The 72,089-nt window shown below is 43.9% G+C and overlaps 3 protein-coding genes across 12 annotated transcripts in view; all 3 read right to left on the bottom strand.

Annotated features, from left to right (window-relative positions):
• The window catches only part of LOC121328712 (progonadoliberin-2-like), a 2,724-nt gene extending 1,492 nt beyond the window's left edge, over positions 1–1,232 (bottom strand). The window contains exons 1-2 of the mRNA XM_041273708.1: positions 1,093–1,232; positions 1–62 (exon numbers count right to left, since the gene is read on the bottom strand). The exon at positions 1–62 is cut by the window's left edge and continues 22 nt beyond it. Coding sequence (XP_041129642.1) covers positions 1–62; positions 1,093–1,230 — 200 coding nt within the window. The 5' untranslated portion in view covers positions 1,231–1,232. The remainder of the gene's footprint in view (positions 63–1,092) is intronic.
• Positions 1,233–16,232: 15,000 nt separating this feature from the next.
• LOC121307246 (receptor-type tyrosine-protein phosphatase alpha) lies at positions 16,233–60,769 on the bottom strand. 10 transcript variants are annotated; one of them, XM_041239444.1, is made up of 24 exons: positions 43,957–44,025; positions 37,825–37,990; positions 36,624–36,685; positions 34,872–34,959; positions 34,182–34,547; positions 33,302–33,322; positions 32,823–32,907; positions 32,014–32,087; positions 31,261–31,397; positions 30,779–30,869; positions 28,208–28,284; positions 27,029–27,065; positions 26,254–26,351; positions 26,032–26,151; positions 24,894–25,060; positions 24,340–24,475; positions 23,639–23,788; positions 22,913–23,006; positions 22,301–22,377; positions 21,873–22,007; positions 21,328–21,453; positions 21,027–21,178; positions 20,093–20,228; positions 16,233–19,342 (listed from the first exon to the last, which is right to left on the bottom strand). In XM_041239444.1, exons 4-24 carry the CDS (start codon positions 34,951–34,953, stop codon positions 19,268–19,270), a joined length of 2,436 nt encoding a protein of 811 aa, XP_041095378.1. In that variant the 5' UTR covers positions 34,954–34,959; positions 36,624–36,685; positions 37,825–37,990; positions 43,957–44,025; the 3' UTR covers positions 16,233–19,267. The 10 variants fall into 10 exon arrangements, with proteins under 10 accessions (XP_041095378.1, XP_041095395.1, XP_041095335.1 ...); XM_041239461.1 differs by lacking the exons at positions 36,624–36,685; positions 37,825–37,990 and adding an exon at positions 60,458–60,769 and having other exon boundaries at positions 34,872–34,954; XM_041239401.1 differs by lacking the exons at positions 36,624–36,685; positions 37,825–37,990 and adding an exon at positions 60,458–60,757.
• Positions 60,770–70,954: 10,185 nt separating this feature from the next.
• Positions 70,955–72,089, bottom strand: part of LOC121327421 (oxytocin-neurophysin 1-like) — a 1,514-nt gene continuing 379 nt past the window's right edge. Inside the window, exon 2 of the mRNA XM_041271484.1 lies at positions 70,955–71,275. Within this exon, the coding sequence (XP_041127418.1) occupies positions 70,955–71,275 (321 nt within the window). The remainder of the gene's footprint in view (positions 71,276–72,089) is intronic.

The following is a 72,089-nucleotide window of genomic DNA, read 5'->3' as shown; positions in this document are numbered from 1 at the left end:
TTTCGAGGATGCCTCAGATAGCTGCACTCATTTCTATCACACAACTTTATTTCATCTGAATCCTGAAAAGCAAGGGAACAGTAAAGCAATTACAATGTATAGAGTGGTATAGTGTATAGAGCGTCACAGTGTATAGAGTGGTATAGTGTATGGAGTGGCACAGTGTATAGAGTGGTATAGTGTATGGAGCGGCACAGTGTATAGAGTGGTATAGTGTATGGAGCGGCACAGTGTATAGAGTGGTATAGTGTATGGAGCGGCACAGTGTATAGAGTGGTATAGTGTATGGAGTGGCACAGTGTATAGAGTGGTATAGTGTATAGAGTGTATAGTGTATAGAGTGGCACAGTGTATGGAGTGGCACAGTGTATAGAGTCACAGTGTATAGAGTGGTATAGTGTATAGAGCGGTATAGTGTATAGAGTGGTATAGTGTATAGAGTCACAGTGTATAGAGTGGTATAGTGTATGGAGTGGCACAGTGTATAGAGTGGTATAGTGTATGGAGTGGCACAGTGTATAGAGTGGCACAGTGTATGGAGTGGCACAGTGTATAGAGCGGTATAGTGTATGGAGTGGCACAGTGTATAGAGTGGTATAGTGTATAGAGTGTATAGTGTATAGAGTGGCACAGTGTATGGAGTGGCACAGTGTATAGAGCGGTATAGTGTATGGAGTGGCACAGTGTATAGAGCGTCACAGTGTATAGAGTGGTATAGTGTATGGAGTGGCACAGTTTATAGAGTGGTATAGTGTATGGAGTGGCACAGTGTATAGAGTGGCACAGTGTACAGAGTGGTATAGTGTATGGAGCGGCACAGTGTATAGAGTGGTATAGTGTATGGAGTGGCACAGTGTATAGAGTGGTATAGTGTATGGAGCGGCACAGTGTATGGAGCGGCACAGTATATGGAGTGGCACAGTGTACAGAGTGGTATAGTGTACAGAGTGGTATAGTGTATGGAGCGGCACAGTGTATAGAGTGGTATAGTGTATAGAGTGGCACAGTGTATAGAGTGGTATAGTGTATGGAGCGGCACAGTGTATAGAGTGGCACAGTATATAGAGTGGTAAAATGTATGAAGGGCCTCACCTCGGGGGACTGGAAGCCCTCCAGCCCCCTCTTGCCTCCTGGATACCAGCCGTGTGACCAGTGCTGCCCGGAGGATAGCTGAGCACTCAGAGCCAGCAACACCGCCAGCAGCACCAAGAGTTTTCCCTGACAGGCCATTGCAACAGGAGAGGGGGTCTGAAACAGAGGGAGACGAGAGAGTGTGAGACACATATTAAAGTGAAGGACTAAAGTGAAGCTGAATTCTTCTCCAAATTTTTGCTCTGCGATACATACATCTATTATGTATAATAACAAGCATGTTTCACAACGTGCATTAAGTTCGTTCTGGTGACTGTTTTTGCGAAACCTACATGCCAACAAAGCTAATTTTAAATTGTTAATGAAAATTGAGAGAGGAAGTAAGACCAAGGCTGAAATAGAGAGATTGGCATGTTGGTGATTCCAAGGTATTGCTTTAGTGTATTTACATTCATTATGCAGCCATTAAATTGCATTGCTCCAAACAGAAACATTATAACAAATCACAGCTTGGTTTTATTGCCCACTAGTTTCAAGAGTATTAAAAAGGACCTGTTACAGTGTCAGACGAGAAATAAACAGCCTTACCTTAACATTGTTAATGAAAGCTGTATTAAAACATATCTTGTCACAAATGCTTGTCGGGTTAAATATTGAAGAAAGAGAAAATAATAAAGCTCTCCCTTAAACAAGAACTTCACTCTGCATGGGTGTTAATTGACACTTTGTGTTATTTGACTTATCTAAATTCTCTAAAAGGATAGCATTGCCTTATTTAAAATTCAGTAAATAATTCCAGGCTAGATGTATCAGAACAAATACAATACAAACTGCATAGTATAATATAATATCATACAGACTGCACATACAGAATAGTTTAATACAGACTGCACATACAGAATAACATAATACAGACTGTACACTATCATATAGACTGCACAGTATCATACAGACTGCACATACTGTACAGGGCTGCTATTCAGTCTCTATTCTGGAGACATTCATACATCGCTCAGGCATTGCTTGTATGTGTTTCTCTTAACCTCAGTATGTAGAGCTGGGTGTATGTTCATCTTCTTATTGGTATTCTTCTATAGCCCGCTCAGTCAGTCTGACACTGCAATAGCTTGCTCTTTGCTTTTTCACTTGCACTCTCTTCTTCCCTGACTCATAAAAAAGGTCTCATTACGGCGAATAGTAATTTCTCAGTATTCAATGAACGACAATGTTGTGATATTAACACAGCATGCTACCTATCAATTTAGAGAACAAGATAGAATAACCTTTATCCAAATCAATAGGAAATAGATGCAGTGAAGCAGGCGTTCACTAAGACACTAAACTAGACATTGCAGACACACTATACGCACTCACATACACACTCACACACACACACACACAGTAATGGGAAAACCAACCCACAGAGCCAGACTGCTGTAATACAACACTGTCACACATTGCGAAGTTATGAAGTGAAAAAGAAAAAGCACCAGGCTATAATACTTGAGAGGAACTATTACATCACGTTATTATTATTATTATTATTATCATCACTTTTCATTGTTTGTATGCTCAACATCCAACTAACTGAAAGAATTTCATTGATACCGACATCTCTCACTTTACTCAGTAGAGCGCAAATTCTTCAGATTAAAAAAGACTTTCTTTTATTGTATTATAACTGGATTTGAAATAGATGCAAAGGGATATTCTCAGAGATGCTTGTCAAATAGTCAGATTACCATGACGGATGTACACTTGTACAATAATCAGTTTTGATTCTTAAAACACCTCACAATGCTACAGAATAATGCATTATGAATGCAGAGCCGGATCTTTACTTGATGTATTTTGTAGGAACACTGTCCTACCATTAGAAAAGGCACCCGTTAGCTTTTTTACATGATAAGAAACACCGTCCTCATTTCTTGTGTCTAAACTGTAACCTGTGTATCTCCAGCTTTAGTGACTGTGATTACTTGTATTGTGTCCCTCTGTGCTCTCGTATTCCCTTTACAAGTTCTGTGGTCTATGCAGACCTCAAGCCTGCATTGATGTCACTGAGATATCTGTACTAACAGATTAGAAGTGCTGGCACTACTGAACTACCCTACTCAGAGATGCTGAGTGCAGTAATGAGAGAAGTCAATCAGCTGAGCTATAGCATCCTTCACACAATTCAACTCATGTGATACAGTGTTAGTTTCCAGTAAATAACTTTGTATTGTCATAGCTGTATGTATAACTATGTTCCACTGCTTCCATTCAGTTCAGTGTAGGTGTATACCATAGTACGATCCTTTGTTATGCTTGATTTTATCTATACAAGGTCTGGGTAAGGCAGCAGCAGTCACGATGAGTTTCACAGGTTCTGTTATCCATCCCAAAACCAAAGTGTTCAGTGCAGCTCCCAAATCCAATGCATAACACTCACAATACTATACCATACCGTATTGTACTGGCTGTAAGACAAGAATGCAATTCTAACTTTTATAATCAGAGCGGAACTGTGTTCGAGTAAGTCTTTTTAAAGATCTTTTAAAGATTAAAAAAAAACACAGAAGTCAAGATACTTTAAGTCCTTTGATATTTTCAGCTTTCTTTCCCAGTATTCTCAGCACAGGAGAATATCTAACAGAAGCTGAGTGCAGGAGGCAGAGCTGTGGAGGAATTCAGACAAGAGGCTTGTTCTTACCTGGAGAGGATTGTGTTGTGATTGTGTTGAGCGAGAGAGCGAGTGAGTGAGTAGGCAGTCTCCAGTGTTTCTGTGTCTCCGAGTCGTTTGTCCAGGGCTGTGTGTTTCTGCTCCCTGTCTCTCCTACCTCCCTATTTATCCCCTGTCGATCTCCAGCGATGCTTGTCATCCCTCTGCTGGGAATTGAGAGCTGTGAGCCAGTCGATTCTGATTTCCGTATCCAAATACAGTCTAAATCTCTCCCTCCAGAGACCCCATGACACCCCCACGCACACACGCTCACACACACACACACAGACACACAACAGGGGTGTTGATAGTCAGCACTGGCATTATATACTATATATATATATATATATATATATATATATATATATATATATATATATATATATATATATAAAATTAAAATGAAAATCTGTTTTAACGGTAATACCTGCATACCTGTATATAATGAATCCAATACAATCACTGCACTGAGCTGAGCACAGGTACATGCTTCTGTGCAGACAGCTGACACTCACATGCTGTTTCAGGATGTTTTTATATATCAGAAACTTCTTTTTAAGGGTATCATCTGTCACCTATCCACCTTGTAGGTAGTTCAGGCAACACTGTTTTACAGTATTTCTGATAAGAAATGGCTCTTCTCATTTTCATTGCTATACTATATATTAAAGAGTTCTTATTTCTGTTTTTGTCCAGCTGTCAGGTTTGCTATAGAGCAGTATTGTGTTGGGTGTCAGCAGTTGCACACAAACACAGTAATGGTCAAGGCAGGTTAATTGCAAGTCTAAGGCCACTGTTGTTAAATATTTAATTTCAAGTGAAAACCCATAGAGGTTAATACAACGCTCCATCGTTATAATGCAGCTGTTTATAGCATAGAACAGGCTATAAGACGGTCTGCCATGGCTCCTATTTGTCCCATAATGACATTGTACAGTACTTGAATTCCTGTTATAATTGACATGGTCTCTTAAATACAATATGCCTCCCCACCAAAGCGTTATAAAGAGAGAGCAGTTTCTCACGATGAACCTGTACCAGACATAGAGAGAGCACTGTATCTCTGAACAGAACTACAGTATGACTTCTCACTACAGCGTTATAAAGAGAGAGCACTGTATCTCTGAATAGAACTCTCTCACGCTGGACCTACACCAGACATGTTACACCCGCAGTACTGTAAGTGTATCACTAATGGGATTGCACTGGGGGGGGGGGGGGGGTGTTCTAATTGGATAAAATCTTACTAAAACAATGACAATGCATTTTATTGGTAAAAGTGTTTTAATTCAAGCAGAAAGTAATTCAAAGAAGTTGGCATGCAATTCAGACTTCCACACAGGGTTTTAATATTTGCCAAGCTGATGATTGAATTTAGATACATCTTGATTCTAGATGGGATTGCATGTAGAGCCAGGAAACAATGTGGGTCCTAAAGCTCCTTTCTTTCTGTGTAATGGCTCCACATCACCCTTAGACAACACTTTATACTGCAGAGCATGCCAGTGTTGAAATATGAATGATAAAGTCAGCTGTGATGAGCAATAATTGCACAGCGCTGAGTGAAAACCGGACACGAACATTCTCAAAATGTATCCAGTGAGCAAAAGGGTAACGCCTGTTTTTAAACAGAGATTGCATTTCCTTGAACGTGGTGATGGATCCTGCACCGTGTAAACTGTATTTCTCACTCTGAGCAATCCAGAGAGACTAACCAATTAGCCTGGACAATACTTTCACCGGGGTTAACCCCTTCCTGACCAAGCTTCCAGCTTGGAGACCAGATTCAGCAGCTCTCCTGTCATCATCCGTATAAAAGGCACAGTATATTTGCAACTCTCTAGAATGTCTTTCCCTTCTCGGCCAATCTGAGGTTCAATGAGACACATGCTTTTCCTATGAATTCATTGTGTATTACCCTGCTCAACTAACTGGCTTCTCACTTCTCAGTAAATGACTATGCTGGCCTGTGCTTAGCTATCCCATCACTAGGGTTTTACCAAGCAAAGTTAGTGAACTTTTTTTTACTGCACTGGAGTGTCAATTTGGTCATTCATTCGTTCAGTGTATATCCAGGCTTAGATGAGAGAAAGGGAGAATAAATGCTGGGCTGTGGAAACCGCAAACTATTATGTCATTTTCAATTTAAGTTGCATTGTTTGTTATTTGTAACAAACAATACAATAAACTGGACATTGATTATTTCACAGGAAGTAAACCACAAAATGGTTACAAAATGACTGATAGAGAAGGGTTATTATGTGTCAGCATAACTGATATAAAACAGAGTTGAACTTAAAATGGTTTTAACATGCATGCATATTACTGGAAGTGTTTAAGCAAGACAAAATGACTGTGAAATTATGCATTGGAATATCTGACTGATTAATCAAGCATACAGCAATGAAGGAGGTCTGATTTTCAACCCATTGGTTCCCAGCACTAATAACAATTACAAGAGGATGCATTGACTTGTGTGTTAAACAGATTGTATCTACTCAGAACACGGTTACCTCCTCGTACACACGTGCTCTGCAGTGGACTGGATGTGGATCTCATGGCTTCCGTTGTGTGAGCCTGTTCCTGATGGAGTCCACACAGCTGGATATTCAGAGAGGGTGGAAATACACAGCATGTCAGTGACTTTCCCAAGTTAAAGGTGAGTAAAGAATGGTGAGCAATGGGTGTCTGAGTGGGTTATCATGGGCCAGTGATCAGATGTATTACAGTGGTTATGACATGGGAAATCAGTGCACAATGTGAAAAAACAGAATTCTGTTACAACTATAGCACACTGCCTCCCAGTCCCTCAGCTCTAACCACTAATCCACACTGCCTCCCAGTCTCTCAGCTCTAACCACTAGACCACACTGCCTGCCTCCCAGTCCCTCAGGGGAAAACTAAAACATAGAAAAACATGTATTTTAGCTGTGGTACTGTAATTACAAGTATGTTAATTGCAAAGATGAACTAAGCATAGAGGTTTATGGAGAGCATAATTTGCTGGAGATCAATACTTGTCTGCTGTAATTGAAATGAAGGTGCTCAGGTGCTGAAGTGCAATCAGACAGCAGTGGGGCAAGTGGTTATTGTGAATAAATATCAGTTCCAATTAATTCTGCAGTTTTGGCGTGAAGGGAAATCAGCCTGAACTTAAACAAACGTGGTTGTTGACAGTCGTTGACCCAGGGCCACGGGCTAACAGCGCCGGGGGTGGTCGATAGCTTATTTCCTCTTGCCGTGTTTGTTAATTAAAAGATCAGAGCGGAGGACTATCGTGCCAGATTGTCGGGATCGCTCTCTCAGTCCGCTCTGTGTGTTTTATAGGATTGTTCACTTTGAGTCATGGCATGTTCGCAGGCAGGTCCTCACAAGCGCCTCTCTCTCTCCTGTCTAGAGGTGACTGCTGCTGCTGTCAATGTACCCGGATAGTAGCAGAGGCGCAGGATCACAGAAGTGTTTACTTTACTTACTGAACTAAACACTTTAATACCACACATATGTATGTAATAAATTAATGAATATATATTGATGGTCTAAGCTTTATCGGTAACTCAAAGTTTGGCAGATGTGCCACTGTCTCAGCTTGTGATGTCCAATCACTACCTCATGAGAATTATGAGTATAATAAAGATGAACGACACAGGCATAATGACAGCAACTTATTTGTTAATGTTTGGAATAAATGTTTTACTGTACTGTTATTATATCTTACTGAGTATGCAATGTGTCGGTCTCTCTTTGTGTCAGTGCTTGTACTATTGAGATGTGTCTGTGCTGGCCCTGGCTAGTAAACGGAAATTGGCTCAACTGTCCCCATTCCCCTCTACATGTACTGGGTTAGGGGTCTAAAAACACAGTCTGAACAATGCGTTACCATTGCTGAGTTGAAACTGAGATTTCTGCATGACCAGAAAAAAAAACCCTATTGCTTTTCAGACTGGTCTGAACTTCTAATGATGAGGTTGTTCCAGACTCCCCTTTAAACCAGGGTGCTGCAGCATTGTGCACAAGGGGAAACAGTGCAAGCAATTCCATCTATTGTGTGCGTAAAGAATCCAACAGACCCATTGTCTTAATGCCTCCTCATGTAAAAGCTGAAGACTCTCCCTTGCCACTAGTGGCTGAAACACGCCATCCACTGACCTGTCTTCTTGGCTCCCTTAAAGAATATTCGCACACAATTTAAAAATGAATTAGCCGCATTCTAGATGGTTGTCCCTGGGTTTCAATCAGCACTCAGGGTTCAATAGAGAAGTGCAGGCTGTCTCTCAGCAGTTTTAACAATTCTCCACTCAAGTGATGGGAACGAACACCCTTTCTTTCATTATTAAGGACTATCATGGAGAGACAGGATCCTTCTCCAGCTATACAATGTGTGAGTGTTGTGTGCAAACTATTCCTTTTCAGAAATCTGCACAGGATAAATCGGTTTCCCCTCAAATCATTGTTCTCACAGTTCTGACCGGGTCATATTTCAGTGGGCAAGGTGAGGTCTGGTCAGTGCTTGGACTGGAAAATCAACGGCAGCAGGAAGTGATGTAGGCCAACGGGGGGGGGCACTCACTCTCACTTCCTTGGTGCAGAGTATAGCTGGCATGGTGTTGGATGACACGTGCTATAGGAGGTGAGTCTTTAAACAGACTGTGCTATCGAAGCCCATTGTAAGTGCAATGATTTGAGTGGAAACAGGTTTGTCTTGTTCTAATGCTGTGAAGAATACTAGTACAATATAACAGTATTAGTATAACATGAATGGACACTGCGCTGAACACCCATTCATAAGAACATAAGAAAGTTTGCAAACGAGAGGAGGCCATTCGGCCCATCTTGCTCGTTTGGTTGTTAGTAGCTTATTGATCCCAGAATCTCATCAAGCAGCTTCTTGAAGGATCCCGGGGTGTCAGCTTCAACAACATTACTGGGGAGTTGATTCCAGACCCTCACAATTCTCTGTGTAAAAAAGTGCCTCATATTTTCTGTTCTGAATGCCCCTTTGTCTAATCTCCATTTGTGACCCCTGGTCCTTGTTTCTTTTTTCAGGTTGAAAAAGTCCCTTGGGTCGACACTGTCAATACCTTTTAGAATTTTGAATGCTTGAATTAGGTCGCCACGTAGTCTTCTTTGTTCAAGACTGAACAGATTCAGTTATTTTAGCCTGTCTGCATATGACATGCCTTTTAAGCCTGGAATAATTCTGGTCGCTCATCTTTGCACCCTTTCTAGAGCAGCAATATCTTTTTTATAGCGAGGTGACCAGAACTGCACACAATATTCAAGATGAGGTCTTACTAGTGCATTGTACCGTTTTAACATTACTCCCCTTGATTTAAATTCAACACTTTTCACAATGTATCTGAGCATCTTGTTAGCCTTTTTTATAGCTTCCCCACATTGTCTAGATGAAGACATTTCTGAGTCAACAAAAACTCCTAGGTCTTTTTCATAGATTCCTGCTCCAATTTCAGTATCTCCCATATGATATTTATAATGTACATTTTTATTTCCTGCGTGCAGTACCTTACACTTTTCTCTATTAAATGTCATTTGCCATGTGTCTGCCCAGTTCTGAATCTTGTCTAGATCATTTTGAATGACCTTTGCTGCTGCAACAGTGTTTGCCACTCCTCCTACTTTTGTGTCATCTGCAAATTTAACAAGTTTGCTTACTATACCAGAATCTAAATCATTAATGTAGATTAGGAATAGCAGAGGACCTAATACTGATCCCTGTGGTACACCGCTGGTTACCACACTCCATTCTGAGGTTTTTCCTCTAATCAGTACTTTCTGTTTTCTACATGTTAACCACTCCCTAATCCATGTACATGTGTTTCCTTGAATCCCAACTGCGTTCAGTTTGAGAATTAATCTTTTGTGCGGGACTTTGTCAAAAGCTTTCTGGAAATCTAAATAAACCATGTCATATGCTTTGCAATTATCCATTATCGATGTTGCATCCTCAAAAAAATCAAGCAAGTTAGTTAGACACGATCTCCCTTTCCTAAAACCATGTTGACTGTCTCCCAGGACCCTGTTACCATATAGGTAATTTTCCATTTTGGATCTTATTATAGTTTCCATAAGTTTGCATATAATAGAAGTCAGGCTTACTGGTCTGTAGTTACTTGGTTCAGTTTTGTTTCCCTTTTTGTGGATCGGTATTACTTTTGCAATTTTCCAGTCTGTCTGTACCACCCCTGTGTCAAGAGACTGCTGCATGATCTTGGTTAGCGGTTTGTAAATTACTTCTTTCATTTCTTTGAGTACTACTGGGAGGATCTCATCCAGCCCAGGGGATTTGTTTATTTTAAGAGCTCCTAGTCCCTTTAACACTTCTGCCTCAGTTATGCTAAAGTTATTTAAAACTGGATAGGAACTGGATGACATGTGGGGCATGTTGTCAGTATCTTCCTTTGTAAAAACTTGTGAAAAGTAATCATTTAATATATTTGCTATTTTTTTTTCTTCATCTACGATTTTGCCATTTGTATCTCTTAAACATTTAATCTCCTCTTTGAATGTTCTCTTGCTGGTGTAATATTGGAAAAAAAATTGTAATTGGTTTTAGCTCCCTTAGCAATGTTCATTTCTATTTCTCTCTTGGCCTTTCTAACTTCCTTTTTGACTTGCGTTTGCAGTTCTGTGTACTCTTTCTGTGTACTTTCTTTTTGGTCCTTTTTTAATGCTCTGTAAAGTGTCTTTTTTCGCTGAATATTTTTTTTAATTGATCTATTAAACCATTTTGGCAATTTAGTTTTACATTTAGATTTGTCTACTTTAGGGATGTAATTGTTTTGCGCCTCTAGTACTACATTTTTGAAGAATAACCATCCTTCTTCTGTGGGTGTTTTCTCTGTTTTACTCCAATCTACTTCTGTTAGTCTTTGTTTCATACCTTCATAGTTTGCTTGTAAACCTTAGCTTTAGTCATTACTTTTGGGGTTTTAAAAAACACTTCAAATGAGACCATGTTGTGGTCTGAGTTTGCCAGTGATTCTCTGACCTCTGTTTTAGTTATTCTGTCTTCGTTATTTGAAAAGACTAAATCAAGGCATGCCTCCCGTCTAGTCGGTGCCTTGACAAATTGTGTTAGGAAGCAGTCATTTGTCATTTCCACCATTTCAATTTCATCCTTCGTGCTCCCCACTGGGTTTTCCCATTTTATATGGGGGAAGTTGAAATCCCCCATTAGTATGGCTTCTCCTTTGCTACACGCATTTCTAATGTCATTGTATAACAAATTATTTTGCTCACCATCTGAATCTGGCGGTCTATAGCATGCTCCTATTATTATGCCCTTTAAATTTTTGTCCGTTATTCTGACCCATATTGATTCGGCTTTGTTTTCTTTGTCCAGGTTTAACACCTGGGCTTCAAGACTGTTTCTTATGTATAGCGCTACCCCTCCTCCTCTTCTGTCCTGCCTGTCTTTCCTATACAGTGTATACCCACAAATATTATATTCATCCCCATCACTCTCAGACAACCACGTTTCTGTAACACCTATCACATCATAGTTACCTGTTAGTGCAGTAGCTTCAAGTTCTAGAATTTTGTTTCTGATACTTCTAGCATTTAGATAAATACATTTAATGGTTGTCTTACCTGAGTTGTTGTTCTTGTTTTGATGCGGTCTCCCTTCTGTTTTTTTGTTGATTTCTCCCCCCTTCCTTTCTAGTTTAAATGTTTCTGAACCTGCTCGAGGATCTTTTCTCCAAGTAGACTGGTTCCCTTGTTATTTAAGTGCAGTCCGTCCCGTCTGTACAGATAGTCCTCGTTGTAGAATGTGGTCCAATGATCAAGATAGGTGAAGCCTTCCCGTGTGCACCACGTCTTCAGCCATGCGTTTTGATTAATTATTTCCAGCTGTCCATATGGTCCTTTGCAAGGTGCCGGTAGTATACCAGAAAATACCACAGTTTTGGTTTTCTCTTTTAATTTCCTTCCTAGCTCTCTGAATTTGTTTTGCAGGGATTTTGGTCTGTCTCTTCCAATGTTGTTTGTACCGATGTGGACGACTACTACTGGGTCGTCTCCTGTTCGTTCTAGGAGCCTGTCCACGTTCTCAGTGATGTGCTTGACCGAGGCTCCCGGAAGGCAGCACACTGTTGTAGTAAGGGGGTCCAAACTGCGAATTGAACTTGCTGTGTTTCTCAATATGGAGTCCCCAACAATCATGACCTCCCTTCTTTTTGTTGTCTGGTCACCACTGTCAATAGGGTCCTGGATGTTGTTCCTTTCATTCTCTTGTTGTTGGTTCTGCTCGTCAAAATTCTGAAGTGACTCAAATCTGTTGGTTGTTTTGATTTCTGGTGGTTGTGTTTGACGAAGTTTCTTTTTTTCCCTGCTTCTGCCTACCTGAACCCAGCTGTTCTGACCTTCTATCTCCCTGGTGGCTTTCAGTCTGTTAGGGGTGATGCAGACTTCCATGAATTGTGGGTGTGCCAATTCCTCAAGATCCTGTTGCTGTCTCACTTCTTCCAGCTCCATTTCTAGCATACTTACTAGTTTATGCAAGTCCTGGATCGCGCGGCACTTTACGCACACTTGGTTTAGCTCCGCTGGGTTTTCTCGGATTTCCCACATCAAGCAGGTGTCACAGATTACTGGCTTGAAGACCATGTTGAGGTTTTTTTTTTTTTGAAGTTTAGTTTCTTCTGCAGCCGTCAGCCTGCTTTCAAACTGCTTCTAAACTGCTCTGTACTTTTCCACTCCTGTACTTCCCCCACTCGCTGCCGCTTCCACTCGCTGTCGCTGGGAAGACTGCCTCGTTTAACTGCATGGTTCTGCTATGCTGTTGGCTCCTCCCCTCGCCCATGTCTCAGAACGGCGCTGAATTTAAATCAGCTGCTCCGAATTTCAGTTTGTTTGTTATCAGAAAAACATACGCGGCTGTTTGACTTTGAGCTGCTGCTGTGTTTCCCCAATGTCCTCTGTTTTCTGATTAAAGCAATTAAAGATGCAATTTATCCCTACTGCTTCTAAACTGCTCTGTACTTTTCCACGCCTGTACTTCTCCCACTTGCTGTCGCTGGGAAGACTGCCTTAAAGGGTTCGCTCTTTAGTATAACATGACTAGACATTCATTCTTAAAGGGCTGCTTCTTTAGTATAACATGACTGGACACTCATTCTTAAAGGGCTCTTTCTTTAGTATAACATGACTAGACACTCCTTCTTAAAGGGCTCTTTCTTTAGTATAACATGACTAGACATTCATTCTTAAAGGGTTCTTTCTTTAGTATAACATAACTAGACATTCATTCTTAAAGGGCTGTTTCTTTAGTATAACATGACTGGACACTCATTCTTAAAGGGCTCTTTCTTTAGTATAACAAGACTAGACACCTTCTTAAAGGGCTCTTTCTTTAGTATAACATGACTGGACACTCCTTCTTAAAGGGCTCTTTCTTTAGTATAACATGACTAGACAGTCATTCTTAAAGGGCTCTTTCTGTAGTATAACATAACTAGACAGTCATTCTTAAAGGGCTCTTTCTTTAGTATAACATAACTAGACATTCATTCTTAAAGGGCTGTTTCTTTAGTATAACATGACTAGACATTCATTCTTAAAGGGCTGTTTCTTTAGTATAACATGACTAGACATTCATTCTTAAAGGGCTCTTTCTTTAGTATAACATGACTAGACATTCATTCTTAAAGGGCTCTTTCTTTAGTATAACATGACTAGACACTCATTCTTAAAGGGCTCTTTCTTTAGTATAACATGACTAGACATTCATTCTTAAAGGGCTCTTTCTTTAGTATAACATGACTAGACAGTCATTCTTAAAGGGCTCTTTCTTTAGTATAACATGACTAGACATTCATTCTTAAAGGGCTGTTTCTTTAGTATAACATGACTGGACACTCCTTCTTAAAGGGCTCTTTCTTTAGTATAACATAACTACAGTCATTCTTAAAGGGCTCTTTCTGTAGTATAACATGACTGGACACTCATTCTTAAAGGGCTTTTTCTTTAATATAACATAACTAGACATTCATTCTTAAAGGGTTCTTTCTTTAGTATAACATGACTAGGCATTCATTCTTAAATGGTTCTTTCTTTAGTATAACATAACTAGACATTCATTCTTAAAGGGCTGTTTCTTTAGTATAACATGACTGGACACTCCTTCTTAAAGGGCTCTTTCTTTAGAATAACAACTAGACAGTCATTCTTAAAGGGTTCTTTCTTTAGTATAACATGACTAGACATTCATTCTTAAATGGTTCTTTCTTTAGTATAACATAACTAGACAGTCATTCTTAAAGGGCTTTCTCTTTAGTATAACATGACTAGACATTCATTCTTAAATGGTTCTTTCTTTAGTATAACATAAATAGACATTCATTCTTAAAGGGTTCTTTCTTTAGTATAACATGACTAGACATTCATTCTTAAAGGGTTCTTTCTTTAGTATAACTTTAGACATTAATTCTTAAAGGGTTCTTTCTGTAGTATAACATGACTGGACAATCCTTCTTAAAGGGCTCTTTCTTTAGTATAACATGACTAGACAGTCATTCTTAAAGGGCTGTTTCTTTAGTATAACAGGACTAGACATTCATTCTTAAAGGGCTGTTTCTTTAGTACTACACATTCTTAAAGGGCTCTTTCTTTAGTATAACATGACTAGACATTCATTCTTAAAGGGCTCTTTCTTTAGTATAACATGACTAGACATAACATGACTCATTCTTAAAGGGCTCTTTCTTTAGTATAACATGACTAGACATTCATTCTTAAAGGGCTCTTTCTTTAGTATAACATGACTAGACATTCATTCTTAAAGGGCTCTTTCTTTAGTATAACATGACTAGACATTCATTCTTAAAGGGCTGTTTCTTTAGTATAACATAAACTAGACATGACTCATTCTTAAAGGGCTCTTTCTTTAGTATAACATGACTAGACATGACTGGACACTCCTTCTTAAAGGGCTCTTTCTTTAGAATAACATGACTAGACATTCATTCTTAAAGGGCTCTTTCTTTAGTATAACATTCTCAGTTTCAATGCTGTAACTTCAACAAAAAAACATTTCTAAATGATCTGCCTAAGGTGGGCTATTTCGCATCATACCCTTCTTAGTTTAGAACACAAATGGTTTAGTAATTCCCAAATCAATTAACATTAAATTTGATTATACAAGATTAACCAGGATTACAACTAAACTGAACAGGTCAAAGGTTGAAGCTGCCTCAGCCTTACAAGAAAATGGATACTATATACACAACTATGGCAAAAAGTTTTGCATCACCCTACAGAATTATATATATATATTCATATATATATATGCATATATATATATTATATTATATATATTATATATAGTTAATCAAATATAATATAGATAGTATGTTAGAAAGACACAAAATAATTGCAAAAATCTACAAGAAGCCATAACAGTATTACAATATTTCATATTGGACTTCAAAATGTCTTTTTTTCATTAAATGTATAGAAAACTACAAAGCGGTATGTAATTCAATACGTTAATGTAACATTGCTCAATAGGTTTCATTCAACTTCATAAAGGAAAATGCTTTCATTATATAGGATGATGCACATCTGTTGGCCATAGCTGTAGATAGACAGATACAGAGAATAAATAGGTAGATATACAGATACAAATACATACAAAAAATGAGCTGCGGGCAAATTGTCTTATTTTAATAAAAAGAAAACCTAGAATGTGTAGAAGAGTTGAAGAGTTGAGCTGCAGACATGGTTTCTGTGACTCGTGAGCAACGGAAGATCAAAGCTGGGGAGTATTACCCTGCGCCAGCGGCTCTGACAAGCTGGGAGACGTTACACTTAGGAACAGTTACATGGAACCAAGAAACAACCAGAGAGTCAGCGAGGAAGGAACAGCTACATGGAACCAAGAAACGACCAGAGAGTCAGCAAGGAAGGAACAGTTACACGGAATCAAGAAACGACCAGAGAGTCAGAGAGGAAGGAACAGTTACACGGAATCAAGAAACGACCAGAGAGTCAGTGAGGAAGGAACAGTTACACAGAATCAAGAAACGACCAGAGAGTCAGCGAGGAAGGAACAGTTACACGGAATCAAGAAACGACCAGAGAGTCAGTGAGGAAGGAACAGTTACACAGAATCAAGAAACGACCAGAGAGTCAGTGAGGAAGGAACAGTTACACAGAATCAAGAAACGACCAGAGAGTCAGTGAGGAAGGAACAGTTACACAGAATCAAGAAACGACCAGAGAGTCAGCGAGGAAGGAACAGTTACACGGAGTCAGCGAGGAAGGTGATACAATCTCAAGCATTTTTATTAGAGGTTGTAACAGTATTTCACTTAGAAAGGCCATTTGGCATTTTATTTATTTACTTTTTTTTAAAATTTGATTAACAGAAACACAAAATAACAAATGAAAAAATTATATAAAATGAAGAAAACACATCTGATAAAAATCAAAATGGTCCCGGCTGATTATTATATATTTCTTTCAAAAACAAAAGACAAACCTATGAATAAAAATATAAATAAAACTTTATAAATTTAAAAGCCTAAGAATTGGTAAATACTCGGTGAAAGTGTTGGGGAGACACTGCTGCAGCTCATAATCATGGCAGTGAGGACTGTGACCCCCCCCCCGAAAAAAAAGAGAAACCAAACGAAACCAGGAACACCTCCCTGGAGCTGCTGTGTTACTGCCCAGGGCACTCACTGTCCTTCTGAACCCACTGTGTAATTTGTGTCGTTCTGGCTTCAAGTTATCCATGTGGGGAAATCCCTGGAGCTTTTATAAATGGGCATTTAGTATACAAGGCTGACAGTTCTATTAACACTATGGATGCTTTTTTGGCAAACTGATCCAGCGATGTGCTAAAAATGTTCTAGAGCACCCACCCCATATCCATGTTCTAGAGCATTCGTCCAGACACAGGGTGTTGAGTAAAGTCTGATACAGAAATGCAGTAGAAGCAGGTTTCCGTATTTGGTTATTCTGCAAAACAATGCACAGTTACAATGGCCGTATATTCTATCATCATCCTAGCAGAGTGCGGGTCCCATGTGCAGTCACGTGAAGAGGCCTGTGATACAGAGCTGTTAAGAGGCGTGCGATCTCTTCGAGGTGAAGAGGCCTGTGATACAGAGCTGTTAAGAGGTGTGCGATCTTGTGACTGACACTGCTGAAGTGTGAGGTCACTCAGCGATCTGGTACACAGGCACGGAGGAGGAATGTCAAATCTAATTTATAAACAAATACAAAAAGGATCTATAGATATGTAGCTTTTATTTCTCAAGAAAGATAAAGGATGCTTGTACCCCCCAAACACTAGAGAACACCCCCCCCCCCCCTCAAAACCATCCAGAATAAAACTCAACAACCAGCTCCTATCAGCTCACTGCTTACTAAAATATGAAAGCTATGAACAAATAAGATGTTTCATTGAGAGAGGGGGAGAGAGAGAGAGAGAAAGAGAGAGAGAGAGAGAGAGAGAGAGAGGCAAAGCTGAACCCAGCATTTTAACACTCTGTTTACCATTACAACTACAATACAAAACACTCACAGGTTAAAAAAAAAAAAACGAAGTATTTGTTACCGGATTTTTGTATTGCCTCTTTTGAAAAATACAACGAATTGACCACTCACAATGCGCAACTGTGATAGTTCTACCCCTCTTTGGAATTGCTGCTTTAGACTATGAAAAAAAAAAAAAAGGTAGAAGATGGCCACTGACTGACTTGCATTTTATTGTTAAAAAAAAAAAAAAACACACACAGAAAACATTAACATTTTTAAGCATGCAAACCAGCATCCCTTGACAATAATAGTAACAGCTGCTTGTCAGAACTCTGGCTCAGTAGGTAGTGCATGTTGAAAGTTAGCGCCGGTAATCAAAATAACTTTAGTTAGCATTGAGCACTGTAGCATTGAGCAGTGTTCTTTTCACACACCACCATTTTTAAAACAGCAACGCTGGTGCCCTCTAGAGGAGCCCTGTCACTGTGCGGTCAATAACTGCCAGACATTCATGAATTCATTCATTGGATAGTTCATGGTGCACACTGAACCTGCAGATAGTCAAAAGAAATACATTCACAAAGGACAAAATTGGTAGAGAAATCAATTTAAATCATTTGTAATTGTTAAAAACAAAAGAATTTAAAAGCGCACTTCAAAAACACTTGTCCTGTTTTGTAGTAGAGGAGTGAGTTCTGTACTCACATTCAGCAGTATCCGTGAACAATGTCTCTAAAAAAAATAAAAATTAAAAAAAATAAAAATAATTACAAAAGGAAAAAAACCCAAAACACTACAACATACAAAACAAAACAAAACAGCTGGCCCCAGATAAAAGGGGGAGTGGAATGTTAGATTTACTTGTCGAGATGCGTGGGAAGGAGCTGTATACGTCGCAGTCATCGTGCTGTTCTGATCTCTGAAGATTGGGCTGTGCTCCGGACCAGGAATAGAACAAACTAGGCCCTGATTGATCTGTCAAAATAAAGTTCCCCCAACTTGTGCTAAACTGCAGTTGGACTGTAATGAAATGTGGAACGTACTGCAGACACCTGCCTCGGACTGGGATCACTGGGCCCTGGATTGGGAGGAATGATTCTTAGATTATGAGAATTGACCCTACACTCTGAGAATAAAGGGCTGCATTGACAGTCATTGTCTTGCTAATGTTCTCTTCGACAAAATTCTGGGTAACAGTCTCACCAGAGCATCGCTCCCTGGATAAACTCTGGGTAAGTCTCACCAGAGCATCGCTCCCTGGATAAACTCTGGGTAAGTCTCACCAGAGCATCGCTCCCTGGATAAAGACTGATTTTAATTGAAGCCCTTCCTGGATTTCTGAGAGGCTGGAAGGGGAAAAGTTCAGCAGAGCCAGAGATTGGGGCAGCTCTGTATCCTGGAACACTTGTTTAATGTGTCTGACACAGAAGCGCATTCCTTCCTCCAGTGCAACACTGCTCTATTTTAAATGAATACACGGTATGAAAAAACCCGCTCCCAGGTTGTGGAAAGGGGGGAGCCTGCGATCAGGCAGCAATGTTCCATCGTATTGTAGTTTTAATGCTGATGCAGTTCAGGCATCGTTCTGCAGGGCGGGTCGACTCCAGCAAGGCAAAGCGCTTGTATTGTAAACTAAAAACAGTGCGACTCCCCCAGCAGTGAAGAGATCTCATATTAAAATGAAAATCAAGATAACGCCAACCCCCCCCATAATAAAACTGTTCTTTGTCCCCTTTCTCCTCTTCTTCTAAAGTTCAGAAAGAAGTCTATAATATGCCAAGTCTATGCTACATATAAAATCTCCAGCTAATATTGAAGCTTACTGTTCTAGCTTCTTAAACCAACAGGAGTATATACACAGGTTCGGGTATATTAACAATACAGTATTACAAAATATTCAAGAAGGCATCTCTCTAGTCCACGAGCGAGCGAGCGGGCGTGTCCGTCCGTGTCCGTCTGTCTGTCTGTCTACTTGAAGTTGGCGTAATCAGAAAAGGCATCGATGTACTCCTGCACCACCTTGTAACAGAATTCATACTGCTCCTGAAAGGGAAACAGGCAATGCACTTTATTAAGTACTGCAGCGCTAATTACACAAAGATATTCACAGCCTATTTACAAAACATTCACCACAGTTTGCACCATTTATTTTGTAACAGTTAAAACAAACTGCTAGCGGTACAGAACCGTCAAAAACAAGTTCTCTGGTTTGTTTATCTGAAGCTTTGTAATCAATGTTTCAGCTCTGCAGTGTTGAGTTCTCTTTCCTATAGACCTCTATGCAGCTCTGCAGCATTGAATGGAGTTCTTTTTCCTATAGACCTCTCTACAGATCTGCAGTGTTAAGTTGTCTTTCCTATAGACCTCTATACAATTCTGCAGTGTTGAGTGGAAGTATCTTTCACATAGACCTCTACAGATCTGCAGCGTTCGATGTACGAGGAGCCAATCAATTATAAACATGTTTAAGCAACAGAAGATATGAATGCTGTCACTGTTTAAATTACTGATGCTACCTTTGCTTTGTGACCAGAGGGGGCTGCAGTCCAGGTTATGAGAACCACAACTCATTTAAATAAAATATAAACGATAAAACTTGGGCCGGCAAGCCACAAGGAATCTACAAAACTACATGGCACCCAAGAGCCTACAATTGCAGAGCTGCATCTCATTAACGGTAGAAATAAATGTGTTCAAATGATTTGCTTCTCTCCTTTCAAAGCAAGGCATATATGTGGTTTAGGACTGATCTGAATGAAGTGAACCCCTGAGAAACAGTAAAGGCTTGGTTACCAGTGTTTGGACCATGTGTGGTCTCTGCAGTCGAAGGCTCTTCACTGTCTGAAAGACGTCCAGGATACCCTCTGCTTTCACCCTCTCCAGCACAGTGCTCAGGGCACAGAAGGTACCGGTGCGGCCCGCGCCAGCACTGAGAGGAGACAAGAGGGTAAGAATCTTAATCACTGTATACAGGGTACAATACAGACAGGACAGACACACTGTACTGAGGAACCAGCACTGAGAGGGGACAAGAGGGTAAGAATCAATAACACACAGAGCCTGCATCAGCACAAGGTCAGTATTGCTCTGTACAGACCTGCAGTGTACAATGAAGGGGTGGTCAGTATTGCTCTGTACAGACCTGCAGTGTACAATGAAGGGGTGGTCAGTATTGCTCTGTACAGACCTGCAGTGCACAGTGATGGGGTGGTCAGTATTGCTCTGTACAGACCTGCAGTGTACAATGAAGGGGTGGTCAGTATTGCTCTGTACAGACCTGCAGTGCACAGTGATGGGGTGGACAGTATTGCTCTGTACAGACCTGCAGTGCACAGTGATGGGGTGGTCAGTATTGCTCTGTACAGACCTGCAGTGTACAGTGATGGGGTGGTCAGTATTGCTCTGTACAGACCTGCAGTGCACAGTGATGGGGTGGTCAGTATTGCTCTGTACAGACCTGCAGTGCACAGTGATGGGGTGGTCAGTATTGCTCTGTACAGACCTGCAGTGCACAGTGATGGGGTGGTCAGTATTGCTCTGTACAGACCTGCAGTGCACAGTGATGGGGTGGTCAGTATTGCTCTGTACAGACCTGCAGTGTACAGTGATGGGGTGGTCAGTATTGCTCTGTACAGACCTGCAGTGCACAGTGATGGGGTGGTCAGTATTGCTCTGTACAGACCTGCAGTGCACAGTGATGGGGTGGTCAGTATTGCTCTGTACAGACCTGCAGTGCACAGTGAAGGGGTGGTTGCCAGACTGCTGCTGCTGTTTCTGAACGGCTGCAATCAGGTTGATCATCCCCTTGCCGTCTGCAGGGATCCCCACCTCCGGCCAGCCGTGGAAATGGAACTGACGCACCAGCCGGCTCTTATTCTCCTGCAGAGAGACAGCCTCAGGTTACGCACAGACTGCACCAGGCTAGAATACACTGTAGACTATTGTGGCTGTAGACTCAGCACCCAGCTCTCCGGGGGCTGGGGTCCCAGAGTGGTGTTGGGGGGTTCAGGGATGTCAAGGTTACTCACTCGGTTGTTGGATACGAGCAGGTCCCTCACGGTGTAGCTCTCGCTCTCCTCCTCCTTCTTCAGCTCTATGGTGATATCACCACAGCTCAGAGTGCTCTCCGATGGCCAGTACTGCACACACTTCTCCTGAACACAGCCAAGCATCAGCATGCAAAACAAGACAAAACCGTCAGCAACACATACAATAAACCATTCAAAACAGAACAAAAAACAAACAGCAGCACTCAAGTATTGAATCTTTACAGTTTGTATGAATGTCCTGCCTTCTCTATGCTGCTGCTCAAGTCTTACAATACAATTACAAAAAAAAAAAAAAAAAAAAGCAGCTCAAAATCAATATAAAACGTTTCAACTAGAAGACAAAAAAATGAGTCTCAAAATGTTTGTCCTTGAATTTGTGTTTCTTTTAGTAGTAAATTCAGCACTGTTGAGTGTTTAAATGTTCTGGACGATCAAGTCTAACCATACACAACATTCGATGGCTCCCTGACAGTGTGATCAGCAGCCTGTCCCTGGTGCCTGCCCCCTGCCCGTCTCCCCCTCACCTGTCCTCGCTCCTCCAGCTCCGTCAGCATGACGATGGAGCACGACTTCCACTCCCAGATCATCCTCCAGAAATCCTCAATGGTGTGCTGGAGAGGACCCTGACTGGCAATGTAAGAGTCCTTCTGCCTGTAGCCCTGAGACAACGAGACAGACAGGGGTTAGACAACGAGACACAGACAGGGGTTAGACAACAAGACTGAGAAGCAGACAGACAACATGCTGATTCTCAGCTGTAAGAGAGCGTTCTGCCTCAGAACTTCCTTAGAAACTAACTGAATTTGAGCACTTTTTATACAACAGATTTTTTTGTAACTTGGGTACATGCAATGCTGCTTTTCTTTTTCAGTTCCACTCTAAACTCACTGAAATGAGTGCTGTGCACTCCAGGGCATGCCCAGCCTCGCTAAAGCAGCACTTGTGCACTCACATCAATGAAGGAGGCGTTGACATAGTCTGTATACTCCTCTCCTCTCTTCACTGGGATGATCACACGGTTAAACTCGTCTGCAAACAGAACAGCAGCAGCAGGGTTACCAACAGGGTTACATCCCAACACAAAGACGTCTGCCACAGTCTTACACGAAACAAGACATCAAATCTTAAAGGGAATTATCTCTAATTAAAACAGACCACTACACTAGAACACATCATTGCAGAGGGTGCGTCACTATAAACTTTAAAAAAACATGGGGGTTTTCCTGGATGAATATATTTTCTGTACAGCAATCTTTTTAATGTTTAACCTGATAAACAGTCTTAAACATTAGAAATCACTGCAGGCTCAGTAGCAATACATGAATACATTCTAACATTCAATAACATCATACTGCAAGTCTGTGTTTCAATAAAATATTTAGACACAAAGTATTACATCTTTTAAGTAATGGTATTTTAAAAAAATAGCTCAGGGTCACATGACTAGGTCTCGACACCCCTATTGAGTTCAGCTATCTTAATGTAGTGACTGGTTAGAAAATGCCCTAATGAGCTGGCACTGCCCTGTCCTCGTTTCTGGGTTTGCAGCACATAGAGCACTCACAGGGGATGATCTGCAGCACACGGTTCTTCTTCATGTTGGCCGGCAGGTTGCCCGTCCTCATCTTGTCGTTCTGGATCTTTATTGACGTCAGCTTCTGAAAGGGAAGCAGGAGGAGCTGCGGTGAGAACAACTCAATGCAACACCATGTCTTCAGCTCACCACTTCCTAGACATCCCAGGGCTGCAGTCCAGGGTGTGTGTGTGTGAGTTCTGTAACTGTGCACACAGCACAGCTCCTGGTTTGCCTGGTCCGAGATCTCCAGTGCATGCGGTTTATATTCCCCCCTGTGCTATACCCTATGTACCCCCTATGTACACCCTGAGAAAGTTCCAAGCACAAGAAAGTCATGGTACAGGGAGGGTACAATGGCGTGTCAGACACAGGACTGGATAGGGGATGTAAGTGGGGCTGGGGTTCTGATATTTATTGCAAAGGGCAAGTAGTTGAAAGACAGACAGACAGACAGAGTATGCACTACGTGTACCATTCATGTGCACTGATCAGGATTGAAAGGTGACAGTGGAGAGAAACAAAAAAAGAAAAAGGCTGCAATGTAAACACTAGTGGTGTCAATATACCCACACACTAGGGACTAAATTCCCAGGCAGTTCAGAATTCTTTCCAGGCTGTATCTCAACCTGGGCTTCCATTCCCCTCGCCTATGAAAGGGATGGGCAGCCCCCTCCCAGTGTGCCCCAGCCCCAGCCCAACCTCCCAGCGTCTCACCTTGAACTCTGCCTCCAGGCCGCTGCAGGTGGTCCCGGGGGTCTTGCTGTAGAGTTTCTGCAGGTGTGTCTCCAGCGAAGTCACTTCCAGCTCGGTGTCTCCGTACAGATAGTGCTCCAGCATAGCCTGGTAGATAAACACGTACTGCATCTGTGTGAGAGGGAGGGAGACTGTATTCAATACAGTGTGGATAACTGGGGATCTGAGAGACAGTACTTCCAATACTGTGTGTGTGTGTGAGTGAGTGAGAGAGAGGAAGGGAGGGAAATAGACCACATTCAATACAGTGTGGATAACTGGGGATCTGAGAAACAGTACTTTCAATACTGTGTGTATGTGTGTGTGTGTGTGTGTGTGAGAGATTGAGAGGAAGGGCAAGAGACCATATTCAATACAGTGTGGAAAACTAGTGATGCAAAACCTTTGGCCAGAGCTGTAGATCTCAGAAGCCCCGTTTAGGTCAAATCTTGAAAGAACAGGAGTTTGAATCAGACCCCTGGTAAGTCTGCTCAGAATGAACAGATTCTCATCACAGCATGAACAAATCACATAAGTCTGTAGGGTTACTAATGGAGTTGTTCATGCAGCTATAAGGTAGGACAACTTATTTAACAAACTCTTGACCATTTAAATGTTACTCAATTGAAGGCAGTTCTGAATGCCAGGACAGAGTTCTCTGTCTGAGCTCACAATCCTCTCACATCAGTCTGAACCATCTGACAGCGCTGCGCCCGGATCCTCGTCACGAAGCCGAATACGTCCACCTTGCGCTCTGATGTCATCATGTCCAGCATGGCGTCGATCACAATGAAGGTGCCTGTCCGTCCGACGCCAGCGCTGAAACACAGGGGTGACCGCAAGTCAACAAAGGAATTCAAACAGACTTGTTGAGGTCTTTAAAATCTTAAAAGGAGTGGACAAAGTTAAGCCTATAGCCAATACTTTCAGAGCAGTATATTAACCAGTAAAGAGAACAGAGGCTAGGAGACATTTCTTTACAGAAAGTGGTGAGGGTAAAGAATGGGGTACCAATCCATGTCACTGATGCAGAATCACTGGGATCATTTAGGACCCAACTTCACAAAGTTCCGAGATCAGACAGCTACTTGGAAGTGGAAGTGCACTGAAGGGCTGAATGGCCTCCTCTTGTTCAGGAGCTTCTTTGTTTCAATTAAGTCAATCAATAGATAACACTGCTTTACTCCCCCCCCCCCCCCCCCCCCCCCCCCCCCCCCCCCCCCCTCCCCTCCCCTACCTGCAATGCACCACTATGGCCCCGGCATACTGGGGATTACAGGTCTTGACCTTCTTGAGGAACTTGAGCATTCCAATGGGGGTGAAGGGGACCCCGAAATCAGGCCAGCTGGTGAAGTGGAACTGAGTGAGCAGGCGCTGAGGCTTCTTATTGGACACGTCACCAACCTGAGAAAGAGAGAGAGAGAACGTTGATTTAACATCGCATCTTCAGGATGGAGTACAGGGAGGTTAAGTGACTTGCTCAGGGTCACACAGTGAGTCAGTCAGTGGCAGAACTGGGATTTGAACCGGTGACCTACAGTGACAGACAGAATGAATTTGAATAGACTGTTTCAAGATGAAAGCAGCCCCTCCCTGCTCACAGTGTACAGTGACAGACAGAATGAATTGGAATAGACTGTTTCAAGATGAAAGCAGCCCCCCCTGCTCACAGTGTACAGTGACAGACAGAATGAATTGGAATAGACTGTTTCAAGATGAAAGCAGCCCCCCCTGCTCACAGTGTATAGTGACAGACAGAATGAATTGGAATAGACTGTTTCAAGATGAAAGCAGCCCCCCCTGCTCACAGTGTACAGTGACAGACAGAATGAAATGGAATAGACTGTTTCAAGATGAAAGCAGCCCCTCCCTGCTCACAGTGTACAGTGACAGACAGAATGAATTGGAATAGACTGTTTCAAGATGAAAGCAGCCCCCCCTGCTCACAGTGTACAGTGACAGACAGAATGAATTGGAATAGACTGTTTCAAGATGAAAGCAGCCCCTCCCTGCTCACAGTGTACAGTGACAGACAGAATGAATTGGAATAGACTGTTTCAAGATGAAAGCAGCCCCTCCCTGCTCACAGTGTACAGTGACAGACAGAATGAATTGGAATAGACTGTTTCAAGATGAAAGCAGCCCCCCCTGCTCACAGTGTACAGTGACAGACAGAATGAATTGGAATAGACTGTTTCAAGATGAAAGCAGCCCCCCCTGCTCACAGTGTACAGTGACAGACAGAATGAATTGGAATAGACTGTTTCAAGATGAAAGCAGCCCCCCCTGCTCACAGTGTACAGTGACAGACAGAATGAATTGGAATAGACTGTTTCAAGATGAAAGCAGCCCCTCCCTGCTCATGGCGGCTCTACCTGCTGGATGCAGAACTTGCGGATGGTGTAGTCGACCAGCACCATCATATCCTCCACTGACACCCGGATGTTCCCATAGGTCCAGCAGCCCTGGTCCGGCCAGTACTGGGCACACTTACACTGCGGGGAGAAGAGCAGCGAGCCAGTCAGACAGGAACCACATCATGCAAAAACTCATTGTACAGTCAGCCCGCGTGACCCGGCCCGCACTCTCACACCCACCTCCTTTCGCTCCTTCAGGTTGGTTACCATGACGATGGTGGCCGTATTCTGCTCCCAGATCATCCTCCAGAAATCATTGACAGTCTCCTCCTTCGGTCCTGAGACCAGAGAGGGAGAGAGTTAAAGAGCTAGACAATCAGAACATAAGAAAGGTTACAAACGAGAGGAGGCCATTCGGCCCAACTTGCTCATTTGGTTGTCAGTAGCTTATTGATCCCAGAATCTCAAGCAGCTTCTTAAAGGATCCCAGGGTGTCAGCTTCAACAACATTACTGGGGAGTTGGTTCCAGATTCTCACAATTCTCTGAGTAAAAAAGTGCCTATTTTCTGTTCTAATCTCCATTTGTGATCCCTGGTCCTTTCTTTTTTCAGAAAAAGTCCCTTGGATCGACACTGTCAATACCTTTTAGTCTTCTTTGTTCAAGACTGAATAGATTCAATTCTTTTAGCCTGTCTTCATATGACATGCCTTTTAAACCAGGAATAATTCTGATCACTCTTCTCTGCACTAGTACCAGTACAAACACGCCCCGTTAACTTGAGCTGCGATGAACTTGTTCTTCTCCTGGTATCCCTGAGTGGGAGACACACACACACACGCCCCCGGACAGAGACCCGCACACACAGACCTGACCAGTACAAACACGTCCCGTTACCTTGAGCTGCGATGAACTTGTTCTTCTCCTGGTATCCCTGAGTGGGAGACACACAGACACACAGCCCCAGACAGAGACCCGAACACACAGACCTGACCAGTACAAACACGCCCTGTTACCTTGAGCTGCGATGAACTTGTTCTTCTCCTGGTATCCCTGAGAGGGAGACAAATGCACAGACAAGTGAGCAGCTCCTTTTCCACCAGCTTCCATCAAACACACAAAACTATGTCTTATCCCACTCCGGTGTGCACAGGCTTCCCCCAATCCCACAGAATGAATGTGTAAAGACAACCGAGTTAGAAATAAAAAAGCATGCCTTTGAAAATGAGCAAGAAGCACATTACATGCAAGTCAGGGTGTCAAGCTTGAGACATTCCCAAACGTTTCAACTAAACCCTGATCCATCAGCTAGCATGCCATTCAACTGCTTTGCTGTCACTGGAACAGTTCATTCGGCAGTGCGAACTGAATGGGGGAGAACTGCTTTAGCAATGTAGTTTAATTACACAACCTCTGAATGCCCCTAGATGGCACTTCTTGGCGTATTTGAACAGTCCAAGTTTACTGCAGTTTCTAGACATCAACAGATATGAAGCACGGAATTGCATGCAAGCCACCTGGTATGTGGTGCATCTTCAGTTAAAAAGGAAACGAGAGTAAAGGAGGACATAGTGACGTGTGGATACATGCAAAAGGGATCTACTCTGACAAGTTCAAATCCAGGATTTCAAGCCTCTCCTGGGAGAAGTATTGCATTCACACCCCCAAGGGATGGAATCAGTTAGAACTGGGTTTTACGGTCGTCAATACCAATTACTAAGGATTAAAACACTTTCAATATAAAACAAAATTAAATCAATCAATCAATCAATCCAAAAATGAATAAATACATATGTAATGCTCCCACCCCACCCCCCCTGGAAGGCACTCATGTTGATGAAGTCTGAGTCTAAGACTCCCTCTAGCGGGGAGAGGTTAGGGTGAGGGTTAGGGTTAGGGGTAATGCACCCACTCCCTCGGAAGGCACTCAGGTTGATGAAGGAGGCGTTGATGAAGTCCGAGTCTGGGACCTCCACTAGCAGGAAAAGGTTAGGGTGAGGGTGAGGGCTAGGGTGAGGGTGAGAGTAAGGGGTAATGCTCCCTCCCCCTCGGAAGGCACTCACGTTGATGAAGGAGGCGTTGATGAAGTCCGAGTCTGGGACCCCCTCTAGCAGGGAGAGGTTAGGGTGAGGGTGAGGGTTAGGGTTAGGGTGAGAGTTAGGGGTAATGCACCCACCCCCTCAGAAGGCACTCACGTTGATGAAGGAGGCGTTGATGAAGTCCGAGTCTGGGACCCCCTCTAGCGAAGACAGGTGGACTCTCGAGTGATCATCTAGGAACCAGAAAAGAACAGCACAGCACATGAGAGCCGCTCGGAGCCTGCAGTATAGAGCTTAGTACATACAGTACAGTTAAGAGCACAGCAGAGTATATATTACAGTACATATAGAGCAGTACACAGCATAGAAAATGCAGTGTCAGCGATGGAAATAAGACTCCCATTGCATAGCAGTTTGCTCCATTCCTGGTTATCAGCTGAATAAGACACCTTGTTACCTATACACTGTGGCTAATCAAGGTTGTATTTCCATCACTGAGTGAATAGAATGATATCTACTGATAGAGCTGCAACACTTCAATACTATCTCACACTTCTGAGTACCTTGACACTAAGACAAGAAACAGTCCTTGTCGTAAATCCAGCCGACATGGGGCCACGTCGGTACGAGAACAACCAATGAAAGACACTTCACGTGGACTCAGGCACTGCCCAAAATAACCATACTAGCCAATCACAGGGTTGAAGAATAATCACAAAACCCGCTGACTTGAGATGCGAGCAGAGGTTTCCAGAGCTTCTGTCATGCTGCTGCTTCCAGTCGAGCTGCTGCACCCAGACATGCGTGCTGACTGCAAAGGAAGTGTGCACAAGAAGTGTCCTCCCACTAGAGTTAGGAGGGATGAAATGAAAGCTACATTGCTCTGAACAAAGTTGCACAGTCATGGGACCATATTTGCTCGAATTCACAGAAGGCAAGGAAGAACCAATGTTCTGAATAATGGCTAGAATCATCTTCTGAGGAAGGGCTCTGCCGTCTGTCCTACGAGAGACTGGATCAGTGATGGGATACTGCATTAATCGGAAAGCGGATCTTTGTGTCCACGTATCTGCACGAAATGAACTGAAACAAAGCCGTCAGTTATGTTTTTGGAAGATTCCGAGAGAAATCCCCACAAGAACACTTACAAACTATATAACTTTTCAATTGCAATGCATTAGCTGAACTGAGTTACGTCTGATCAACTGAACTATTCCCAGTGGGAAAACTGCCAACAACAAAGATAATGTTACAAGCCTTTGAGATCAACAAGCTGATCTTCATTTGAAAAGAACCAACTGTATTGCAAGCCTACGCAATACAAAGCGTACTGAAAAATACCGTCTACATTTGAACTGCGGATCTGGAAAGCTGCAGTATTTATCTTTATATGGAGATCGAGAAGTATTCATCATGTCTAATATTAAATACTTCATGACTCGAGAAAGTAACTGAAGCAAATGCTATCGAGTTAAGTGGAAATTGTTCTAGGAATAGAATGTAACTTCCCGTTTTAGAGTGTGTATGAAATGTATTATGTTTGTTTGAAATGTGCAGCTCAAAAGGAGTTGCCTCGTACATGCAGAGAATTTAATCATTGCCCCATTTCAGTTAATTTTAATATATAATCAACTGAGGTTGATAACATGTTATTAGTTTGGTACATCATGTCTACACTAAATTAACATAGTAAAGCTAATTTGCTAAATTAGGTACTAGAATGTTGGATTCCGTTTTGAATAGGAAGTTGAATTAATTCTCGTGCATATTTACATGATCAATTACAACGAGAAACGGGTATTGAAAATACTAATGCAAAGTAGACACTTTGTGCAATAAGACATATTCAGTATTAGTATATTAACCATGTATGCTAATGATGTTATGGTCGTTGTAATCGTTTCACTATGGAATAAATGAACTGCATATTACTATTCACGCATATCTCTAACCAATAGACTTTCCTTTCTGTAATATTAGTTTAGTTGTGCACACCTTTTTCCCTTAAATAAACAACTGTTTTATATTTCTGACATGTTGTGTGGATGTCAATTGCTGTCAAGGGAATCAGAGTTCTGCATGATATCACCAAACTATTATGGTATGTCTCAGTTATTAACCTTTGGTTTTTCTTAAATAGTGCGCCTAGAGACTAATTTATATATAAATAAATTGTATACCAAAGTCACTACAACCTGAACAAATTCACTAGCAGGAACTGTACAAATTAGAAGAACATTTTCTTTAATCCCTTTCATAAATTGACTAAATACTACCCATGCTATGTATCCAATTGTGAAAATGCCAAGCCTGTACCGTATATAACATAGATGTGTAAGACAGACAAGGAATTAGAAAGCCACTGGAGCAGTCTGAGCAGCACCTGTAACTCTCATTGCATTTACCACATTTCTCCAGTGACTTCTGAGTCACCCTGGATATACAGTGCCCCCAGCGCAGCTGTTTAAGAGACATTTATTCATCCCAACAGCTTTACATTTCAAAAAGGAAGGCAGAATGCAGAACAGAGGAGAATGCATCGAGGATGTTTTGAAATTGGCATCAAGTGCCTGCAGGGTCATAGCCACCACGTAGGGGTCAATCGTGGGTTAGCAGGAAGCAGTGATGCACAGCACACGTCATGACACACAGGTCATGGCAGGTGCTTGGTGTCCCAGGACTGCCGTGGCATGAGCAGAGCCCAGGCAGGGAGGAAGTGGTACTCACAGGGCAGGATGTTGACATAGCGGTTCTTCTCCTTGTTCTCCTCTTTAGAAGCTGCGTCACACGCTGCCTGGATGGGACACACAGGCAGGGCCTGGAGAGAGGGAGAGGGGGGAGAGAGAGGGAAAGGGACAGATGGAGGGAGAGACGGGGAGAGAGGGAGATGCAGGGAGAATGGGGGAGGGAGAGGGAGAGGCAGATCACAGGATGCGGTCAGGAGTAGTAGGTGCTGTCTGCCATCCAATAAAGCTACCTTTGGAAACAGGCAGGACCGTGTGACTGGAGGAGCGCCTAAAGTAAAGCTTTCTAACAATGTGCAAAAAAAAACAAATTGTGCTGCTAAACTACTTCTAATTAAAGTTATTTTTGACAGGAATATCTTTAAATTGCACATTAGAAACCCTTCCCATACATTTGTGTTCAAGCGTGTTCACAACCTATACAGTCATCTGTATTACACACAGACACACTATAAAGAGACTCACGTTGAACTCCTCCCTGAACAGCTTGTTGTCGTCTGCCATGCGCCGGTTGATCTCTTCCTCCAGCTTGTCCACAGAAAGGGGCGGGTACTTCCTGTTAGTGCTGGGAGACCTGGCCAGGAGGGGTATGCTCTGGAGCTCTGAGGAGAAAGAGTTGAGACAGAGAGAGAGGTCATCACAGGCTGCTTGAGATTGAAGTGTCTATCCTTGCTGTTACTGTCCCTGTGTCTACCATGGTGTATTAAGTTATGTTTTATTTAATGTGTTTTGTATTATAAGCCATAACTGTGGTTGTAGCTCAGGCTCTATTCTTGGGGCACGTCCTATAATCTTCCACATCAGGACACCCTTCTATTTAAAATCATCTACAATACTTCAGGCAGGTTCTTCCAACTTTCTGAAGTACCATGCACAAAGTTGTAATCAACTACAGGGATTAACATGAGACTCCTATTGCATAGCAGTTTCACCTATTTCAGGCTTTAATAAGATTAGAAAGGTAACAAGCTTGTAAACTCCTCGTAAAACCAGGAATGGATCAAACTGCTATGCAATGGCTCATATTTCCATCCCTGGACTAATCCGGGGATTCTGAACAGTCCCTTTATAAAGAGACCCTGTTACACTTCCTTGCACTCGCAGGTAGTGGTCTCGATTCTATTGGCTGCTGCTGAGAAATGAATCACATCCTCCTGCTGTGCTGTTCCCTGTATTGCCAGTCACTTTGAAAGGAGTCAGACAGAGATGCTGCCTCACCTGTGTCGTCCGCACGCCCATTGACCAGTCTGAAGGAGTTGGAGTGACTCCCTGCCTGCTTGTACTTCTTAAACCTGAATGGGAGACAAAGGGCCGCAGGGTTGCACACTGAATGCAGCTTGGAAGAGCTTCAGATATTACTGCTATAGCTTAGTTCTCACTTCATTGCTTTCTCTCATGCGCCAGTTCCAGTAGCTCATTGGTCCCAGAACAGTATAGCTGGTTCTTAAATGATTCCCACATCAATCTTCATTTGTTACACCTTGAGCCCTGGGATTAATCAGGTTGTGTTTGCTGGATATCCCTTTTGCAATGTGTGTAATGTGTGCTCTAAGTGTGGTCTCACCTGTGCACTACACCTCCTCATAACCTCCCTTTCTTTGTACTGTATAGAACTTGACTATAGAACCTGACTGTATACCCTGGCATTGTGGTGGGAAGGAGCAGAGCCTTGCTATTTGCCTCTTCACACCGGAACATATTTCAGCAGCAGTAGAAGTCATGTCTGCTAGAGAATGGATCAGTAGCAGCTACACTTATAACTTCACTAAGAACGTCAATGAAGAAACATTTAAAATGCTTCAACCATAGCACACATTATTTTAGTTAGATGTAATGACTTGTAATGTGCAGAAGCATTTTAAGGATATCTCTAATCAAGTTGAGAGTGTGTTTCAACTTGCATGCTTTGTAGGATAGTCTCCCTGACACAGCAAAGAGTGTGTAAGATATACACTCTAAACTTGATCAGAGGTAGCTACCAAACATTAATAAACATACAATCCAGGTAGTCTGAGCAGATCTCCTACCTCAGCATGTAGAGCACAATGATGATGAAGGCAATGACCAGCAGAGAGGACAGGGCCACCATCACTGCAATGATCGGAGTCTCATCTGCACAGGGACACAAGGGACACTCACTCACACACTGGAGAAAAGCGATCACTCACACTCACTTTTGAGGAGCATCATTACATTGGTTTAACAACCTTTAAACATACAGGAACACCAACTGGACATCCAACCTCAAGGATGGGAATCAGTCTTCCATTGAACAGCAGCTTGAACCATAAAAAATAAGTGACAGAACAGCTCAAAGTGCTATACAACAGCAGTCTCATTACCATCCCTGTACTGTACTCTACATCACAGCTGCTGCCCACACAGTGAGCAGGATTAGTCATTGCTCCCAAAATTGTTCTGAGAGTTTTAGTGCTCTTCTGCACCGGTTCAAGTTGCAGCAGGAAATGTCCACTGACATACCCACGAGTCCTGTATTGTATCTCACCTGGTCCATTTGCTGCTCCTCCTGAAAGAGAGAGGGAGAAAGAAAGAGAGAAAGGGAGAGGGAGAAAGAGAGGGGGAGAAGAGAGATCATTCCACAAGCAATACAGAATATAAACTTAAAATCAATTACATACAACAACCTTGTATAGCAGAGTACAAATAAATCCTTCAATTCAAAACTGCATAGTAGCTTTAGGTGAGGGAGTGAGAGTGATAGAGTTCTGCCTTGCGTAGTGATGCTGTGTGGATGACAGTGAGAGTCCTACCTGCGGTGGGTATGCTGTGTGGATGACAATGAGAGTCCTACCTGAGGTAGTGATGCTGTGTGGATAACAATGAGAGTCCTACCTGAGGTGGTGATGCTGTGTGGATGACAGTGAGAGTCCTACCTGAGGTAATGATGCTGCGTAGATAACAGTGGGCGTCCTACCTGAGGTAGTGATGCTGTGTGGATGACAATGAGAGTCCTACCTGAGGTGGTGATGCTGTGTGGATGACAATGAGAGTCCTACCTGAGGTAGTGATGCTGTGTGGATGACAGTGAGAGTCCTACCTGAGGTAGTGATGCTGTGTGGATGACAGTGAGAGTCCTACCTGAGGTAGTGATGCTGTGTGGATGACAATGAGAGTCCTACCTGAGGTGGTGATGCTGTGTGGATGACAGTGAGAGTCCTACCTGAGGTAGTGATGCTGTGTGGATGACAGTGAGAGTCCTACCTGAGGTAGTGATGCTGTGTGGATGACAATGAGAGTCCTACCTGAGGTGGTGATGCTGTGTGGATGATAGTGAGAGTCCTACCTGAGGTAGTGATGCTGTGTGGATGACAGTGAGAGTCCTACCTGAGGTAATGATGCTGTGTGGATGACAGTGAGAGTCCTACCTGAGGTGGTGAGGCTGGCTGTGGTCTCCACAGTGGAGGGAGAGGGAGGGGGTGTGGTGGGCTCTGCAGTATGTGCCCCCCCTGCCGTTGTGATGTTGACGGTGGGGGGGAGTTGGGGGTCGGTGGCAGTATCATTGCCCCCACCGGGGGAGGGTGTGGGAGGGGGAGGCGTACTGGAAGTGGTCTCGTTGGTGCCAGTGCTGATCGTCGTGGCGTTGCTGGCCTCCGGAGAGATAGTCACATTCATCGGGGTGATGGTGGTTGCTGTGGAGACAGTGGTTGCCAGGGTGAGGTCGTTAAGCAGAGAGGACCGGTTTTCTGACAAAGTGTTTGATGCTCCAGCCAGAACAGGGGACTCTGTGAGAGCTGGAGAGACAGACAGACAGACAGAGAGGGAGGAAGGAGCATTAGGAACATTCAACTAGATAGGGGCAAAACCTAATATTTACAGAACTTGCACTTGTCAAATATAAAGTTATAATTTAAAACTTAAAAGCAGATAAACTTAAAGTGACTTCATCACACTAATTGTGTAGATGCATGTGTGTGAGTGAGTGAGTGAGTGAGTGAGTATGTGATTGTGACACAACACTCACTGAGTGTCACATACGTATACACCCGTGTCGTGTGTGTGTGTGTGTGTGTGTGTGTGTGTGTGTGTATGTATGTGTGCGCGTGTATGTTACTCACCGGCAGCTGTGTTGGGGTTCTGGGCAGAGCAGAGAGCCGTCAGCACCGCAATGAGCAGCAGGAGCAGGAGCCTTGAATCCATGCTGCCCTGAGAGAAAGCAAGAGAGAGAGAGAGAGAGAGATTGTTAAGCAGAAGATATAATGTAAGGCGCTGTTCTCATAATGGCCGCCAGATGTCAGCAGCACATCATCCAGAAAAAAACCCCTTCCCACACACACACACACACACACAGTGGAATGTGCTTTTCTCTCAAGCACTATGGTCATGGCTTTACCTCACAAATCACTGAAATCAACAATGTTTCCACACAGACGGTCGAAGATGCTAATTACTACACTTTCACGTTATTAATCAACATTAAGAAGAAAGAAAAAAATATACTTTTAGTTAATATTGTTTGACATACAAAAAAAACAAAAGGTCTCTCAAAACAGTAAAACTTGACTTTTTTGGTTTTGGGTGTTAAGAATACAAGACGATAGGCCTGGATTAGACACTCGCAGTTCTCTACTAGAATAAAGAAAAGCTTGTATTCACTGTGGGGTGTGAGGCAGCTTCACTGTGATGTCAGTTACTACCATGACACAGACTGCCAGCAGTTCAATCACTTTTCTGAGCTTGCTAATCTTGTAGCTTTGAATTTCATTACCCGCAGTACAGTACTTCCTTTTGCACTTGCTTCAAAAAGTCCCCACTGTGTCAGGAGTGTCTAGAAGACTGGCCTGGATTTGGCAGGCTATTTCCAATCAAGCACAGAAATGTCTTGTTCCCATTAAAAGGCACTCAATGTGTTTGCACAGCTGTAAACCCACAATATTCCTGGAGATCGCTTATGTTAAACCTTCTTTCTGAGCAACTGAATTCCTTGGCTCTGCCTCGTGATTCCAATGACAGATGGGCACCTCATCCCTGACACGCCCTCCTAGCGAGGATTTCAATACACTGCGTGACCCGGGTCCAGTTACAGGAATGGGAGCCCCGATTCTAAAAACCCTCACAATACAGCAGCTCCATTCATTCTGGTCCCCACAGAACCAAAGGGACCCTGTGGCCCAGGACATTCCAGGCTAGAGCAACCAGACTAATCCCTGGGTAAAAAGCAGAGGTTTGCAAACTGTGGGGCGCACCGAGGCTATTAGGGGGGGCACCAATACCTGACTGGAAAACACTTTCTGATTGTAAAAGCTGCAAGGTAAATGGCAGACTCGGTGGATCTCCAGGATGATTGACTCAATCAACGACCCAGGCAGGGATCATGTTTAATCTGACCAACCCCCTGTTAAATCTGACCAATCCCTGTCCACAGAGCTTGTGTCGTTTCAGACCTATCGCAGCTCAGCGACTATCGTCCAGCCCGGCTTCATTTGAAAGTGCAGCCGCTCCGGGTTTTCATATCAAATACATTTTGTTCACAAATAAAATCAAATAAATAAAAACTAGATGTAGACACACCTGCAGTTTATAAATGGGGAGGGTTAGCTTTTGGTTTAATTTACAGGGTTTGCTGCGTGCAGAATGTAGAAAACGGACAATTGAGGGTGCAACACTTTATTAAATAAATCTTAAAGTTATAAATAAAAAATAAGCTGGACAAACTATTATTCATAATTGCATTAACATTAATAAAGACTAACACTTATTAAAATGTTGCATCCTCGTTTTCTTGTTCTGTATGCCACTTTTAAATGCGAAAGTAGGACTTGGGAATTTAAAACCTCATTCAGTTTCACATCAGGTACAGAATGGGTTACCTGGTCATGCTGTTGAGGCAGAAACACTTGAATTCTTTAGGAACCAACTTGACCAAGTTCTGCTGCAAGAAAGACTTCTAAAGTTAAAATCTATTGGAATACGAGGACGTCCGTGCAAGTGGATACAAAACTGATAAAACACAGGAAGTACTTGTAGCTCAGTGGGGTACCATAGGGCTCTGTCCTCGGACCACTCATGCTTCTTATCTACATCAATGACTTACATCAGGGGATAATTAGCAAGCCTGTCAAATTTGAAAGAGACACAGCTTGGGAGAGTGGCCGATACGGTTACAACCACCCAGGAGATCCACAAGGAACTGGGTAAGAAACTTGATAAATGAGATGTAAATGTGGCCTGTCACAAATGTAGCATCCACATACAAATGAGTGGTACAGGTATAGAACTAGAAAAGGATTGAGCTACAAAGATAGGCTGGAGAAACTGAATCTAGCTTATAAACAATAATTAGGGGAGGATCTGATTGAAGTCTTTAACATCTTAAAAAGGAGCTGAGCCTAAGTTAACCCTTGCCGATACCTCGAGCACAGCAAAGGACTCTGAGGCTGGGGGTGGTGATAAAGAGGCGCTGTATCATCTCAACACTGGAGCCAACCTGCTCAAATGATGACAATACAGCTTCCAACTTAAAGGGCATCTTTGATTTTTGCTCCTAGCTAGTTAATAAATATCACATTATACATAATGCTATAAAACAAACGTACCACACATTTTTCATTTACTGTGTCTGCTATGCCTGGTGGAGCACTGGGCCATCGCCCATTACCAGAAATAACAAAGAACCAAACAAGTAGAAACACACACTGTAGCCAAGCAGAGCCACACCAGCACAGTGAAAATCTAGGTTTCATTCTTCACAGGCAACAACTTCTACTGTACACCTCTATTCTAATTACCCTCATAATACTGCATCTGCTAGCAATTCAATGACGTGGCTTTCGGAACATTAGACTTGCTGCCTTGTAAGTGTTAAACCAGCAGGCAGTAATCACCTCCTAGCAGCTCAACACAGTTCCAGCTGAACTGCAGAGCCCATGCATCTTAACCAGCCTTGCCCTGCACTGAACTGCTCCAAATGTTTCAGATTTGCTCAGCCAAGCAGAAAGACCACACTGACTGTACAGCAAAGCCAGAAACTGTGCACAGCACAATGTCCCCATCACACAAAGACACACTCACACACAGGCCTGTCTGTTGTCTTCTCAAGATCGGAAAGGCTTCTTGCTTTTCAAGGTGTTTCTTGTTTTTCAAGCCCTCTGAGCTGCTGTATGAGGGGCGGGTCTCCCAGCTGCAGCATCCCGGGGAGAGGTGCAGAGAGAACAGGTTTCTCTACACTGGGAACACCCTGTGTACCAGAACAGATCACTAAAGGCACTAAACAGATAAGACTTTTGCAGGAATGTATTCTACAGTATTAAGAGATTTGATCAATTAATAAAGAATAAACAAGAGTGACCCAACGTATTCATAGCAGCTAGATTCTTTATTCCAGAACCTCTGTTGTGCTCGTATATCACGACACAAACGATACATCTCTGTTACACCATGATTCATGATGTACAGAAATGAGCAGGACTCATCGATACGCAAGTGTTACATCCCTACCCAGCTGTGTACTCTATGCAGTTTATTGGCTTTTGTGTGTGGTGTTATTTGCAGGAAGCATGCAATGCCACATACTGCCTGCAGATGGCGATGAGGCTCTCTTTGACACACACAGGAAGCAATGGTAGCCAGGAATGCTGGCAGAGCCCCTAAACACCCCCATCTCCTCACAAAATAAACTCATACTCCCTGTCTCTGAGTCTGAGGACGCATACTGCCAGCACCACTTCCTCTTTCTTACAAAGCACATGATGCCAAGAGTTGCAGAAATAACTTAAAAAAATAAAAATAAAAAAGTATGAATGGATTACCACAGGCATCAACTCAGAGGACTACTGGAAGGCACATTCAATTAATTCACAAACGATTGATTATTAAACAGACTACCTAGCAGAAGGCTGCTTTTAGTTTGAAACCAGCATTTGCCTCATCCAGAGTGAGGGAGAAAGAAAGAAAGAAAACGTCTCCCATAGCTCCCCTATAGCTGCCCTAAACACTGCTTTGTAATGAACCTTGTGTTGCTGGGAGAGCACAGAACCCTACAGTGTGAGAGAGACCCAAAGCACAGAACCCTTGAGTGTGACAGCGACCCAAAGCACAGAACCCTACAGTGAGGCAAAGACCCAAAGCACAGAACCCTACAGTGAGACAAAGACCCAAAGCACAGAACCCTTGAGTGTGACAGCGACCCAAAGCACAGAACCCTACAGCGTGACAGCGACCCAAAGCACAGAACCCTACAGCGAGCACAGACCCAAAGCACAGAACCCTACAGCGAGACAGAGACCCAAAGCACAGAACCCTACAGCGTGACAGAGACCCAAAGCACAGAACCCTACAGCGTGACACAGACCCAAAGCACAGAACCCAACAGCGAGACACAGACCCAAAGCACAGAACCCTACAGTGAGACACAGACCCAAAGCACAGAACCCAACAGCGAGACACAGACCCAAAGCACAGAACCCAACAGCGAGACACAGACCCAAAGCACAGAACCCTACAGCGAGACACAGACCCAAAGCACAGAACCCAACAGCGAGACACAGACCCAAAGCACAGAACCCTACAGCGAGACACAGACCCAAAGCACAGAACCCTACAGCGAGACACAGACCCAAAGCACAGAACCCTACAGCGAGACAGAGACCCAAAGCACAGAACCCTACAGCGAGACACAGACCCAAAGCACAGAACCCAACAGCGAGACACAGACCCAAAGCACAGAACCCAACAGCGAGACACAGACCCAAAGCACAGAACCCTACAGCGTGACAGAGACCCAAAGCACAGAACCCTACAGCGAGACACAGACCCAAAGCACAGAACCCTACAGTGAGACACAGACCCAAAGCACAGAACCCTACAGCGAGACACAGACCCAAAGCACAGAACCCTACAGCGTGACAGAGACCCAAAGCACAGAACCCTACAGCGTGACAGAGACCCAAAGCACAGAACCCTACAGCGTGACAGAGACCCAAAGCACAGAACCCTACAGCGTGACAGAGACCCAAAGCACAGAACCCTACAGCGTGACACAGACCCAAAGCACAGAACCCTACAGCGTGACACAGACCCAAAGCACAGAACCCTACAGCGTGACACAGACCCAAAGCACAGAACCCTACAGTGAGACACAGACCCAAAGCACAGAACCCTACAGCGTGACACAGACCCAAAGCACAGAACCCTACAGCGAGACACAGACCCAAAGCACAGAACCCTACAGCGAGACACAGACCCAAAGCACAGAACCCTACAGCGAGACACAGACCCAAAGCACAGAACCCTACAGTGAGACACAGACCCAAAGCACAGAACCCTACAGCGAGACACAGACCCAAAGCACAGAACCCTACAGCGAGACACAGACCCAAAGCACAGAACCCTACAGCGAGACACAGACCCAAAGCACAGAACCCTACAGCGAGACACAGACCCAAAGCACAGAACCCTACAGCGTGACAGAGACCCAAAGCACAGAACCCTACAGCGTGACAGAGACCCAAAGCACAGAACCCTACAGCGTGACACAGACCCAAAGCACAGAACCCTACAGCGAGACACAGACCCAAAGCACAGAACCCAACAGCGAGACACAGACCCAAAGCACAGAACCCAACAGCGAGACACAGACCCAAAGCACAGAACCCAACAGCGAGACACAGACCCAAAGCACAGAACCCTACAGCGAGACACAGACCCAAAGCACAGAACCCTACAGCGAGACACAGACCCAAAGCACAGAACCCAACAGCGAGACACAGACCCAAAGCACAGAACCCTACAGCGAGACACAGACCCAAAGCACAGAACCCTACAGCGAGACACAGACCCAAAGCACAGAACCCTACAGCGAGACACAGACCCAAAGCACAGAACCCTACAGCGAGACACAGACCCAAAGCACAGAACCCTACAGCGAGACACAGACCCAAAGCACAGAACCCTACAGCGAGACACAGACCCAAAGCACAGAACCCAACAGCGAGACACAGACCCAAAGCACAGAACCCTACAGCGAGACACAGACCCAAAGCACAGAACCCTACAGCGTGACAGAGACCCAAAGCACAGAACCCTACAGCGTGACAGAGACCCAAAGCACAGAACCCTACAGCGAGACACAGACCCAAAGCACAGAACCCTACAGCGAGACACAGACCCAAAGCACAGAACCCTACAGCGAGACACAGACCCAAAGCACAGAACCCTACAGCGAGACACAGACCCAAAGCACAGAACCCTACAGCGAGACACAGACCCAAAGCACAGAACCCTACAGCGAGACACAGACCCAAAGCACAGAACCCTACAGCGAGACACAGACCCAAAGCACAGAACCCTACAGCGAGACACAGACCCAAAGCACAGAACCCTACAGCGAGACACAGACCCAAAGCACAGAACCCTACAGTGAGACACAGACCCAAAGCACAGAACCCTACAGCGAGACACAGACCCAAAGCACAGAACCCTACAGCGAGACACAGACCCAAAGCACAGAACCCTACAGCGAGACACAGACCCAAAGCACAGAACCCTACAGCGAGACACAGACCCAAAGCACAGAACCCTACAGCGAGACACAGACCCAAAGCACAGAACCCTACAGCGTGACACAGACCCAAAGCACAGAACCCTACAGTGAGACACAGACCCAAAGCACAGAACCCTACAGCGAGACACAGACCCAAAGCACAGAACCCTACAGCGAGACACAGACCCAAAGCACAGAACCCTACAGCGAGACACAGACCCAAAGCACAGAACCCTACAGCGAGACACAGACCCAAAGCACAGAACCCAACAGCGAGACACAGACCCAAAGCACAGAACCCTACAGCGAGACACAGACCCAAAGCACAGAACCCTACAGCGAGACACAGACCCAAAGCACAGAACCCTACAGCGAGACACAGACCCAAAGCACAGAACCCTACAGCGAGACACAGACCCAAAGCACAGAACCCAACAGCGAGACACAGACCCAAAGCACAGAACCCTACAGTGAGACACAGACCCAAAGCACAGAACCCAACAGCGAGACACAGACCCAAAGCACAGAACCCTACAGCGAGACACAGACCCAAAGCACAGAACCCAACAGCGAGACACAGACCCAAAGCACAGAACCCAACAGCGAGACACAGACCCAAAGCACAGAACCCAACAGCGAGACACAGACCCAAAGCACAGAACCCAACAGCGAGACACAGACCCAAAGCACAGAACCCAACAGACCCAAAGACACGAGCTTATGGTCTTCTGGTTGTTTCGGTGTCGTTGAGATATGTCACACTCGTGGTCTTGGTTTCGTCAGTGGTCCTGGGGATAGTCGTAATGTCACTGGGTTTCGTGTCGTTGTTGTCTGGGATTTCGTACGTGTCTTGGGATGTCACTCTGTGGGTCTTGGGTACTTCGTGTCTGTGACGATGGCACTCTGTGTTGTCTTGTTTACGGTGTCTTCAGGTGATCTCGCGTGTCTGATGGGTTTCTGTGTCTTGGGATGTTTAATTCGGCTCTGGGTTTCGTGTCTTGGGGATGTTCGAGCTCCGTGTGGTCTCTGGTTTCGTGTCTTGGGATGTCACTCTGTGTCTGGGTTTCGTGTCTTGGTCTTGGATGTCACTCTGTGTCTCTTGTGATGTGGTTTGATCTGGGTGTTCGTGGCTTAAGGATGTAACTCACTGCGCTAGGGTATTCCGTGGAGTGAGACACAGACCCAAAGCACAGAACCCTACAGTGAGACACAGACCCAAAGCACAGAACCCTACAGCGAGACACAGACCCAAAGCACAGAACCCTACAGCGTGACACAGACCCAAAGCACAGAACCCTACAGCGTGACACAGACCCAAAGCACAGAACCCTACAGCTTGACAGAGACCCAAAGCACAGAACCCTACAGCGTGACAGCGACCCAGCGGCACATTAATAGAAAGTAGAAATGCACAGAAGGAAAGAACAGGAGGACAGGACAGCCAATCTGTCACTCAGAGAAAGAGTTATACCACAAACACACACACACACACACACACACACACACACACAGAGTTACACATGGTTTATGCAGTTTGGAGATGCCTCCCCACTCCTGGATAGTAGACTCAGATTGTTAGTCATGTTATGATTTTTACCGATTTTTTCCACAGACAGCTCTCCTCCCTGCTCAGCTTGTCTGTTAAAAACAGTCTCTGCAGTCAATCTGGGGAGGGTCTTAACATCACGCTCCTTCTGCATTAGTGTACTCCTGACCCTAAGCTATCCTTAACATGTGCAGGGATGCATTATTTAGTTTCTGGTCCTAAGAGTCACTGTACTGGTCACTGGGAGTCACTGGACCCCGTCTGCTCTCCCTGGTCAGAAACACAGTGATAGTGAAACTGAAACCAAGCCTGGCACACTGCACTGCAAAGAGAGAAACACAGTGATAGTGAAACTGAAACCAAGCCTGGCACACTGCACTGCAAAGAGAGGTGGGGGGGGGGGGGGGGGGCGGGGGGGGCGGGTGGGGGCAGGTGGGGGGGGGGGGTGGGGGGGCAGGCTGGATCACACTTCCTTTTCCTGAGGTCACCATTTGGCAGCCAAGGTCAAGCACAATTCTCTCATGTGGAACAGTATCCGGAAGTTGGTATTCCATACAACAGTCTTTGATTACTGTAGCATTAATACAGAGCAATAGAAACACTGCAGTCAGCTCTGCAGCACTGTCATTACCAGCACCCTAATAATAATAATAATAATAATAATAATAATAATAATAAGCAGCACTGGTCTAAACACTCTCCAGATTACATGCAGGCTTTGTTATTGGAATCATTAAGTATCTAAAACATTTCCTCCAGGTGTCATAACCCTGCCATGAACATTTTAAACTTTCTAAACTACCCTGCATTGTCTACCTTGAAAAATATCACATGCTTTTGGAATACATTAAACTGAGACGAGTGGAGGTTTTACCAAGCAGCAGACCTGGCGAGTGTATCTGTGAAAGCAGTAGCCTGTTTCACTGTGTACATGTGCTCAGCAGACCTGGCGAGTGTACTTGTGAAAGCAGTAGCCTGTTTCATTGTGTACATGTGCTCAGCAGACCTGGCAAGTGTACTTGTGAAAGCAGTAGCCTGTTTTATTGTGTACATGTGTTCCTGTAGCACCCAGTCAGCATGAAAGAAGACACCCTTCATCCTCAGAGTGTGGAGTTACCTTAAAGAGTGTAGCGGGCATCGGTCCTCCGCTCCAAGGCACTGGGGTCCATACAAGGCACAGCGACCCCTGAGAGAAACAGAAAGGGAGAGATTTAATACAAACACAGGTCCACTACACTACACTGTACAGCACGTCTGCACAATGCTGCAGCATGGTCCCTCTCAAACCATGGCAAGCCACGCACATTCTCATTAATCTCTGGAAGGTACAGCAGGCTTGCACACTGACTGCATTGTTGGTTGGTTCTGGACAGTGTGAAAAAGGCTGTGGTTTAAAAAGGGTACAAACTAGAGACACAGTAACAAAATCAGGGTTGGAAATAAGACTGGGGTGTCTTACTAAAGTCACATTAAAACCAGGAATGGCTCAAACTGCTATGCAAAGGGAGTCTTACTTCCATCCCTGCAAAACCTAGTTTCAGTAAAAACTCTGGGACTTGTGCAAGGCTAAACACACAGGAGCCTGCAGCGACACTTGCCTGTGGTTGCTGTTCTCCTGCCAGGTACAGTGGAGTGAATGTCTTCTCTATGCACAGTCCTGTGGTCAACACAAGGCTCCCAAGAATCTAAACTTCCCTGAGCACCTCAGCCAATCAATTTAGAAAATCACATGCCATGCTCACTCCCAGTCTCACTCTGTTCAGTCAGTCTCGAAATTTGTTAACAGATTTCTTTAGATTAGCATGCATCATACAGTACGTGTGTAGAGGTAGAACAAAACTACAACAGAAAACTATCAACATGCAACTCTGCAGTATAGCAAACTCCAACAGAAAGGGCCAGTTCAAACACTGCACACGTGTTTTTCCAGGGGAAGTTCCATGGTCAGACAGCTAGTAATGTCTGCTGATCACTAGAGTATTTGCATTCAATGATTTGCTGGTGCAGTAGTGGTTTTCTCTCAGTGAGGGATTCAGGGTGGTGTGGGTGTGATACTCAAGACCAGCCATTCAAACCAGGTCACTTCAGAGCAGCCTGTGTTTCAAGGGGTGTTCTTGACAGGGAGTGATTAGCAGATGTGGGTCACTGCATCAATAACAGCACTCCAGCACACAGGATAGGCAGCTACTCAACTCCTCTCACTGATACAGATACTCAACATCTCACACTAATACAGATACTTCACTCCTCTCACTGATAGGCAGATATAACTGCGCTATAAGAACACGACCGATGTCTCAAACAAAACTAGCACAGACCCACGACTGCTTTAAGATAGCCTACTTATCAACATGGTTTTGTTTAAACTAGTTGTAACTATATTCCAATTTTCTAGGGTAAGTGAAGAAATCTATTTGTTTATTTATTTTTACAAATTCCCCATGTAATAATCATTGGAAACTTACTTGTGTAATGTCGTAAATGTAAATCCAATAACACGTTTTAGTATTAAAATACTTTTTTTTTTGCTATACATATTTTATTTATCCGGTTGAAAAAAATAAATGACTCATCTCTGCTCTTAAATAATAACCTGTAGGGGTACATGTTTGTTTTCCAATTGTATTTACCATCAGCGAAACAAAGTATTTATTTGTTTATTTATTTAATTTTATATGTTAAAATGTTTTAGCAAACTACCCTACTATGTCATTTTGAGCAAATAATAGATCTTAATACTGTTGTAGTATAACACTGAGAGCAAATAATAGATCTTAATACTGTTGTAGTGTAACACTGAGAGCAAATAATAGATCTTAATACTGTTGTTAATACTGTTGTAGTATAACACTGAGAGCAAATAATAGATCTTAATACTGTTGTAGTATAACACTGAGAGCAAATAATAGATCTTAATACTGTTGCAGTATAACACTGACAGTGTACAACTTTAGGTGGTGAGTTTTTTTTTTTTTAATTATTCCGATTATCTTTATAAAAAAGAAACGTACCAAGTTATCTGGCATAGTAAAATACTAAATATCAAATGTTTAAATCATTCCATGAAAGGAAGTGTGTTTTGCTGGTTTTATTTTTGTGAATTACGGTAATTTAAGTGATTTACATTTGTCTTTCTTCATTTGAGCCTTTATTTGATAACTTGCATGATGTACTGTATACCGTGATATTAAGGTTACCAGGGTATTTATTTTAACGGTTATTATAACGTGCAAATTTCATACTGTCCCATCCCTACTTTGAAGCCATGCCCCGCACAGAAAACACATGCAGGACCCTGCTATCGACACACTTGTTTGGGAATCATTACAAGTTCAGTTTTAAATAACTTCCTGCAATTACCTCTCTTCCTGCACAACTTGGACGTCCCAGCTCCAGGCAGACTTCTCTGTGCATGCGAGTTTATGTGTGCGCGTGCATGTGTGCGGGTGTATATGTGCGCATGTGTGTTCATAAGTGTACGTGCAGTTGTGTATGTGCACATGTGTGTTCATAAGTGTACGTGCAGTTATGTTTGTGTGCATGTGTGTTCATAAGTGTACGTGCAGTTGTGTAAGTGTGCATGTGTGTTCATAAGTGTGCGTGCAGTTGTGTAAGTGTGCATGTGTGTTCATAAGTGTGCATGTGTGTTCATAAGTGTACGTGCAGTTGTGTAAGTGTGCATGTGTGTTCATAAGTGTACGTGCAGTTGTGTAAGTGTGCATGTGTGTTCATAAGTGTACGTGCAGTTGTGTATGTGTGCATATGTGTTCATAAGTGTACGTGCAGTTGTGTATGTGCACGTGTGTGTATGCATATCGTGCACATATTAGTTATTCACTCCCGTCAGTGTAGGGGTGTGTTCTTGTGCACAAGGCTATGTTTACTAAACTCTCAAGAGAGACTTTAAACTAAACAAACAAGGCTGTAAAGGTTTGAAAGATTAAAACGGTAAACAATATGGTATTTTACTACATGTTCAACTGAAAATGTAATGTAATGACTTTCAGAAAATAAAAAAGGCAACATTTCTTCATTTCTATGAAGGTGGTGAGACACTGGCACTGCAGCAGCCTGGCAGGATGAGAGCTTCCCCACAAGCACACAAAGAGCCTCTTAGTTAATCCTGACTTGCAGAGCCGCCAGCCCGTCCTGCTTCTCAACCCTGTCCCACTCTGGGGTCCCGACTGGGAGACACTACACAGCAGTCATCCCGATGACCTTTTGATCCCACTTCCAGCTGGCTGGAGGTTTTTGACTTGTGTAGGATTTGGAGAGGTGCGCATACGTTCCTGTCACAAAGACGGTCAAAGTGGGCGGCGTCAGAACCAGGAAAGGAATACACACAGACAGGACGGATGAATTGAAATGATGAGACGCTTGCTTGCGCCGGTTTATTGTAAATAAATGGTTTAAACAAACAGAAAACAGGACACGGCACTACGCCAAAATAAACAGACACACAAAACGGACACACAAAACAAACACGGTGAGCAGATAGACAGACTAACAAGTATCGTGCTGGTCCCACCAGCACGCAATAGCAATTGATAATAAGCTCTATTACTCCTCCTCTCTCTCCCATTCCCTACTCACCGAACACCCAACCCCGAGTGGGTGAAAATATGCTGCTTTTATGCAGCTGTACCAAGACTCGATTGCTAATCAATAATTCAATTGGAGTCTTGGTACAATTGCACGTGAATTAATAAAGTGCAATTCCCCGTGCTCACATATTATCACTTTTTACTTGCACGTGAAGTGCTGTGCAATCCTCGTGCCTAAATACAAAAATACATTTTAAACACTCGTGTTACACAGACCCATTTATATCCCGTGTACCAATGACTATACACCAACATTTAACACACCACACGCAACATATAACAGATAATATACACAGGGGCGGGCACTTTGTCACAGTTCCCCAAACGCTGCTGCGCTGAGCCCCCCACTTCCTGTCAGGCGAGTCAAACATCTAACCCAACACACTTCCTGCCTCTCCATATCTCACACAGGCTGGTAGCAGTGACCCTCAGAAATGAGTCTCTCAGGAAATTAACCACACGCAGACAGCAGCTCCTTTGCTTAAACATCAAAAGAACCAACCCAGGATCAGGCAGTCAAAAACATAAGAGAATACACAGACAAGAGGGAGGCCATTGGTCCATCATGCTGGTCTAAGAGCAAACTGATCTCGAAAGCTTGACAGACGAGGTCTTAAAGAATTGAATCTGTTCAGTCTTGAACAAAGAAGACTACGTGGCGACCTAATTCAAGCATTCAAAATTCTAAAAGGTATTGACAGTGTCGACCCAAGGGACTTTTTCAGCCCGAAAAAAGAAACAAGGACCAGGGGTCACAAATGGAGTTTAGAAAAAGGGGCATTCAGAACAGAAAATAGGAGACACTTTTTTACACAGAGAATTGTGAGGGTCTGGAATCAACTCCCCAGTAATGTTGTTGAAGCTGACACCCTGGGATCCTTCAAGAAGCTGCTTGATGAGATTTTGGGATCAATAAGCTACTAACAACCAAACGAGCAAGATGGGCCGAATGGCCTCCTCTCGTTTGTAAACTTTCTTATGTTCTTAAACAACTAACATGAAAATAGTCTGCAGCTACCAGATGACATCAAAAGCGTATATTAATATATATAAAAAGTATTAATTTATGTTATAATATATTATTTATTTAATTAATATTATATTATGTCATATATTTATATGGTATATTATATTATTTAATTTCGCATATTTTATAATTTATTTAGAGTATTTATTTTATATAGATAAAAGACGTATAGATTATATAATAATTATCTTAGATTAATAATTATTAAATATCTAGGTGAAAAAATGTGTCTCTTAACACTATGATATAATATAGTTAAATTATAATAATTTTAATATATATTTAATTATATAATTATAATTTTTATTATAATATTTAATAAAATTTAAATATTTAAGATAAACAGCACCTTAAATATAATTAATATATATTAGATTTTATTATATATAATATTATATATAAATTATTTATAATTAAAATTATTATATTATATAATTATATATTATAATTTAATAAATTTATAAAAATATTTATTAATTAATATTATTTAATATTATTTTAGTACAACTTTTTGGAAGTTCAGACCCTAGTTATATTCGATTATTGTAGGGTGTAATCTCGTATCTCATCCGATGCTTACGCCTAAAAAGCGAAACATTATGAAATTAATATAAATTAATACATCAATATGGCTGCATTGGATTTATAATGGATATTATCACCATGAAATACAGCATCTCCTCATCAGCACCATGAAATGCAGCATCTCCACATCAGCACCACGAAAGACAGCATCTCCACATCAGCACCACAAAATACAGCATCTCCTCATCAGCACCACGAAATGCAGCATCTCCACATGAGCACCACGAAATACAGCATCTCCTCATCAGCACCACGAAATACAGCATCTCCTCATCAGCACCACGAAATACAGCATCTCCACTACTACATGTTATCCTCATCAGCAGCAGCACCATGAAATGCAGTATATCCTCATCAGCACAAGCACCATGAAATACAGCATATCCTCATCAGCACCATGAAATACAGTATATCCTCATCAGCACCATGAAATACAGCATCTCCTCATCAGCACCATGAAATGCAGCATCTCCTCATCAGCACCATGAAATGCAGCATCTCCTCATCAGCACCATGAAATACAGTATATCCTCATCAGCACCATGAAATACAGCATATCCTCATCAGCACCATGAAATGCAGCATCTCCACATCAGCACCACAAAAGACAGCATCTCCTCATCAGCACCACGAAATGCAGCATCTCCACATCAGCACCACGAAAGACAGCATCTCCACATCAGCACCACGAAATGCAGCATCTCCACATCAGCACCACGAAATGCAGCATCTCCACATCAGCACCACAAAAGACAGCATCTCCTCATCAGCACCACGAAATGCAGCATCTCCACATGAGCACCACGAAAGACAGCATCTCCTCATCAGCACCACGAAAGACAGCATCTCCTCATCAGCACCACGAAATGCAGCATCTCCACATCAGCACCACGAAATGCAGCATCTCCACATCAGCACCACGAAATGCAGCATCTCCTCATCAGCACCATGAAATGCAGCATCTCCTCATCAGCACCATGAAATGCAGCATCTCCTCATCAGCACCATGAAATGCAGCATCTCCACATGAGCACCACGAAATGCAGCATCTCCTCATCAGCACCATGAAATGCAGCATCTCCTCATCAGCACCATGAAATGCAGTATATCCTCATCAGCAGCAGCACCATGAAATGCAGTATATCCTCATCAGCAGCAGCACCATGAAATACAAACACACACACACCCACTCAATACAGAACAGAGGAGTTCAAAGCAATCAGCTGGTGTTGAAAGGAAATGCAGCAGTCCAAATCACTGTGTTCTGTGGGAGGCTACTAATGCATGGAGAATGCAGAAAGATAATCTCTATTTTAAGAATTACTACCTGCTCCTCCTGCTCTGTTCAACAGCTAGAGTAAGCACCAGGAGCTCAAGTGACTGTGATCAGTGCAGAGTTTGAAACTCACTCATACTAAGCCTGCTGCACCCAGTCCTGGGTTTCAGAACTCACCCTGTACAGCTATACAGTGCTCTCCGACTAAGAGAACAGCCTATATGCATTAATGAAATGAACAGGCACAGCAGGTGCCAAGAGATTGACCAATCAGGCCCCTGGTAAATCTGCACTGAGTGAACAGATTCTCATCACAGCATCACCTAAGTCAGCAGGTTAACTATCAGGTCAGGACATTTTACCGTTTTTTCTTATTCTATTATTCTATATTTTACTGGTACTATTTTTTAGGAATTACACAATATTTTGATTAAAATGCCATTTTATTTTGAATCTGACATTGTAATAAAACAGCCCTACACTGTATCCTAGGATACAGCAGAGGTTTAGACGTCAGAGGATGAGAAAAGGTTCAAACGTGGTTCTCTGTCACTTCACAAACACATATCACCTGATTATGTCGGCCAATCAGAGTCTGATTATTGTAGCAGTTGCTGGGCATAGTAACTATTAGCGTGATGCAAAACTAAATTGAAATACTTGCACAAAAATATAATATTTTTAGTGGATGAGGAATGGAGAGAAAACATAAATCAGTTTATGAATATTCAAAAGAAAATGAATGTTTTGAAGAATACAAAAAGCAACAATAGCAGAAGTGGATCAGGTGAGGCAGAGGATGCACAGCGCTGCAAATACTAACGCATTGAGGTACATGTTCACACCGACAATAAAATAAGAACATACTGAAAAATAAGCAACACATTAAATTAAAACAAGAAAGTGAACTGAGAGACAATCAATTCATTATGCTGCTTTTACATGTGTTTTAATAAAAAGAGATCGCAGAATGACTGTGTTAATGAGAATGTCAGAGCGCTGTGCTTTGCTGGACAGCCACTGTTTATTGCAGACAGGTATGTATTGGTGACTTCCTGCAACAGTACTGTCCATCAGCTAAAACAGCTCCATCAGCTCTGCTCCTCATACACGCCAGGGACATTATTAATCTGAACCGCTATGCATCGTATCCCACGTGTAAAGTATAAAGCTTGTGTCCACATTAATGCATGGTGTTTCATGTACACTTCTCTTCCACTCCCTCTGCCCCAGCCTCTCTCTCTCTCTCTCTCTCTATCCCTCTCCCAGCCACTTTGTCTTCCCGTTTCCCACCATCACTCACTTGCGCACACGCACGCCCTGCCCTCCCCACCCCCACCCACCCACACACACACACACACACACCTCCACACACACACACACCACTCCCCCACAACACAGGGGTTTTTTGTGCGGTGGTGTGTGTGTGGACACCCCCACCACCCCCTGGGGGGGTGTGTGGAGGGGTGTTTGTGCGGGAGGGTGTGTTGTGTGGAGGGGTGTTTGTGCGGGGGGGTGTGTGTGGAGGGGTGTTTGTGCGGGGGGGTGTGTGTGGAGGGGTGTTTGTGCGGGGGGTTTGGAGAGGGTGTTTGTGCGGGGGGGGTGTGGAGGGGTTTTTGTGCACAACACACCTCCCCACAAAGGGGTGTTTGTGCGGGGGGGTGTGTGTGGAGGGGTGTTTGTGCGGGGGGGTGTGTGTGGAGGGGTGTTTGTGCCACACACACCTGTGGAGGGGTGTTTTTGTGCGGGGGGTGTGAAAGGGGTGTTTTGTGCGGGGGGTGTGTGGAGGGTGTTTGTGCGGGGGGTGTTTGTGTGGGGGGGTGTGTGTGGAGGGGTGTTTGTTGATGGGGGGGTGTGTGTGTGGGAGGGGTGTTTGTGCGGGGGGGGGGTGTGTGTAGGGGTGGTTTGTGCGGGGGGGGGGGTGTGTGTGGAGGGTGTTTGGTTGCGGGGGGGGGGGTGTGTGGAGGGGTGTTTGTGCGCCCCCCCCCACTCCCCCACACACAGACACCCTACACCCCCATCCCTCCCCACACACACACACACACACTCCGTTTGCTTCTCTCTCTCAGCCTCTGGTTCCACGCTCTGCCTCGCCCTCAGGCTGAGTATTTCGGTTCTTCTCCTCGCTCTTTCATTGCGAGACAAGTCTGAACAGCTCACACTGTGTCTGAACCCAGACTGACTCTCTTGCCACTCTCTCCATTTGTGTTCAGAGAAACCAGCAGTGACCGTTTCCTCTCCACAACCCAAGCCCAGAAACCAGAGAGGGAGCCATAATTACAAACCTGCAGCTCTCCAAAACCACAACCAGCGAGCAGAGACCAGAGAGCAGGCAGACTGGAACACATCCCAACAGCGCACACATTATAGACAACCTCCTATCTGATAAAGACATTATAGACAAACAGCTTCAACTATACAGACAACATAGACAAGCACCTTACTAACAGAGACACTGTAGACAACAAGCACCTTATAGATACAAAGCCATCAGGATTTAAAAGTGCTGTTTCTGAAACTGAAAATGCATTGCAGACAGAAGTTACTGTAGGAAACAAAAATAACTCCATCGCAGCTGCCTGGAAATCTACAACATATTTAGTTTTACAATGTTTGAATGAGAATAAGCACCGTACTGCAGTCCACTAAAAAAAACCATTTGGATTTCAACTTGCGTCAGGTTTTTCTTTTCAATGACTTTGCAGTAGCTTTTATTTAAATTACTAGTGTGCAGGCTTGATGCTGTGTAAGAGGAAGAGATGCACAAGAAATGTATTGTCTAGGATTTGAGCCTTTTTGAGATTGTACAAGATGTTGCAACAATTTTTTTGGAAATAGATTTAGATTGTAACAAAGACACACTCGTTCAGAACTGGGATCTATTCAATGTAGAGAGGCAGATCTTAATACAACAGCTATTTGCATCAATAAAAAACCCACTCTGCCCGAAACCAAGTATCCCAAGTAATTTAGTAAAGTAAGTGAAACACTACGACCTGGAATCAATTCTGCCTACCGTGAAGTCCAGTGTGTTCATAGGGATGGAAATAATACTTACTGCTTTTCACCCATTCCAGGTTTTACTACAAGCTTCATTAGGCACTGTAATAAGCTCAGATGTGTCTTATTAAACTCCTTGTAAAACCAGGAACGGATCAAACTGCTCTGCAATGGGAGTCTTATCCTTGTAGTCATGACTGTTTCATGCAGAAGTTTTTTTTTTTTTACTGATTTAAAGCACAGAGTATTTTCATGCAGTGCACGCGATGATCTGACTCACAAACCCTGCAGCACACAGTAAGGAAAATATTCGCTGTCTTACACAACACAGCTGAAAGAATGAGTCACCAAGAGCAGTCTGACTTATCCTGATAAAATGAAGAAAAAAACAAAAGGAAAAAGGGAAATAAAACCTTCCAAATCGGTGAACAGATAAAAGAACCAAAACCGTGCGGCTCATCAGACTTCACAACCTGCTGCGAGTGTTACAAAACCAAGATATTTAAAGTTACACACACTGCACTTCCTGAGGGTGAAGAGGGAATGCACAAGCAAAACTGCTGAATTTCTGCTGTCGCTCTAGAAAACGAAACATGAAGAACATCAACACAGACGCTATCGCAGATATTTATGGATGATTGTCTCAATTTCTCAATATAGTAACACTGTGTCATGGGTTAATGCTGGCTAACTGATTTACTACAGGGGCTGCGATCAGTACATACATATACATTATATATATATATATATATATATATATATACACATATAGATATATATATAATAGTAATATATATAGTAACATATATGTAATAAAATATATATATATATGTATATATATATATAATATATTATCCACTATATAAATATATTATATATATATATATATATATATATATATATATATATATATATATATTATATACATATATATACACACACACATACATACATACATACATACATACATATATACACACACACACACACAGAGTGTACAAAACATTAGGAACACCTTCCTAATATTCAGTTGCACACCCTTTTGCCCTCAGAACAGCCTCAATTTGTCGGGACTTGGACTACAAGGTGTCGAAAGAGTACCACAGGGATGCTGGCCCATGCTGACTCGATTGCTTCCCACAGTTGTGTCAAATTGGCTGGTAGTGGATCTCTACTTCGAATAGCTTGTTCCATCTCATCCCACAGATGCTCAATTGGACAGAGATCTGGTGACTGGGCAGGCCACTACAGTAAGCTGAATTCACTGTCATGTTCGTGGAACCATTTCTGGACAATCCTAGCCTTGTGGCATGGGGCATTATCCTGCTGAAAAAATCCATTAGCAGATGGATACACTGCAGCCATGAAGGGATGCACCTGATTGGCAATGTTCAGATATCCTGTGGCATTCAAACGTTGCTCCAGTTTTATCAAGGGGCCCAATGTGTGCCATGAAAACACACCCCACACCATCACACCACCACCACCAGCCTGCAGTGTTGACCCGCGGCATGATGGATGCATGTACTCTGTGGTTTTCTCCACACCCTACTCCTCCGATCAGCGTGAAACAACAGGAACCGGAATTCATCAGACCAGGCAATGTTTTTCCAAGTCGTCGACTGCCATACCCCATTCATGTCAAGGTACGACGAGTTGTGCATTCTTTTATGGGTCTTTCGGCACCAATGTTGTACTGGACTGTCAGTTGACTATCTATAGCCCATCTGTTGCTGTGCACAATTCGTGTCAGCCTCCTTTGGCCTCTTTTGAGCCTTTGGGTGGCAGACCATCCTTGATACACACGGGAAACTGTTGCGTGTGAAAAACCCAGCAGCGTTGCAGTTCTTGACACACTCAAACCGGTGCACCTGGCACCTACTACCATACCCCATTCAAAGGCACTTAAATCTTTTGTCTTGCCCATTTACCCTCTAAATGGCACACATACACAATCCATATCTCAATTGTGTCAAGGCTTAAAAATCCTTCTTTAACCTGTCTCCCCTTCATCTACACTGATTGAACTGAATTTAACAGGTTACATCAATAAGGGATCATAGCTTTCACATGTGTTCACCTCGTCAGACTATTTCATGAAAAGAGCAGGTGTTCCTAATGTTTTGTACACTCAGAGTGTGTGTGTGTGTGTGTAGATATATATATATATATATATATATATATATATATATATATATATATATATATATATATATATATATATATATATATATATATATATATATATATATATATATATATATATATATATATATATATATTATTTTTTTTTTTATACACACACACACACACAGACACACATATATTGTACATACATACATACGTGTGCTCAAAAAACCCTGCTTTGAAACATTTCACAGACGGATGGAAATAAGACTCCAATTGCAATGCAGTTTGCTCCACTCCCTTACACTGAGTTTAATAAGACACACTTGAGCTTGTTACCTTATCAAGCTGCAGTAAACCCTGGAGTGGAGTCTTATTTCCATCGCTACACCAAGCTCATTTCAAGCAGTGCTTGTTCAAATGTGTCCCAGCATGACAGAACTGGATAGTGTCTGTATATCCGTGGGTCCAGTGAAGAGGGGGACACTGGGACAGGAAGAGAGAGCAGGAATGGACTGCAAGATAAACGCAGCAGGCAGATCTCAGCCCCAAACTCCGAGACAGAGAGTCATCAGACTGTTATTAACAACTTCAGAGTTAAAGATCTCACAGAGAAAATCATTTTTTGGCTTTGGGGTCGTACTTGGTTTACTTTCACAAAGAGCAAGAAATTAAATCTCCATGATCAATTTTATGGCACCAAGAGACGTGAAACTATCAATAATTATGGAAAATACCAACAACGCATCGATGATGCACGAAGTTGGCGTGATCTCACTAGGGGAACACATACCAGGAACAGAGGAGAGATATACATGGCTTCAGACTGCAAAAGCATCCATTATGAATTTCTCTGACGTATTGAGTAGTCTGTATTACAATAAGGACAGCGGGAGTGCGGTGTGTATGAAAGAAATTGTGGGGAGGAAGAATAAGTGGTTTGAGGCCCGACTCCAAACTGTTTTGAAGCTCCAGTAGGAGGTAATAACCACACTGGTGTGAGGAATGCGAGCGACACGCCCCCTTGTCTGCAGGTCGGCAGTTCATTTATGGCAATTTAAAAAAAGTGTATTTCTACATTTGGTTTGTTGTACCATTTATATCTTGCAAACAGTGTTTACCTTTTCCCATAATAAAGCTTTGTTTATATTACAGGGCTGGGATGACTTTCACGTATAGCTCTCAACTTCATTCATGAAATAAACACACTTTCCCTGATTTAGTGAAATTAAACAGGCCTGACCTCTTTGTGAACTGCACAGAATTTTATTATTTATTGGCAGACACCCTTACCCAGTAATGTGCACATGAACATTACCTTAAAGATACCATCGAAAATCAAAAGCTTACCTAAAAAAGCTGCAAGAGTGGATTCATTCTTTTGATTCCTGCATCAGAAATCTTGAGCAGGCAGTGTATGTGTACTGGTTTATAGTTATTGCTTTTATCAAGTCAGCAATATGAAAGCCGTGTGCATGTTTACTTTCTTTGGGTAGTTTTGGGACACAGTTTATTTGATAACGGTATATTGTATAATAATAATTATAACAATAATAATAATAAAAATATCTGACATCTGAAAAAAAAAATGCAACACTTGCAGAGAACTGATTCTGCGCAGTGGATAGCCTATTGAGCACTAGTGAACAGGGTAAGAAAAACAATCTCTGCTAATCACTGTTATATCTGTATCAAGTATCTTACAGATGCAGATATTTAAAAATGTATTTTTGATAAAAGTAAACAGTAAGAAATTGTTTAATAAAGGCTGGTAAAAAAAATAAAAAACAAAAGTATTGCGGTTTCTCAATGGTTCCGCTGTTGTCAGGGGAACATGAATTAATGGTCACTTACTTGATTGTCTTCATGAACAGCTGTCATTGGAAACTTGTGTACCAGTGCTTTACAAGAGAGAAAAAAATAAATGTGGACCTGCCAGAAACCAACAAACAAAAGCTTTAGCCTCCATGTTCCATGTTGTATGAAGTGATTGCTGCACTGTGCTGAAGAACTCGTTGTGTTCCGTGTTGTATGAAGTGATTGCTGCACTGTGCTGATGAACTCGTTGTGTTCCGTGTTGTATGAAGTGATTGTTGCACTGTGCTGATGAACTCGTTGTGTTCCGTGTTGTATGAAGTGATTGCTGCACTGTGCTGATGAACTCGTTGTGTTCCGTGTTGTATGAAGTGATTGTTGCACTGTGCTGATGAACTCGTTGTGTTCCGTGTTGTATGAAGTGATTGCTGCACTGTGCTGATGAACTCGTTGTGTTCCGTGTTGTATGAAGTGATTGTTGCACTGTGCTGATGAACTCGTTGTGTTCCGTGTTGTATGAAGTGATTGCTGCACTGTGCTGATGAACTCGTTGTGTTCCGTGTTGTATGAAGTGATTGCTGCACTGTGCTGATGAACTCGTTGTGTTCCGTGTTGTATGAAGTGATTGCTGCACTGTGCTGATGAACTCGTTGTGTTCCGTGTTGTATGAAGTGATTGCTGCACTGTGCTGATGAACTCGTTGTGTTCCGTGTTGTATGAAGTGATTGCTGCACTGTGCTGATGAACTCGTTGTGTTCCGTGTTGTATGAAGTGATTGCTGCACTGTGCTGATGAACTCGTTGTGTTCCGTGTTGTATGAAGTGATTGTTGCACTGTGCTGATGAACTCGTTGTGTTCCGTGTTGTATGAAGTGATTGTTGCACTGTGCTGATGAACTCGTTGTGTTCCGTGTTGTATGAAGTGATTGCTGCACTGTGCTGATGAACTCGTTGTGTTCCGTGTTGTATGAAGTGATTGTTGCACTGTGCTGATGAACTCGTTGTGTTCCGTGTTGTATGAAGTGATTGCTGCACTGTGCTGATGAACTCGTTGTGTTCCGTGTTGTATGAAGTGATTGCTGCACTGTGCTGATGAACTCGTTGTGTTCCGTGTTGTATGAAGTGATTGTTGCACTGTGCTGATGAACTCGTTGTGTTCCGTGTTGTATGAAGTGATTGCTGCACTGTGATGATGAACTCGTTGTGTTCCGTGTTGTATGAAGTGATTGCTGCACTGTGCTGATGAACTCGTTGATTATCCTTCACAGAATACACTACTTTCTCATGCCATGCATTCCCTTGCACCTATCTTAGGTTAAATGTATTTTTGACACGGTTCGTGTTTTCCTCTACTGACGTCACACATGTCAAGATTAGAAATCAGGGGTTTTTGGCAGAAGCTCTCAAAACAAGCTTTACGACTAAATTTCTTACAGTTGCAGCACAAAAGTATACATTATATAACACTTGCAGTGTGGTTTAATAAAATATAATCAGATTGTAATGTGAAATTGGTGACATATGGACTGTAAAGTTTTGTAAATATCTCAAAAAATAAACTCTGGCCAGTCCAGCTGCTTTCAAGACTTCTCAGATTTTCAAAGTTTCAAAGTGACTGCCTGGCTCCCAGGATCCGCCTCACACCATGGGTTTATTTGGCCGGTAAGACACTGAATGAATTAGATTAAACACTTCCTTCCTTCCTTCCTTCCTGTCTGCCTGCCTCCTCTGCTCCAAATATAATCAGACCCAGTCCCTTTGAACTTCTTTCTCCTGGACTCTTTGATTGTGAAACATTATCTTTCCTAGTTTAGACACATTGCCTCCCTTCCAGTCCCTCAACTCTAACCATTAGCCCACACTGCCTCCCTCCCAGTCCCTCAATCACTAGCCCACTCTGTCACATTAGTATGTGACTTTAACTAAGGAATGCCACAGTCAGAAATACCAGGGCAGGGGTTGACTGGCCCTTCACTTCAGGAGGCCAAGGTTTAAGTAGTTTAAGCAGAGCAGATCACAAGTGCAGGATTGCCCTGGTCCATGGCACAGCTGGGTCTCAATAGGACTGGCTCGCCACCTCCAGGAAACATTCCATCAACACTGGAGTCCTTTCAACACGAGGTTTCCACCTATTTCTAAATTAATACGTATGGGGAGCTACTGATGGCGTCTCCAGAGTTACAACACACTGACACTCCCTTTTCAACACCTGTATCATTTCTGCTACATTTTATTAAAAATGAGAGACTTCTTACATACCCGTTCTTAACGTTGTTAGGTGAGGCAATACCGATGTCTTAAAAGTAAGCACTGATAACGTCGCATTGATGTCATCACCCTCTATATGTTCAAAGATGAAGAAGGAAATCTGTGCAAACTAGACGACCTGTTTAATAATACCAGTACAGAGACGGAACTCGGCTTGTCGCGTCAGGCAGCACAATATTCCTATTTCCACAATAAAGTATTTCAATACCTGGTAACATTTTAACCTGCAATAAACCCGGTGCTGGCTGACGAGTGTTTATTATGTTGCATAAATACAAAATGGTTACATTTCACGCAATCCCAAAACAAAGCAGTCACACACACAGCGGCCTTTCCCCGGCGCTCGATGGAGGTGGGCTGACCCTTATAATAAAGTGTCTGGAAACGATTTAAGAGGTTTCGTTCGTGGTTATCAATATAACATCCCTTTTACAGCCTGGGTTTAATGCAGTGAGTAATTTAGCTGACTATATAAACACGGTGCTGATGAACAGACATGCTGGTGGTCTGTGCAGTTCTTTTTAAGGCGTTTTTTTTTTTTTTGGGGGGGGGGGGGGGGGGTTGTATTTTATTTTTTATACTGATAAATCTGAGCGCCCCCTCTGTCTGTCTTCCTGATGCGCTAATAGCCGACCCGTATAAACAATACAAGCTATCCGACCAGTTCCCGATGCGCGTTTACATGTGGTGTATCTAGGAGTCTTATTTTGCATCAACTATAGTTATTTTTATGTTTGTCCTACATATTGTTATTTGGGTAGTCGCACATTATTTAGCGCCTCCCCGCATCTCCCTCCCTCATGCGTTGCGTGCTAGATATGTATTTCTGCAGACGCTGTGTTGTTATTATAAATGTACTGCCATGTATGTTTGAAGTATATCGCGGTATGTGCGTGCATGAAGCTCCAGGGACTCACCGCCGCTCCCGATCCGAAGGGAGAAGATGTTTTCCCGGACAGCTCTTCTCTCTCCCAATCACCAATTCCACACCCCTGGAAAAATACGGGGAGAATATGGCTCCAACGGCTGTACACGCACAGCCTCTCCCCCTCGGCCTCTGTATATGGGGAGCCCTAGATATCCAGTCACAGATAATATGAATGCACTGGGTCAGTAATATCCAGAGTCCAGTAGTTTTGCTTGTATCCGGGGAAGTCTCCGCCACAGTTCCTATTCCGCCATGTTGTCCCTGCGCTTGGAGAATGGAACGGGATCGGTCTCTCCTCCCAATCCGCCAACGCAGCGCTGCCGGGCTGCTTCGCCATCTGCCGGCCAATTCATGCGGTGCACACACGGAATAATACTATAATGCCCACTGCTGGCTAATCACGGGAACACAGGACAGTGACAGATTTTGAGTAAGGTGTTTTATCATTACAAGGATGCAAACATTTTTCTTATAGGTTTCCTGGTCTTTTCAGAAAAAAAACATGTTGTACCCTTAGCAACAGGTTAAATGTTTTGTGTTTATGTCTGAGTGTAATAATTCAGTATATTTCGAAGACAGTAACGTTGTAATCAATCAATCAATCTTTATTTTATATAGCACCTTTCATCGTGGACCACCATCACAAAGCACTTGTAGTACAAACAAGACAATCTAAAATACTTCAAATGCAGAAAATGCATAATACATGCTATATAGTAAAAAAAAAAAAAAAAGCATAATACATTAAATACAATGGAAAGTACGTATTACATGATCGTAACATAATACTTGAAATAGTACATTAAATACAGTGGAAAGTGCATAATACATGATAGTAACATAATACTTGAAATAGTACATTAAATACAGTGGAAAGTGCATAATACATGATAGTAACATAATACTTGAAATAGTACATTAAATACAGTGGAAAGTGCATAATACATGATAGTAACATAATATGTGAAATAGTACCAGCAGCTAATAGCAGATATCAGGCTTAAAGAGCATGGGAAGCAAAAGAGAACAGGTGGGTCTTGAGAGTTGATTTAAAGCGTGTGACGCTCGGAGCGTCACGCACCAAAGCTGGGAGAGAGTTCCAAAGAGTCGGAGCCATGAAGCTAAGCGAGTGTTGTCCAAGAGTGGTGCACTTTTGCTTGGGGATAAGAAGCAGGCCAGATTCAGAGGACCTTGCGGGCAGGAACATAGCGAGTCAGCAGGTTGAGGAGGTACTCGGGACCTGTGTGATGAAGGAAGTGAGCAGGAGAGTTTTGAACATAATCCTGAACTTTACAGGTAGCCAGTGCAGCTGGACAAGACGGGGGGTGGGGGGCTGATGTGATCACGTTTTTTGCATCTGGTAAGGATCCTGGCAGCAGCATTCTGAACTAGCTTCAGTCGGTTTATGGTGCGTGCCGGGAGACCACCATATAAAGAGTCATAGTAGTCGAGTCGAGAGGAGATAAATGCATGACAAAGTATCTCCGCATCTGGGAGGGAAAGGTAGGGACAGACTTTGGAGATGTTTCAAAGATGGTAGAAGGAAGATTTGACCACAGAGGAGATGTGGGCCTCAAAGGAGAGGTTGCTGTCCAGAAGTACACCACGGCTTCGTACTGTGGGAGAAGGCAGCAGCAGACAGTATCGGAGGTTCAGGGCAGCTATATTGAGATTCTTAATTTGAGTTTTAGATCCTACTAGAAGAGTTCAGATTTGTTAGTGTTCAGCTGAAGAAAATTGGCAGACATCCAGGCCACAATGTCTTGAATGCAGGCCGAGAGCTGGACCATGGCAGGGGCTTCCAGAGTCGAGTTTTAAGTAGAGCTGAGTGTCACCAGCATAGGAGTGAAACATGAGGCTGTGTGGGCAGATGAGGTGACCCAAGGGAAGCATGTAGATATTGAAGAGAAGGGACCCAAGAACAGATCCTTGGGGGACACCACAAGTGACTGGGTTTGCAACACCACTGCTTTCAGCATAAAAAAACAGACTGCACACATCTGGACAGGTAAGAGGACATCCAGGAGAGACAGGTTCCAGAGATTCCAACATACTTCTGAAAGCGGTCAAGAAGAATGCCATAATCTATGGTGTCAAAACCAGTTGTTAGGTCAAGAAGGACAAGCACAGAGGGAGCTTCAGCAACAGCATTGAGTAGGAGACTATTTATAATAATTATAATAATTGTTGAGAGAATCTCTTGTACTTACAGTGACTCAAAATTAAATTAAATCAAACAATACCTGCAGCTTTTGGTGCTTTGGGTTCAATCATTTTAATATCTGAAAACCATGACCTCTTCTAAAACTCTAACAAACTTCTGAGATCAATCATTTAAATATGTGTGAAAACCATGACATCTTCAAAAACTCGTTCAAAATGTTTTGATGTTCTTGGTAGAGACTTTTTTGGGAAGCAGCTGTTTATGGGTGACGCTGCTCCAACATACTCTAGTGGAAAGAGAGAGAAGTGCAGAATAGCACTGCTGTTGTCAAGCCCAACCATGAGCCCAGAGCAACACACCTTGTATTGAACAGACAGAACCCCAAAGGTGATCCCCAGGAAATAATTTTGAGTGCTTCTGATCCTGAGTCTGCCGTTTAATTCATTCGCTGTCTTACCTGCCAAGTAAACCCAGAGGTGTGTGAGGCAGACCCTGAGAGTGAGGCAGTCACATTGAAACTTGAAAAAATCTGAGTAGTCATCTTGCAGTGGAGTGGATCAGCACCCCTGCTAGAATCCCAGGATTGACAGCGAATGATTTTAATGAGTGAGAATCTCACTCAAAGAGCAGCCAGAGCAGTCCCTTGCAAAATATGAAGGTGCTGTACCTGTGTGTGAGGGGAATAAGAAAAACAGCAACCCCACCTCGAAGAAAGGGATGACCCTTGTGCTGCTAGGACACCTTGGTCTTTGAGACGTCTTTTTAACAATGCTTCTATATGCGACCAGCCAGCACATTACTTGTCCTACTGCACCTCTACAACATTTCAAGTGAATAACCTAGACATAGAAGATACAGCAAACCAGGTACCCCACTGAAGAGCATTTTCCTGTGCTGGTAGTACTAGAGCACTCTGCCAGGTACCCCACTGAAGAGCCGTTTCCTGTGCTGGTAGCATTATAGCATTCTGCCAGGTACCCCACTGAAGAGCCGTTTCCTGTGCTGGTAGCATTATAGCACTCTGCCAGGTACCCCACTGAAGAGCCGTTTCCTGTGCTGGTAGCATTATAGCACTCTGCCAGGTACCCCACTGAAGAGCCGTTTCCTGTGCTGGTAGTATTATAGCACTCTGCCAGGTACCCCACTGAAGAGCCGTTTCCTGTGCTGGTAGTATTATAGCACTCTGCCAGGTACCCCACTGAAGAGCCGTTTCCTGTGCTGGTAGTATTATAGCACTCTGCCAGGTACCCCACTGAAGAGCCGTTTCCTGTGCTGGTAGTACTATAGCACTCTGCCAGGTACCCCACTGAAGAGCCGTTTCCTGTGCTGGTAGTACTATAGCACTCTGCCAGGTACCCCACTGAAGAGCCGTTTCCTGTGCTGGTAGTATTATAGCACTCTGCCAGGTACCCCACTGAAGAGCCGTTTCCTGTGCTGGTAGTACTATAGCACTCTGCCAGGTACCCCACTGAAGAGCCGTTTCCTGTGCTGGTAGTATTATAGCACTCTGCCAGGTACCCCACTGAAGAGCCGTTTCCTGTGCTGGTAGTATTATAGCACTCTGCCAGGTACCACACTGAAGAGCCGTTTCCTGTGCTGGTAGTATTATAGCACTCTGCCAGGTACCACACTGAAGAGCCGTTTCCTGTGCTGGTAGTATTATAGCACTCTGCCAGGTACCCCACTGAAGAGCCGTTTCCTGTGCTGGTAGTACTATAGCACTCTGCCAGGTACCCCACTGAAGAGCCGTTTCCTGTGCTGGTAGTATTATAGCACTCTGCCAGGTACCCCACTGAAGAGCCGTTTCCTGTGCTGGTAGTATTATAGCACTCTGCCAGGTACCCCACTGAAGAGCCGTTTCCTGTGCTGGTAGTATTATAGCACTCTGCCAGGTACCACACTGAAGAGCCGTTTCCTGTGCTGGTAGTATTATAGCACTCTGCCAGGTACCCCACTGAAGAGCCGTTTCCTGTGCTGGTAGTATTATAGCACTCTGCCAGGTACCCCACTGAAGAGCCGTTTCCTGTGCTGGTAGTATTATAGCACTCTGCCAGGTACCCCACTGAAGAGCCGTTTCCTGTGCTGGTAGTACTATAGCACTCTGCCAGGTACCCCACTGAAGAGCCGTTTCCTGTGCTGGTAGTACTATAGCACTCTGCCAGGTACCCCACTGAAGAGCCGTTTCCTGTGCTGGTAGTACTATAGCACTCTGCCAGGTACCCCACTGAAGAGCCGTTTCCTGTGCTGGTAGTACTATAGCACTCTGCCAGGTACCCCACTGAAGAGCCGTTTCCTGTGCTGGTAGTACTATAGCACTCTGCCAGGTACCCCACTGAAGAGCCGTTTCCTGTGCTGGTAGTATTATAGCACTCTGCCAGGTACCCCACTGAAGAGCCGTTTCCTGTGCTGGTAGTACTATAGCACTCTGCTTTGCTGGTAGTATTATAGCACTCTGCCGGGTACCACACTGAAGAGCCGTTTCCTTTGCTGGTAGTATTATAGCACTCTGCCGGGTACCCCACTGAAGAGCCGTTTCCTTTGCTGGTAGTATTATAGCACTCTGCCAGGTACCCCACTGCAGAGCCGTTTCTTGTGCTGGTAGTATTATAGCACTCTGCCGGGTACCACACTGAAGAGCCGTTTCCTGTTCTGGTAGTATTACTCTTCTGCCAGTACCCAAAACCACTGAAGAGCTGTGCTGGATAGTATTATAGCACTCTGCCAGGTACCACACTGAAGAGCCGTTTCCTGTGCTGGTATTATTATAGCACTCTGCCAGGTACCCCACTGAGGAGCCGTTTCCTGTGCTGGTAGTACTATAGCACTCTGCCAGGTACCCCACTGAAGAGCCGTTTCCTGTGCTGGTAGTACTATAGCACTCTGCCAGGTACCCCACTGAAGAGCCGTTTCCTGTGCTGGTAGTATTATAGCACTCTGCCAGGTACCCCACTGAAGAGCCGTTTCCTGTGCTGGTAGTATTATAGCACTCTGCCAGGTACCCCACTGAAGAGCCGTTTCCTGTGCTGGTAGTATTATAGCACTCTGCCAGGTACCCCACTGAAGAGCCGTTTCCTGTGCTGGTAGTATTATAGCACTCTGCCAGGTACCCCACTGAAGAGCCGTTTCCTGTGCTGGTAGTATTATAGCACTCTGCCAGGTACCCCACTGAAGAGCCGTTTCCTGTGCTGGTAGTATTATAGCACTCTGCCAGGTACCCCACTGAAGAGCCGTTTCCTGTGCTGGTAGTATTATAGCACTCTGCCAGGTACCCCACTGAAGAGCCGTTTCCTGTGCTGGTAGTATTATAGCACTCTGCCAGGTACCCCACTGAAGAGCCGTTTCCTGTGCTGGTAGTATTATAGCACTCTGCCAGGTACCACACTGAAGAGCCGTTTCCTGTGCTGGTAGTATTATAGCACTCTGCCAGGTACCCCACTGAAGAGCCGTTTCCTGTGCTGGTAGTATTATAGCACTCTGCCAGGTACCCCACTGAAGAGCCGTTTCCTGTGCTGGTAGTATTATAGCACTCTGCCAGGTACCCCACTGAAGAGCCGTTTCCTGTGCTGGTAGTACTATAGCACTCTGCCAGGTACCCCACTGAAGAGCCGTTTCCTGTGCTGGTAGTACTATAGCACTCTGCCAGGCACTGAAGAGCCGTTTCCTGTGCTGATAGTATTATAGCACTCTGCCAGGTACCACACTGAAGAGCCGTTTCCTGTGCTGGTAGTAGTATAGCACTCTGCCAGGTACCCCACTGAAGAGCCGTTTCCTGTGCTGGTAGTATTATAGCACTCTGCCAGGTACCCCACTGAAGAGCCGTTTCCTGTGCTGGTAGTATTATAGCACTCTGCCAGGCCTGAAGAGCCGTTTCCTGTGCTGGTAGCACCAGGTACCACTGAAGAGCCGTTTCCTGTGCTGGTAGTATTATAGCACTCTGCCAGGTACCCCACTGAAGAGCCGTTTCCTGTGCTGGTAGTATTATAGCACTCTGCCAGGTACCCCACTGAAGAGCCGTTTCCTGTGCTGGTAGTATTATAGCACTCTGCCAGGTACCCCACTGAAGAGCCGTTTCCTGTGCTGGTAGTATTATAGCACTCTGCCAGGTACCACACTGAAGAGCCGTTTCCTGTGCTGGTAGTATTATAGCACTCTGCCAGGTACCCCACTGAAGAGCCGTTTCCTGTGCTGGTAGTATTATAGCACTCTGCCAGGTACCCCACTGAAGAGCCGTTTCCTGTGCTGGTAGTATTATAGCACTCTGCCAGGTACCCCACTGAAGAGCCGTTTCCTGTGCTGGTAGTACTATAGCACTCTGCCAGGTACCCCACTGAAGAGCCGTTTCCTGTGCTGGTAGTATTATAGCACTCTGCCAGGTACCCCACTGAAGAGCCGTTTCCTGTGCTGGTAGTATTATAGCACTCTGCCAGGTACCCCACTGAAGAGCCGTTTCCTGTGCTGGTAGTATTATAGCACTCTGCCAGGTACCCCACTGAAGAGCCGTTTCCTGTGCTGGTAGTACTATAGCACTCTGCCAGGTACCCCACTGAAGAGCCGTTTCCTGTGCTGGTAGTACTATAGCACTCTGCCAGGTACCCCACTGAAGAGCCGTTTCCTGTGCTGGTAGTACTATAGCACTCTGCCAGGTACCCCACTGAAGAGCCGTTTCCTGTGCTGGTAGTATTATAGCACTCTGCCAGGTACCCCACTGAAGAGCCGTTTCCTGTGCTGGTAGTATTATAGCACTCTGCCAGGTACCCCACTGAAGAGCCGTTTCCTGTGCTGGTAGTATTATAGCACTCTGCCAGGTACCCCACTGAAGAGCCGTTTCCTGTGCTGGTAGTATTATAGCACTCTGCCAGGTACCCCACTGAAGAGCCGTTTCCTGTGCTGGTAGTAGTATAGCACTCTGCCAGGTACCCCACTGAAGAGCCGTTTCCTGTGCTGGTAGTACTATAGCACTCTGCCAGGTACCCCACTGAAGAGCCGTTTCCTGTGCTGGTAGTATTATAGCACTCTGCCAGGTACCACACTGAAGAGCCGTTTCCTGTGCTGGTAGTATTATAGCACTCTGCCAGGTACCACACTGAAGAGCCGTTTCCTGTGCTGGTAGTATTATAGCACTCTGCCAGGTACCCCACTGAAGAGCCGTTTCCTGTGCTGGTAGTATTATAGCACTCTGCCAGGTACCCCACTGAAGAGCCGTTTCCTGTGCTGGTAGTATTATAGCACTCTGCCAGGTACCCCACTGAAGAGCCGTTTCCTGTGCTGGTAGTACTATAGCACTCTGCCAGGTACCACACTGAAGAGCCGTTTCCTGTGCTGGTAGTACTATAGCACTCTGCCAGGTACCCCACTGAAGAGCCGTTTCCTGTGCTGGTAGTATTATAGCACTCTGCCAGGTACCCCACTGAAGAGCCGTTTCCTGTGCTGGTAGTATTATAGCACTCTGCCAGGTACCCCACTGAAGAGCCGTTTCCTGTGCTGGTAGTATTATAGCACTCTGCCAGGTACCCCACTGAAGAGCCGTTTCCTGTGCTGGTAGTATTATAGCACTCTGCCAGGTACCCCACTGAAGAGCCGTTTCCTGTGCTGGTAGTATTATAGCACTCTGCCAGGTACCCCACTGAAGAGCCGTTTCCTGTGCTGGTAGTACTATAGCACTCTGCCAGGTACCACACTGAAGAGCCGTTTCCTGTGCTGGTAGTATTATAGCACTCTGCCAGGTACCCCACTGAAGAGCCGTTTCCTGTGCTGGTAGTACTATAGCACTCTGCCAGGTACCCCACTGAAGAGCCGTTTCCTGTGCTGGTAGTACTATAGCACTCTGCCAGGTACCCCACTGAAGAGCCGTTTCCTGTGCTGGTAGTACTATAGCACTCTGCCAGGTACCCCACTGAAGAGCCGTTTCCTGTGCTGGTAGTACTATAGCACTCTGCCAGGTACCCCACTGAAGAGCCGTTTCCTGTGCTGGTAGTACTATAGCACTCTGCCAGGTACCCCACTGAAGAGCCGTTTCCTGTGCTGGTAGTATTATAGCACTCTGCCAGGTACCCCACTGAAGAGCCGTTTCCTGTGCTGGTAGTATTATAGCACTCTGCCAGGTACCCCACTGAAGAGCCGTTTCCTGTGCTGGTAGTATTATAGCACTCTGCCAGGTACCCCACTGAAGAGCCGTTTCCTGTGCTGGTAGTATTATAGCACTCTGCCAGGTACCCCACTGAAGAGCCGTTTCCTGTGCTGGTAGTATTATAGCACTCTGCCAGGTACCACACTGAAGAGCCGTTTCCTGTGCTGGTAGTATTATAGCACTCTGCCAGGTACCACACTGAAGAGCCGTTTCCTGTGCTGGTAGTATTATAGCACTCTGCCAGGTACCACACTGAAGAGCCGTTTCCTGTGCTGGTAGTACTATAGCACTCTGCCAGGTACCCCACTGAAGAGCCGTTTCCTGTGCTGGTAGTATTATAGCACTCTGCCAGGTACCCCACTGAAGAGCCGTTTCCTGTGCTGGTAGTATTATAGCACTCTGCCAGGTACCACACTGAAGAGCCGTTTCCTGTGCTGGTAGTATTATAGCACTCTGCCAGGTACTACACTGAAGAGCCGTTTCCTGTGCTGGTAGTACTATAGGACTCTGTATATAGTACTATAGTGAAGAAGGTGCAATGGTGTAAAAGGTGCGGTGGTGTTCTGATGGTAGTGAACTGCCCCTCTGGCTCCACCCTTGCCTGGATCCAATTAGCAGCTGGCTGTGTGATCCCGGAATTTTAGCAGGGAAGCTCTTCCGATCCTCGTGGTCAGCAGCACTGCTAGGCTCTTCTGGGGTTCCGACTGTTCCCGCCACTGAAGAGCCGTTTCCAGGGCTGGTAGTATTATAGCACTCCAGGTACCCCACTGAAGAGCCGTTTCCTTGTCATTAACCAACCAGCTGCTTCACCTACTGACTGACATGGTTTCAGCCAGTAACAACCAGGGGTCACAAATGGAGATTAGACAAAGGGGCATTCAGAACAGAAAATATGAGGCACTTTTTTACACAGAGAATTGTGAGGGTCTGGAATCAACTCCCCAGTAATGTTATTGAAGCTGACACCCTGGGATCCTTCAGAAGCTGCTTGATGAGATTCTGGGATCAATAAGCTACTAACAACCAAACGAGCAAGATGGGCCGAATGTCCTCCTCTCATTTGTAAACTTTCTTATGTTCTTATGTTCTTACATGCTTTGACCCAGAAGACTGCTGAGGTGAGATAAGCTCAGCGAAACAGACAAACCCAGGCAAGCAAACCTGCACCTCTTCTTCTGGAGATGAATCTGCAGGTTCTTCATGCTGTTTTAATAGATTGTTGCATGCTAATGACCGCATGGATTACAATAATAATATGTTCTGAAGTATGCATGTATCCCTGATGTGGCTTTTAGATTAGAGTCAGGACATCATGATCAGTTCACCTTTGACGTGACTTTGCTATTAGATGCTTTCATGAATATAAAGCTCTATGCTGCAGTAATGTAAATTCAGCTGCTTTGCATTGATGATATAACAGACTCCATGCATGCGGATAGACTTCAACAGGCTTTATTGGCTACAGGAACAATTCTTTTTTTCTATCACTGCAAGTTAAGGAATATCTTTTACACAAAGGGCCAGTGGAGAAGCGCTCTTGCTGGGTGTCAGCGGTTCATTGCCAGTGTCTGGGAGGGAGCTGGAGCTGCAGGCACTCTCACTTTCCTCTCCAGCTGTCGGCTCACCATGTGCAGCAGTCTGAGGAGGAACTCTCTGGGGCCATGCGCCCCGCCTCTCCCTCTGAACGGCTGCTGCTAATGCTGAACTCGTCTCCTTCAGAACAAGCCCAATCAACTCGACAGCTCTCTGCAGGGAGACAGGAGGAGGGGAGGAGGTGAGGACGAGGACAGCAAGGGGCAGCAAGGAGGCAGCGGGAAGAGTGGAGCAGGGAGACAGATGCTGTTTTACTGTGCCAGGGGGAGGGGAGGAAGCAGCCGGCAATGGATGTGTGTGTGTGTGTGCTAATGTATGTGTGTGTGCTAATGTGTGTGTGTGTGTGCTAATGTATGTGTGTGTGTGTGCTAATGTATGTATGTGTGCTAATGTGTGTGCGTGTGTGTGTGTGCTAATGTATGTATGTGTGCTAATGTGTGTGTGTGTGTGTGTGTAACGGGCAGTGTTGTGTGATACACTGCCATTATGGATTCTGCCCCCTGTTGGTGAGATGAGGTTAAAAGATCAGCTCTTTTGCATTGTGGTTTAGATGCTCGTTTACGATGCCCAGTGTTGCCAGTTTGATCCCAGCCTCCACCCTGTTACGTTGATGCTGTGATCTGGATCTGATAGATTGGCTGCAGCCAATCGGTGAGGTTAAAGGGGGGAGATCCCAGCCTCCACCCTGTTACATGGGCACGGGTGTGAGACTCACCTTCATCACAGCAGATGCCAGGTGCAGCACAACGCCCCCCCTCTTCAGCCCTGCACACTCTCCCTCCAGCCTCACACGGAGACGACAGGGAATTCTCCTCCAGACAGCTCTTCGTCTCCGGGGTACCAACGTAACAACCCAGCTCCTCCCCGCAGCAGATACTGGGGCCAAAGCAGCGCCCCCTGTTCCCAGGACCACATGCCATGCACTGAGGAGAGAGGGAGAGATTACAAGAACACTGAGGAGAGAGGGGAGAGTTTACAATAACACAGAGGAGAAAGGGAGAGTTTACATGAACACACAGCCATGCACTCTAACAGTGAAATAGGATTGGGTACGGTACGCAGGTACAGGTAAGGTTTAAACCCATTTTTCATTTTTATGTAACACAGGACACAGTAATATAGTTGTGTATTAATTTGTATATTCTTATGGTCTTAAGTAAAAAAGCAGAAGCTGGTTCTTCTGCTCAGGAAAATAGAAAAAGCTTCTGAAACCCTCCAGCAAAAGACACAGAGACACCATCTTAGAAGAGAAATAGATGAAAACATATCTTCATAGTATATTTGAAAATATATTAATAAATATATTTAGAAATGGAAGCATTGTAAAAAAAAACATGTTGAAATATTCATGTCTGCTAAAATATATTGCAATACATTTTGAAACAATGCTGATATATATATATAGGAATATATAATGCAAGGGATACAATATAATATAGAAATACAATCTATGTCTGTTCCATGTTGACAGACAGACAGACAGACAGAAGACAATGAGACACATGAGACAGAGAGACACACAAAGAGACACAGGAAGACTGACTGAGAGACAGACAGACTGAGAGACAAAAAGACACACTGACAAAAACTGACTGAGAGGCACACGGACAGACTGGCTAAAGGACAGAGAGACACATAGACAGAAGAGGCAGAGAGACAGACAGACAGACAGGCTAAGGACAGAGAGACAGACAGGCAGACAGGCTAAGGGACAGAGAGACACACAGACAGACAGGC

The sequence above is a fragment of the Polyodon spathula genome, chromosome 2 (genome assembly GCF_017654505.1).
Source record: "Polyodon spathula isolate WHYD16114869_AA chromosome 2, ASM1765450v1, whole genome shotgun sequence".
NCBI classification, from domain to species: Eukaryota; Metazoa; Chordata; class Actinopteri; order Acipenseriformes; family Polyodontidae; genus Polyodon; species Polyodon spathula.
Note: the sequence above shows the minus strand (reverse complement) of the source record. Positions and strands in the feature narration are given on the sequence as shown.

Coding starts and splice junctions, on each gene's coding strand:
- LOC121307246 (XM_041239401.1), bottom strand. CDS start 43,977: ATGCCCGCTACACTCTTTAAG. Junction 34,960..43,956: donor TGCCCGCTACACTCTTTAAG/GTAACTCCACAC, acceptor GCTTTCTCTCAG/GGCAGCATGGATTCAAGGCT. Junction 23,007..23,638: donor GCCTGGAGGCAGAGTTCAAG/GTGAGACGCTGG, acceptor CTTCCCTTTCAG/AAGCTGACGTCAATAAAGAT.